The sequence below is a fragment of the Scyliorhinus torazame genome, chromosome 16 (genome assembly GCF_047496885.1).
Source record: "Scyliorhinus torazame isolate Kashiwa2021f chromosome 16, sScyTor2.1, whole genome shotgun sequence".
Lineage (NCBI taxonomy): Eukaryota > Metazoa > Chordata > Chondrichthyes > Carcharhiniformes > Scyliorhinidae > Scyliorhinus > Scyliorhinus torazame.
Genome location: NC_092722.1, coordinates 10,684,218 through 10,756,306, shown reverse-complemented (window position 1 = coordinate 10,756,306; position 72,089 = coordinate 10,684,218). Strand labels below are relative to the sequence as shown.

Below are 72,089 nucleotides of genomic sequence, written 5' to 3'. Positions count from 1 at the left end.
AATACCCACCCCAGAACATGAACTTGGCGCCATGTGAACACCGTAAGAACAACGCAGCCAGGGAGCTGCTGTACAAAATTTCTTAAAATGCAAACTTGAGACTCATTATTGAGTCACTGGGAGGCCTTGTGGCGCAGTGGGTAGGTTCCCTGCCTCTGAGCCAGAGGTTCCAGGTTCAAGGTCTACTCCAGGGCTTGATGGTCAAGGAAGGTGTGTGCATAACATGGCCAAAACAGGTTCATTATCAAGTCATAAATATTTCCATCAGCAGGAACTCTCGATCAGCCATGCTTGATGTGGAGTGGCACCCTGCGAGCCATAACCCCTGGCGACAGGCTGGTGAACTGCTCCAGGAAAAACTAGATATGAAAATAAACAGAAGCAGATGCTTTGTCTGCCTTATGTGTCACTAGACATAGGAAAGCCTCTAAGTCTTTTGAGACACTATTATTATTCCCCTAAAGGGGGAGAATAGACAAGAATGAGCCATCTGCTTCTGCTCTGCCACACTCAGTGCCGTCTGTGTTGTGTGGGAGATATAGGCAGATAAGCTGGACTTATCCCAACAACTACTAGCCCTGGTAGACCTAAGAATGGGGCGGTGGGTCTTTTCTTTGAAACAGCGCAGTCCTGTGATGATGGAGTTAGGCGAGGAATTCCAGTGATGATGAAGGGCAACATTGGGGTGATGGTCTTTCTGTGACATTGTTGCTCATGCCAACTCCTACTCCTTGTTCGTATGATCCTATGTATTTCTGTGATAGGAACACTGGTCAACTAAACTGTTCAGTTGAATGGGTGGCGACAATTCCATTACATTTCTGACTTTAAAAAAAATAAATTTAGAGTACCCAATTTCATTTTTTCCAATTAAGGGGCAATTTAGCGTGGCCAATCCACCTACCCTGCACATCTTTGGTTTTTTTTTATCATAGAATTTACAGAGCAGAAGGAGGCCATTCAGCCCATCGAGTCTGCACCGGCTCTTGGAAAGAGCACCCTACCCAAGGTCAACACCGCCACCCTATCCCCATAACCCAGTAACCCCACCCAACACTAAGGGCAATTTTGGACACTAAGGGCAATTTATCATAGCCAATCCACCTAACCCGCACATCTTTGGACTGTGGGAGGAAACCGGAGCACCCGGAGGAAACCCACGCACACACGGGGAGGATGTGCAGACTCCGCACAGACAGTGACCCAAGCCAGAATCGAACCTGGGACCCTGGAGCTGTGAAGCAATTGTGCTATCCACAAGGCTACCGTGCTGCCCCTATAAATTTAGAGTACCCAATTATTTTTTTTCCAATTAATTGGCGTGGCCAATCCACCTACCCTGCACATCTTTGGGATATGGGGTGAAACCCACGCAGACACGGGGAGAATGTGCAAACTCCACACGGACAGTGGCCCAGGGCTGGGATTTGAACCCGGATTCTCAGCGCTGCAGTCCCACTGCTAACCTCTGCGCCACGTGCCGTCCTGTTTGTGGGGGCGAAACCCATGCAGACACGGGGAGAATGTGCAAACTCCGCACGGACAGTGACCCAGGGCCGGGATCGAACCTGGGACTTTGGCGCCGTGAGGCAGCAGTGCTAACCACTGTGCCATCGTGCTGCCCTTCACATTTCTGACTTGAGCACTGTTTTCTTGGATAGGCTTTGAGGTGGATAGTTCATCGCAGAGTTACCCGGTCAAATTCAGACCCACTGCAGGAAGGAACAAAGTATGGGGGGTGGGGGGGGGGGCGTGCAGTCTACCCGAATGGGGACAGAGTCCCGCAGCGCCCATGATTAGCCAGGTGTTTCCAGGCGCTTGGAGTGTCGAGAAACAGACCGATATCTAACGCCCATCTGGGTAGATTGGGGGCCTGAGCGAGGAACACATGGCTGAGACCACACACAGTCCCGTTTTCTGCACTGACGTGCTCTGCTCGCCGGAACTCCTCAGTGTAGGGAGAGACCGGGATGCCATTTTTAAATGGCAGCCCGATCTCTCAAGCCCCCGACGCGACCCCCAAATCCTCCCCAAGCCCCAACTCAAGTATAAGAGGTCCTCGGCCTCCCCGCACCCCGGCCAAATCCCTGCCATGTGAAAAATGGCAACTTGGCAGTGCCAGCCTGGCACCCTGACAATTCCCCTGCCAGCCGGCAGTGCCAGGGTGCCACCCTGCTCAGAGGGCAAACACCTGGGAGCCTCATCCCCTGGGAGACCCCCACGAATGCCGTTCCATCTGGTCCCTGTTTGTGGGGAGCAGCACTGAACGGTGCTTGCCCTAGGACTCCAAGACAAAGGGGTTAGATCTCACTAGCTGTCTGACTCTAATATGCAGATTTGCTAGAAAGTGACCCTGACCACAATGGGCAGGATTCCGGATAGATCTTGGAAGTGGGATGTCCCGGTATCTACTGACCATGCCGCGCTGCTTTTTGGGCGCAATGCGACCAGTAGATCTTGCCCTGAGTGTCAACCGATAACGCAGTTTAAAGTTAGAGTTCTCAACAGGTGCTGCCGGATGAAAGAAAAGCCACTTCAGAATGGACAACCAAAGGAGAGGTTGTTGGATAGATAGAGAGGAATTATTTCTGTTGTTTGGAGAGCTCGAGTGTAGGATTTCCTCTTCCATACAGGGATGAGTGTGGAGGTGGGTGGGTACAAATATTCACCCCGCTCTCCACCGCCGGATCATTGGCCCGGAGGCAGGATTAACAATTGAACGGCTTCCTGCCTGCAAGCGGTGGGCAGTCAATGGAGTGGGGTTAATGGCTTAGTAGGGCTGGATGTCAGAGGACAACTGGAAGCTGCCTGGCAGACCTTGAGGTCTTGTTCCCCCCTCCAGTCTGGCCACAGCCACGGCTGCATGCCACCCTGTGTTGTGTATTGCCCCTTCGAAATGTGGGCACTCTGCCCCTCTCTCTCCACCTGACCCGCCAGCTGCTGCTTCTTCCGTGTTGGAAGGCCTCCTCTTGGACCTCCACATTTCATGGGCCCTCCCACCATCCTTCATTGGACGTTGAGTCCGTCCTCTCATCACTAATTGGCCAATTCGGGGTTGTGGCCACCTTTTGACCCTGACATCAGGGAGACAAAACCGTAGGACTGTGGGGAATGGGCTGGAAAGCAGAGTCAGACCTTTGAGGAGTGAAACTAGAAAACATTTCTACAAAGGAAGTTGGAAGTTTGGAAGTCTGTTCCGCAAATGGCAATTGGTCCTAGCTCAATTGTTAACTGAATCGAAACAATTAATCGAAACAAACCTGTTGGACTTTAACCTGGTGTTGTAAAACTTCTTACTGTGTTAATTTTAAGACTGAGCATGATAGATTTTTGCAAACCAAAGGGTTTAGGGGACACTGGGCAAAGGCAGGCACGTGAAGTTAGGTCACAGTTCAGCCACGGAATGGCTTAATGAGTTCAATGGCCTCCTCCTTTGACTATTTTAAGTAACCTGAGTTTTTTAAAGATAAAATGAAAAGAATAAGAGTGGAATGGTTCCTTCTGCACTGTCGGGGTTCGATGATTCTATGTTGCTTTCTAATTGGCTGCATTTGTCCGAGGGCTGGCAATTAGTGATTATTTTGTCTTGCATTCCACTTGATCCTTTTGTCAAACCCTCAGTTCAATTTTTTTATGCGCTCAATCTGTCATCACTGGCAAGTGACATGTCCCAACCAGCTGTCAGCCCTGTGTCATTTGAGTGCGAAGGGAACATGTTAATAAAGCAAGCAATTCCCTGCCTTAATGAATTTGTTTACCTTGCAGCTTACACACATAAGTGATGGGTGTTGGGGGAATTGGGGGGGGGGGGGGGGGTCGTGGCTGTGGGTACCGAGCCAGACTTCACGGTTTCCTTCCTGCGCCTTTAATGGTCGTCTCTAGATGGCTTTTTCCTCTCTCGCAACATCAAGTGAGACATGAGGTGAGAAAAAAACCTCAGGGTAAACATTAGTGTGAATCACTTACCAACTTACATGGGATTGGCAGTTCTGGATATTTACTCAGAAATGTCACTGAATTTCACATTGAGTCATTTTTCTAGTCGGTACGAAAGTACTAACACCTTCCTCGCAGCGCAACGTGATAACTCACATTTCACAAAACAGAATCTGCCAGAGTCCACCGCAAACTTTAAAAAATGCAACGTTCATCCATGTTTATGTTCTGTCTACCTCAATGGCTTAATGGCAAAGTATATGCAGAGTATTTATTGACAGGTATGCTTGTTTTCACAAAAAGGGAAATCACTGAAAATAAAAAAAGTTTTGAAAGTGTTCAAATCCAGCAAACAGTAAAAATACTGAACATGGGACATAAGTAACTTGGGCTTTTGAGCCTGAGGATAGTGGTAGGAATCGGTTTGTAAGGCAGACATTGCAAATCCTAAACAGCAACGTCCCTCGTACAGCTGCTCTGCGTCGCAGAGATTTTCTTTTGCTGGGAAAACGCCTCTTGATGCGAGATCGAGGACCACGACATTGCTCGGGCTATCAGATCGTAAACAAATCCCCATGTCTCGCTTAATCACACAACGCACCCGTGTTGGTGCTGAATTTCCATCCTTAACCAAACCCCTCCCCCCCGCCCCCACCATGGGAAAAATAAACAGAAACAGAGAGTCGAGCAAAGTGCTAACTTTTTATATACTGTGAACACATGCTTCAAGGTCGCCACATGTCAATCAGGTTGATATTGATAAGCTTCTCGAGCGTCACTCCCATGGTTTATGACACTGTCCCCTCTCCTTGATGTGATACTGCCTTGTGTCATGTTGAAGAGTGTGTATCAGGGCACAGGAGATTATACGCCGCTGTGTGCCTATTATTTGCAGCCTTCAGGATGGCAGCTGCTGCAAGCCCCCAGTACAACAGCTAATTTGTGGCTACAAGGCTTTTGACCCAGAGATAACTGCGACTCTCACTCATTCATTTAAAAAATAATAATTTACGGTATGTGGGCGTCGCTGATTAGACCAGCATTTATTTATTGCCCATCCCTAGTTGCCCTTCAGAAGGTGGGGGTGAGTTGCCCTCTTGAACCGCTGCAGTCCCTGCGATGTAGGTAAACCCACAGAGCTGCTAGGGAGGGAGTTGCAGGATTTTGACCCAGCGACAGTGCCAAGTCGGGGTGGTGAGTGACTTGGAGGGGAATCTCCAGATGGTGGGATTCCTGGATATCTGCTGCTCTTGTCCTTCTAGATGGTTGCGGTCGTGGGTCTGGAAGGTGCTGTCTATTGAGCCTTGGTGATTTACTGCAGTGCATCTTGTAGATCGTATACACGGCTGCTACTGTTCATCGGTGGTGGAGGGATTGAATATTTTTGGAAGGGGTAACATTCAAGTGGGTGGCAGCACTGTGGCGTAGTGGTTAGCACTGCTGTCTCACGGCGCCGAGGTCCCAGGTTCGATTCGGCTCTGGGTCACTGTCCGTGTGGAGTTTGCACTTTCTCCCCGTGTTTGCGTGGGTTTCACCCCCACAACCCAAAGATGCATAGGGTAGGTGTATTGGCCACGCTAAATTCCCTCTTAATTGGAAAATATGAATTGGGTACTCTCAATTTATATTTAAAAAACATTCAAGTGGGCAGCTTTGTCCTGGATAGTGTTGAACTCCTTAAGTGTTGTTGGAGCTGCACTCATCTAGGCAAGTGGAGAGCACTCTATCACACTCCTGACTTGTGCCTTGTAGATGGTGGACAGGCTTTGGGGGGGGTCAGGAGGCCATAGAGACATAGAGTTTTACAGCACGGAGAGAGGCCCATCGGCCTATCATGTCCGTAGCCTTGGATGCAATGGCATTTAAAGTGCTGATCTAAATACTTCTTAAAAGTTGTTAAGGTTCCGCCTCTACCACTCTTTCAGGCAGCGAGTACCAGATTCTGGGCCTGGATGAAAAAGCTTTTCCTCACATCTCCTCTAAACCTCCTGCCCATTACCTTAAATCTCTGCCTTCTGGCATTGACGCCTCTGCTAAGGGGAAAAGAACCTTCCTGTCCACCCCTATCTATGTCCCTCATCATTTTATACACCTCAATCAGGCTCCTCTTCAGCCTTCTCTACTCCAGGGAAAACAACCCAAGCCTATCCAGCCCCTCTTCATAGCTGAAACGCTCCATCCCAGGCAACATCCTGATGAATCGCCTCTGCACCCATTCCAGTCTAATCACGTCCTTTCTAGAGTGTGGTGACTAGAACTGTGCAGACTACTCCAGCTGGGGCCTGACCAGCGTTTTATACAGCTCCAACATAACCTCCCTGCTCTTATACTCAATGCCTCGGTTAATAGAGGCAAGCATCCCTTAGACCTTCTTTACCATCTTATCACCCTGCCCTGCTGTCTTCAGAGATTTGTGAACATGCACACCTTTTGATCTAGGGTACGACCATTCTTTGCATATTTCCTTGCCTTGTTAATCCCCTCAAAATGCATAACCTCACACTTTACAGGGTCAAATTCCATTTGCCGCTCTTCTGCCCATCTAACCAGCCCGTCTATATCATCTTGCAATCTAAGGCCTTGTTCCTCACTATTTATCACACCACTCATTTTTGTGTCATCTGCAAACTTACTGATCATACCTCCTACATTCACACCAAGATCATTAATGTAGACTACAAACAGCAAAGGACCCAGCCACCGATCCCTGTAGTACACCACTAAACACAGGCTTCCAGTCACAAAAACAACCATCACCCACTGCCTCCTACCATTAAGGCAATTTTGGATCCAGTTTGCTAAAATGCCCTGGATCCCATGGGCTTTTACATTCATCAGTCTCCCATATGGGGCCTTGTCAAAAGCCTTACTAAACAAATCCACGTAGACCATGGCTGCGATTCTCCCAAAAGGGAACAAAGTCCCCTATTGTGTCCTAGCAAGCGCGTTTAGTCGCAGGTTTCCTGGCACACGCAGTTCAGAGAAACACCTGGTTATTTAACGCAACTGGCGTTGAATAAGGGGCCTGAACTGAGAATGGCATCAAGGAGCCCTAGAAAAACTGGAGTCAATGGGAATCAGGGGGAGTACTACCTGGCACAAAGGAAAATAGTTGTGGTGGTTGGAGATTAATCATCTCAGCTCCAGGATATCACTGCAGGAGTTCCTCAGGGTAGTGTCCTAGGTCCAACCATCTTCAGCTGCCTCATCAATGATCCCCTCAGAAGTGGGGATGTTAGTTGATGGTTGCACAATATTCAACACCATTCGCGACTCCTCAGATAATGAGGCAGTCTATGTCCAAATGCAGCAAGACCTGGACAATATTTAGGCTTGAGCTGACAAGTGGCAAGTAACATTTGTGCCACATAAGTGCCAGGCAATGTCCGTCACCTACAAGAGAGGATCTAACCATCGTTCCTTGACATTCACTTTGCTGAATCCCCCCACAATCAACATTCTGGAGGTTACCATTGATCAGAAACTGAACTGGACTAGCCATACTGGACTATGGCTACCAGAGCAGGTCAGGTCAAAGGCTAGGAATCCTAAAGCGAGTAACTCACCATACGTATGCAAATCTCTGTAAATTGTGAAAAATCAGGTAATAATAGTAGGGGATTTGAACTTCCAGATAGTAACTGGGATAGTCAAAGTATGAAAGGTTTAGAGGGGGTGGAATTCTTAAAATGCATCCAGGATAGCCTTTTATACCATTACGTAGAAAGTCCTACAAGGGAGAAGATGCTGCTGGATCTAGTTTTAGGGAATGAAGCCAGGCAAGTGCATAAAGTTTCAGTGGGGGAGCATTTTGGAAACAGTGACCATAACTCAGTAGAAATTAAGGTAATTGTGGAAAGGGACGAAGATAGATCGGAAATTAAGGTTCTTAATTGGGGGAGGGACAATTTTAATAAAATAAGTCAGGATCTGTCCAACGTTAACTGGGAGCAGCTACTTGCAGGAAAATCCACATCAGAGAAGTGTGATTCATTCAAAAAGGAAATAGAGAGAGCACAGGACCAACATGTTTCCGTGATAGTGAAGGGTGGGAGCAATAAGTTCAGAGAACATTGGATGTCAAGGGATATCCGGGGTTGAAAAAGGAAAGGCCGCACATAGCCCCGCTTTGTACAATAATAAAGATTATTTATTTAACAGTAACTTATGGGACCCAAGTAACTGTGAGCTCCCAATACCATTGGGTCTAGAGATATTTCATGTTTAAATTACTTTAATATTGGCCTCAAGCTCTCATCCTGGTTTTCAAATCCCCCTCGCCATCTCTGTAATCTCCTCCCAACTCCACAACCTTCCAAGGTATCTGTGCTCCTCGAATTCTGGTCTCTTGAACATCCTAGATCTTAATTGCCCCACCGTTTATGGCCTGCTTTCCTGGTGCCTAGACCCTGAGCTCAGGATTTCCCTTTCCTACACCTCCCGTTCCTCCTGGTAAGACACTCCTCAGCACTTACATCTGTGACCAAGTCTTAGGTTATCTCACCTGGAACTGGATTTTCGCGGCGTTGGAAAATAAATTGGCAGGAGGCACCTGGACATGGAGGCCGCGCCCCTGTTTCTGACAGATGCAGGGAAAGGGGAAGGGCACATTTCTCACAGGAGAGAGGTCTGAACTCAGCAGAGCCATATTAACTCATTTTAGCTGTTGCAAGGGCCTTAACCTACGGTATGGGAGTCACTAATTGATAGATGTAAACGTGTTTGACAGACAGAAATAGCTAAATCTGATGACCATCAGGACAACAGACCAAATAACAATCCAGGGCACTGTCACCCCTTCATTGCCTCCAGGGTTGGAATGATTCAAACTTTTATCAGTGGTCCAGAGTCACAGGGGCTCACAAAGACACCTAGTTGAGCAGACTGTATAATCTAATGTACTGTGAAATGGAAAGAGTTCAGCTCTTCACAAGCCAAATTGCCAGACCCAGGCTTGTCTGGGGGACGAACCAGTCCTATAGACCATCCGGCAGAGACTGGAGAACACAAGCGTTTGGCTTTGAATTGGCTGCATGGGGAGAACTGAGGTAGAAGCAAACTGAAGAATAAGAGAAAGGGGTTCAAAGTGACCTTTATTATAAAACCCGAACAGACAAAGTCAGCCAGTCGCCATGATGAGTATTACAGCACTAATTAGGTTGTTCTGGGCTGGGTGGAATCTAACATTCAGTATCGGCAAACACAAACGTCTTGTTTAAAAGTATTTGCTAGAGATGCTGCAGATTTAAACCTGACCTGCATTTCAGTAAACACAGGAAATATCAGTCAAAAGATTTATTAGTCCGCTGCAAGAAGCTAACCAAGCAAGTTACTTGGAACTCCATATGGGCTCAGTAGGTTATTCTACACTTTTGACATGTTTTCAGATGGCCACATTAATGGGTCACAGTTAAAGCTGTTGCCTAGCAGAGCCAAACAGCAGAGCCCTACATCATTGCCTTCGCCAAACTCCTGTTTTGGCTCAGGAATCAGAATGTCAAATGAGCTCCACTCTGCTGGATGAAAGAGATAAACGTAGCAGAAAGAACTTGCATTTTTAAAATTGCATTGGGCTCCCAGTTAAGCAGCAACTTGGATTTTAAAATGTCCTCCCTGGTTTTCCTTTGTCTCTCTCGCTACCCACCCTTTTCTCCGTGATCTCTTCCACCCACACAATCTTCCGCCATACCTGCGCCCAACTAATTATGGCCTCAGGTTTGGTTGCTCCACCCTGGGTGGTCGGCCTCCAGCTGCCCTCAGCTCTGGGATTCCCTCCGTAAACCTCTCTCCATTCCTTCAAGAGGGACCTCTTTGACCGAAGTTCTGGCCGTAATATCACCCATGTAGCTCTGTGCCCAAGTTACTTTATAGCACCTCAGTGAAGTGCCTCGAGATCTTTGATGACACGAAGGACAATATGTAAATGCAAATTGCTGTCACAGAAAAGCTTTACTTCAAGGTATTGTGGACGGGTCAAGAAAATGAACACCGAGCCAAGCAGACCAAGTGTTAAAGATCATATCCAAAACCTTGTTCAGAGAAGTGTTTTGAGAAATATCTTAAAGGAAGGAAAAGTAGAGCGTTACTGCAGGGAATTCCAAAAAAGTAACATTGAGGCAATTACAAGTGGTGGAATAAGGGAGTGGAAAATGGACAAGTGTTGCAGCCGACCGGGCGGCACAGTGGTGCAGTGATTAGCACTACTGCCTCACAGCGCAGTGGACCCAGGTTCGATCCCGGCTCAGGGTCACTGTCCGTGTGGAGTTTGCACATTCTCCCCGTGTTTGCATGGGTCTCACCCCCACAACGCAAAGATGTGCATGGTAGGTGGACTGGCCACGCTAAATTGCCCCTTAAATGGAAAATATTTTTAAAAATGCATTCCACTGGGACCGCTCCCTCTGCGATACCCTGGTCCACTACCCCATCGCTCACAACCGTTCATCCCCTTCCCATGCAATCACAGCAGGTACAACACCTGCCCCTTTACCTCCTCACCATTCAAGGTTCCAAACACTCCAAGTGAAGCATCTTCAAACTGGTCTAGTGTGTTCACTGCTCCCAGTGCGATCATCTCTCCATCAGACTGGGTGACCGCTTTATGGAACACCTTCGCTCAGTCCACAACCTTCCTATGGCTGGTCATTTCAATTCACTATCACGTTCACATGTTTGTCCTTTGGCTGCTGCACTGCTCCAGTGAACCCCAGTGCAAACTGGAGGAACAACATCTTGCCTTCTGGACTCTGCAGTTCAACTTACAATACCTCTGGTACTCTTCCAGTTTTATGCCATTTGATCAGTGTAATCAGATAATATATAATTAGTCCTTTTCTAATACAGTACTCTTTGTAGTTTTGGATTAAAATGAACCATTGATCCCAATAATTATAAATCATTAGTCAGCTTGTTTAGCTCTTTCAAATATTGCAGTACTGCTGGCAGCCACTGGAGGGAACAGATCACCTAGTACCTCCGTACCTGGAATAAATGAATAATGAAGTGCACATTTTCACACTTGCATATACATATTTGCTAATGTTCGCTTAAGTTTTCAAATAGCAAATGCATTTGCTGGCATTTTTAAAAAAAGGCAGTTTTAGCACACTGGGCTAAACAGCTGGCTTGTAATGCAGAACAAGGCAGCAGTGTGGGTTCAATTCCCATACCAGCCTCCCTGAACAGGCGCCAGAATGTGGCGACTAGGGGCTTTTCACAGTAACTTCATTAGAAGCCTACTTGTGAGAATAAGTGATTTTCATTTCATGGATAGGAAGGGGTTTGTGATCACTCTTTGGTAATCTTATGCAATGAAGGACATAACTTGTCTTTTGGGGATATGACAAAGGACCAATATTTTGATTCCAAGGATGAAGGGACTGTCCTGGGAGGGGAAAGAGTTGAATGGACCCTAAATGACAAAATAAGTTCAACACCGATAAATATGAAGTAGTGTATTTTGGTGGGAAGAATAGATGCTTGGAAGGTGCAGGTTTAGGTGGGGTAGAGGAATAAGGGGAACTCCGATTACAAATACACCAAGCACTAACAGGTGCAGCACAGGTTACTAAGACATTTAAAAAAAACAACCCAAGCGTCGACTTTACCTCTAGAAGGAAAGAATCGAAAAATAGGGAAGTTATGCAAGATTTGTATTGAGCTCAAGTACGGCTTTCAGCTCTGTTTGCCGCATTAAAGAAAGGATACATCGGTACTGGATTGGATTGGATTTGTTTATTGTCACGTGTACCGAGGTACAGTGAAAAGTATTTTTCTGCGAGCAGCTCAACAGATCATTAAGTACATGAGAAGAAAAGGGAATAAAAGAAAGTACATAATAGGGCAACGCAACATATACAATGTAACTACATAAGCACTGGCATTGAATGAAGCATACAGGGTGTAGTGTTAATGAGGTCAGTCCATAAGAGGGTCATTTAGGAGTCTGGTGACAGCGGGGGAGAAGCTGTTTTTGAGTCTGTTCGTGCGTGTTCTCAGACTTCTGTATCTCCTGCCCGATGGAAGAAGTTGGAAGAGTGAGTAAGCCGGGTGGGAGGGATCTTTGATTATGCTGCCCGCTTTCCCCAGGCAGCGGGAGGTGTAGATGGAGTCAATGGATGGGAGGCAGGTTCGTGTGATGGACTGGGCGGTGTTCACGACTCTCTGAAGTTTCTTGCGGTCCTGGGCCGGGCAGTTGCCATACCAGGCTGTGATGCAGCCCGATAGGATGCTTTCTATGGTGCATCTGTAAAAGTTGGTAAGAGTCAATGTGGACATGCCGAATTTCCTTAGTTTCCTGAGGAAGTATAGGCGCTGTTGTGCTTTCTTGGTGGTAGCGTCGACGTGGGTGGACCAGGACAGATTTTTGGAGATGTGCACCCCTAGGAATTTGAAACTGCTAACCAACTCCACCTCGGCCCCGTTGATGCTGACAGGGGTGTGTACAGTACTTTGCTTCCTGAAGTCAATGACCAGCTCTTTAGTTTTGCTGGTGCTTTAGTGGAGAGGGTGCAGAGAAGATTTACAAGGATGATTCCAGAAACGTGCAGCTATACACATCAGGGAAGGACCAACAGGCTGGCTTCTCTTCTCTTTTGGGGGGTGGTGGGGGGAGGGGAGAGAGAGAACTAATCGAGCTCTTTAAAATGATGAAAGGTTTCGATGAAAAGTGAACTGAGAGAGAAGGTTTGCTCTTGTGGAGAAGGGACACCATCAGAGAACTCCAATTGAGTAAAGTGGTTCCTCCGCAAACTCCCAAGAGGGGTGTGAATGTGGTACTTGCTACCTCAGGGAGTGGTTGAAGCGAGTAGATGCAAGAGAAATTAGACAAGCATTTGAGGGAGAAGGGAATAAGGGGTTAGGAGGATAGATTTAGATTATTAAAGATGGGAGGAGGATGTGGGGAATATCAGCACTGGCTTGGGCTGGAGTGTTTGTATGTCGTATATCCTAATGTCAGGCAACATATGTAATATTCTTTGGAGTTTACAAGAATGATGTAGTCTCATTGAAATATATTAAACGTTCGGAAAGTTTGACAGGCTAGATGCGGAGAGATAGTTTCCCCAGACTAAAAGCCACATAACTAGGGAGGGGTTCTTATGTGCTTTTAAAATGGTTATTACATTTTGGTCAGCACATCACAAACGGTGGTTGTTAATCAACGTAGAAGTAGTCAGTGCAAATGTTATGGACACAGTTTTATAATCTCTGTTCACATTAACAGCTGGGAGAAAAACGCATGTGTGGACTAGTGGGGCATGCAATGGAAATCAGGGGGCTACAAGTACTCCTGCCAATCACTTATCTTCATAACAAAAACAAACGTCGGAAATACTCAGTAGTCGGCATCATCTGTGTCGGGAGAAACCGTATTGATGTTTCAGACTCCCATCTCCACAGATGCTGCCAGACCTGCTGAATATTTCCAGCATCCACAGCAATTTGCTTTTGCATAGTTTGGAAGTTTGATTTCCCTTTTTTTGGAGTGGCTGCTCACAGTATTTTAGTGGTAAAACCATTAGACATAGGAGCAGAATTAGGCCATTCGGCCCATCGAGTCTGCTCCGGCATTCAATCATGGCTGTTATGTTTCTCATCCCCATAACCCCCAATCCCCTTATTAATCAAGATGATGAAAACTAAGAAATTGAAAGCTAAAGAAAGCTTTGTTCATAATAGCAATCTTCATGGCCAGAGGTGTGAAAGCGCTTTGAAATGAAAATGAAAATCACTTATTGTCACAAGTAGGCTTCAATGAAGTTACTGTAAAAAGCCCCTAGTCGCCACATTCCGGCACTTGTTCGGGGAGGCTGGTATGGGAATTGAACCGTGCTGCTGGTCTGCTTTAAAAGCCAGCTATTTAGCCCAGTGTGCTAAACCCACCCTTTTGTAGCCAATTAAGAATTTTTGAAATGTATTCAGGATGTGGTAGCCAGTGAGAACTCACAAATTCCCCATAAACCTCAATTTAATTTAAAAAAAATCACTTTCTCTGAGTTACCAAGCCAGGGCTCAGAGTGTGGACAGGGCCGAAACCCTAATCCGGCTCCTTTGCTCCAAAAACCAATTCAAATTGAATCCAATTCATGGTCGCCACAAGAGAGACATACCAGATCTGAGCCAAAAGGCAGAGCAGTTACTATACTTGATCTTAGCCAAAAGGCCGAGAAGCGATCCCCATAAACCTTAACGAGATATTTTTAAAAAAGTTTTCTGGTTGTTTGAGAAGTTGATTGAATAAATATTGGCCAGGACATGAAATGAAATGAAATGAAAATCGCTTATTGTCACAAGTTCAGGGAGGCCGGTACGGGAATTAAACAGTGCTACTGGCTGCCTTGGTCTGCTTTAAAAGCCTGCTCTTTAGCCCTGTGCTAAATCAGAAATAACACCTTACCCTTCAAAAATAAATGATGTCATGGGATCTTTTACATTCACCGATGCAGGCACATGGGCCTCAGTTTAACATTTCATCTGAAAGACACTACTTTGGACAGTGCAATACTGACTGGAGTGTCAGCCTAGATTGCTGGTGCAACCTGCGACTCAAAGGGAGAATGTGCTAACCCCTGAGCTGTAGCTGACTGTGGTAGTCACCACTGTTGTATTGTATATACTGCATACGAGGGTATTACGGTAAGGCCTCTGTACTACAGGTACGGGGGTAGATCCCTGCCTGCTGGCTCCGCCCAGTAGGTGGAGTATAAATGTGTGGGCTCACCGAGCTGCAGCCATTTTGGCAGCAGCTGCGGGAGGCTCCACATCTCAGCGTAATAAAGCCTCGATTACTCTCTACTCTCGTCTCGTCGTAATTGATAGTGCATCAATTTATTACGCAGAAATTTTACACCGATGGATCTCCGCATCCAGCCTGATCGCCTGCAGCTGCACCCTCAAGCAGACAATGCCAAGTCGGCCTTCGCACATTGGCTAGCTTGCTTTGAAGCCGACATCGGATCTGCGACAGACCCACCCTCAGAGGCACAGAAGCTCCAGATCCTTTACACGCGGCTGAGCTCCGATATCTTTCCCCTCATCCGGGACGCACCGACCTACGCTGAGGCCATGGCGCTACTGAAGGAGAACTACACTCAGCAGACTAACAAAATCTACGCCAGGCACCTCCTGTCCACGCGGCATCAAATCCCCGGTGAGTCTGTGGAAGATTTCTGTCGTGCCCTGCACGTCTTGGTGAGAGACCGCGATTGCCAGGCCGTTTCGGCCGCTGAACATTCTGACCTGCTACTTAGAGACCCGTTCGTTACGGGCATAGGGTCGGCCTGCATCCGCCAGCGCCTCTTTAAAGGGGCTACCCTCAACCTCGCGGCAACCAAGAAACTAGCGCTCTTGCTCACAGTCGCCTCACGCAATATACAGGCGTATGCCCCCGACCGCACAGCCCACCCCTCCTGGGCATCGTGGACCCCTCCAGCGAACCCCCCCCCCCCCCCCCCCCCCTCGGACCCCATCAACGACCTCCCCCAGCCAACTCCAGGCCTGTGCCGTGCAGCAGCCAACCAACCCCGGGGGACCCAAGTGCTACTTCTGCGGACACTCAAAACACCCCCGACAGCGCTGTCCGGCAAGGAGCGCGCTCTGCAATGCCTGCGGGAAGAAAGGACATTTCGCTGCTGTATGCCAGGCCTGCTCGGTCACCGCTATTGTCCTGGCAGCCCCCCATGTACGACCTGCGGGTGTCGCCATCTTCCTCACCTCAGACCATGTGCGGCCCGTGGGCGCGCCATCTTGCTCCCCTCACAACACGTGCGGCCAGTGGACACCACCATCTTGCTCGCCTCGCAACACGTGCGGCCAGTGGACACCACCATCTTGCCTGCCTCACAACACGTGCGGCCCGTGGGCGGCGCCTCCCTCCCCGCCTCAGGACCCCTGCTCGTCGGGCACCTCATTGGGCCGCTCATCGCCTGCAACCGCCGCCAACCAGCCGCGTCTCGCCTCCATCACGATCGACCAGTCCCGACCGCACAACTTTGCGACCGCGTCGACGAAAGTGAAGGTCAACGGGCACAAGATATCCTGCCTTCTGGACTCCGGGAGCACTGAGAGCTTCATCCACCCCGACACGGTAAGGTGCTGCTCCCTCACAGTACACCCCATCAACCAGAGAATCTCCCTGGCCTCCGGATCCGACTCCGTGGCAATCTGGGGGTATTGCACCGCCACTCTCACCATCCAGGGCGTAGAGTTCAGCGGCTTCCGGCTCTACGTCCTCCCCAACCTCTGCGCTGCCTTGCTACTCGGCCTGGACTTCCAGTGCAACCTTCAGAGCCTAACCCTGAAATTTGCCAGGCCCCTACCACCCCTTACTGTCTGCGGCCTCACGACCCTTAAGGTCGACCCACCTGCCCGGTTTGCGAACCTCACCCCGGATTGCAAACCCGTCGCCACCAGGAGCAGACGGTACAGTGCCCAGGACAGGACCTTCATCAGGTCTGAGGTCCAGCGGCTGCTGCGGGAAGGTATTATCGAGGCCAGCAACAGCCCCTGGAGAGCCCAAATGGCAGTGGTGAAAACTGGGGAGAAACACAGGATGGTCGTTGACAACAGTCAGACCATCAACCGGTACACGCAGCTCGACGCGTACCCCTCCCATGCATATCTGATATGGTCAATCAGATTGCACAGTACCAGGTGTTCTCGACAGTGGACCTGAAATCTGCCTACCACCAGCTCCCCATTCGCAAGGCGGACCGCCAGTATACTGCGTTTGAAGCGGACGGCCGCCGTTACCACTTCCTTAGGGTTCCCTTCGGCGTCACTAACGGGGTCTCGGTCTTCCAACGGGAGATGGACCGAATGGTTGACTGGTACGGACTGCGGGCCACTTTCCCGTACCTCGATAACGTCACCATCTGCGGCCATGACCAGCAGGACCACGACGCTAGCCTTTCCAATTTCCTCCACACCGCCAAACTCCTCAACCTAACCTACAACACGGAGAAGTGCGTGTTCAGCACGAACCGATTAGCCATCCTCGACTATGTGGTTCAGAACGGAGTTCTAGGGCCCGACCCCGATCGTATGCGCCCCCTCATGGAACTCCCCCCTTCCCCACTGCCCCAAGACCCTCAAATGATGCCTGGGGTTCTTCTCGTACTACGCCCAGTGGGTCCCTAACTATGCGGACATGGCCCGCCCACTCATCCACGCCACAGTTTTTCCCCTGATGGCTGAGGTTCACCCGGCCTTCAACCTTATCAAGGTCGACATTGCCAAGGCCGCGATGCACATGGTCGACGAGATGCTCCCCTTCCAAGTAGAGAGCGATGCATCAGATGTTGCTCTGGCCGCCACCCTCAACCAGGCAGGCAGGCCCATGGCATTCTTTTCCCGCGCCCTCTATGCCTCCGAAATTCGGCACTCCTCTGTCGAAAAGGAGGCCCAAGCTATCGTTGAAGCTGTGTGGAATTGGAGGCATTAATCAGCCATGATTGAATGGTGGAGTGGACCCGATGGGCTGAATGGCCTTACTTCCGCTCCTATGTCTTATGGTCTTATCTGGCCGGCAGGGGATTCATTCTCCTCACTGACCAACGGTCGGGTGCCTTCATGTTTAACAACACACAGCGGGGTAAGATCAAAAATGATAAGATTTTGAGGTGGAGGATCGAGCTCTCCACCTACAATTATGAGATTTTGTATCGCCCCGGTAAGCTCAACAAGCCCCCTATGCCCTATCCCGAGGTACATGTGCCAGCGCACAAGTGGACCGACTCTGGACCCTGCACGACGATCTCTGTCACCCAGGGGTCACCCGCTTTTATCACTTCATAAAGGCCCGCAATCTGCCCTACTCCATCGAGGAAGTCAGGGCAATCACCAGAGACTGCCAGGTCTGCGCGGAGTGTAAACCGCACTTCTACCGCCCAGATCGTGTGCGCCTGGTGAAGGCCTCCCGCCCCTTTGAACGCCTCAGCGTGGATTTCAAAGGACCCCTCCCCTCCACCGACCGCAACACATACTTTCTTAATGTGGTCAACAAATATTCAAGATTCACCTTCGCCATCCCATGCCCCAATATGACGTCTGTCACCGTCATCAAAGCCCTCAACACCATCTTCGCTCTGTTCGGTTTCCCCGCCTACATCCACAGCGACCGGGGATCCTAATTTATGAGCGATGAGCTGCGCCAGTACCTGCTCAACAGGGGCAGTGCCTCGAGCAGGACGACCAGCTACAACCCCTGAGGAAACGGGCAGGTGGAGCGGGAGAATGGGACGGTCTGGAAGGCCGTCCAGCTGGCCCTACGGTCCAGAAATCTCCCAGCCTCCCGCTGGCAGGAGGTCCTCCCTGACGCCCTTCACTTCATCCGGTTGCTCATGTGCACTGCGACAAATGAAACTTCCCATGAACGTCTCTTTGCCTTCCCCAGGAAGTCCACCTCCGGGGTTTCGCTCCCAACATGGCTGGCAGCTCCAGGACCCGTTCTCCTCCGCAAGCACATGCGGCTCCACAAGGCGGACCCGTTGGTTGGGAGGGTACAGCTACCCCACGCGACCCCGCAGTACGCCTACGTAGCGCACCCCAATGGCCGCCAAGACAGTCTCCCTCAGGGACCTGCCACCAGCTGGGTCCCCACACCCCCCCCCCCCCACCGCTGCCCCAGTGCCACCCTCCCTCCCCCCGGCGCCACCCTCCCTCCCCCCGGCGCACCCCACCACAGCCCCCACTCCAGGACGATCTGTCCTCCCTTGGTCCCACCCGGGGATGAAGAGAAGGTCGACACACTCCCGGAGTCACCGACGACCGAACCGACGCCGAAATCGCCACCAGAACTGCGGCGCTCGCAACGACGGATCAAGGCGCCCGATTGTCTAAATTTGTAACCTCTTTCTTAAATTTTAAACAACCTGTATGTAAATAGTTTTCCACCAGCCCCACTGGACTCTTTTTTAACAGGGGGTGAATGTGGTAGTCACCACTGTTGTATTGTATATACTGCATACGAGGCATAGATCCCTGCCTACTGGCTCCGCCCAGTAGGTGGAGTATAAATGTGTGGGCTCTCCGGGCTGCAGCCATTTCGGCAGCAGCTGTAGGAGGCAACACATCTCTGCGTAATAAAGCCTTGATTACGCTCTACTCTCGTCTCGTCGTAATTGATAGTGCATCACTGTCATCTCCTGTTCAAGCATCATAGTTTCAGTTAAAGAAACAGTCCCATTTTAGTGTTTGATCCATCACAGATTTCAATGCTTTAGAATTCACGGGAGGCACGGAGGCACAATGGTTAGCACTGCTGCCTCATGGCGCCGCGGACCTGGTTTTGATCATGGCCGCGGGTCATTATCTGTGTGGAGTTTGCACATTCTCCCTGGATCAGCATAGGTCTCACCCCCACGACCCAAGCAGGGTAGGTGGATTGGCTATGCTAAATTGCCCCTTAATTGGAAACATTTAAAAAAACATTTTTTTTTTTTAAGAATTCAACTCACCACCATGAAGGCCAAGGAGTCAAAGGTTTAGAGGTCAATATAATTAAGCCAAGAGCAGCACGGTGGCGCAGTGGTTAGCACTGCAGTCTCACGGTGCCGAGGTCCCAGGTTCGATCCCAACTCTGTGCAAATTCCACACAGACAGTGACCCATTCTCCCAGTGTTTGCGTGGTTTTTGCCCCCATAACCCAAAGATGTGCAGGCTAGGTGGATTGGCCACGCTAAATTGCCCCTTAATTGGAATAAATGAATTGGGTACTTTAACTTTATTTTAAAAAATAGCTTTGAAAAGTAGTATCTTAAAAGAGGGGACAGAGGGGTCTATGTAGGGAATTCCAGAGCTCAGTGTCCAGGCAGCTGAGGCATGGACTAGCTGAGGCTAGTGGTGCAACGATTAATATCAGGGGTATGGAAGAGGCCAGAATTGGAGGAACAGAGATTTGAAGAGCCTGAAGCAGAGTAGGAGGCCAGAGACTTAAAAAAAAAAAAAAAAATGTTTTAAATAAAAAGAGTACCCAATTTTTTTTTCCAATTAAGGGGCAATTTAGCGTGGCCAATCCACCGAACCTGCGCATCTTTGGGTTGTGGGGGTGAAACCCACGCAGACACGGGGAAAATGTGCAAACTCCACATGGACAGTGACCCGGGGCCAGGATTGAACAGGTACTGCATTGTAACATTATAAAAGACTTTTTAAGATGAGGCTGTGCATGCTCTCTTGTGGTTGTAGAAGATCCAATGGCACTATTTTCGACAAGACATTGTAATTGGTGCAATGGAGACAGAGTGCGTTTCCCTCCCTCTCTTTCTCCCCTCAGTGGACACAATCATTTCATTGTCATTTTTTCATAGAATTTACAGTGCAGAAGGAGGCCATTCGGCCCATCGAGTCTGCACCGGCCCTTGGAAAGAGCACCCTACCCAAGCCCACACCACCCTATCCCCATAACCCAGTAACCCCACTCAACCAACACCAAGGGCAACTTTGGACACAAAGGGCAATTTAGCATGGCCAATCCACCTAACCTGCACATCTTTGGGAGGAAACCGGAGCACCCGGAGGAAACCCACGCACACACGGGGAGAACATGCAGATTCCGCACAGACAGTGACCCAGCCGGGAATCAAACCTGGGACCCTGGAGCTGTGAAGCAATTGTGCTAACCACTGTGCTACCTTGCTGCCCTCCCATTTGCACAGGATGCCGCTGTAATTGGGGCTGGAGAAGGGTTTGCTGGTTGCTCAGCCTCCAGGAGGCCACCTCTAGGCACCCAAACTAGACCCCATTCATAAATTAATAATGAGCCAGATTGGCTACCTGTCACCTGTGGGCAGGTAGCCTGCCACTCACCCCACCCCCCACCCAATCCCACCTCTGCAGAAATGACCTGGAGGCAGGCCGAAGCCAGCAGAGAGGTAGGCCATCGAGTTTCGGCCGGGGGGGGGGGGGGGGGGGGCACTGAAAATCCAGCCACGAGTCATCTTCGCCCAAAATCCTGACAATCCACGGTGACAGGATCATCAATCACAGCGGGCACCAGAGCCAAACTGACCAGGATAAAATCCAACAAATATGCGTGCAGCGTCATTGCACAGCCAGGGGGAGTAAAATCCCAATTGGGAAGTCCAGGTTGGTGCCTGCTTTGAGATCAGCTGACTCAACCAAGGTCATGGGCAATCTTGTGCAGATTCCACTTCCCTACCTTATCCCAACTGGCCCTTCTACAACGGAGATCATTCATTCATTGAAGTTTAATTAGCAAAGTATTGCGATAGCTAATGGAGATTCATATCCTAATAATTGAAATATCATAAGGACAGCTTAATTCAGTAATATTCAAATATACCTCAAGGGACACTTCAATCTTAATGTTTGCCGAATCTTTCGGGTAAAGCACAACAAATACACATGGATGGTTTAAGCCTTGCATTTATTTTTTTGTCTAGGGAAAGGAACACACATCAAAAAAACTTGACACATTTCCCTTTCCTCCACTAGAACAGTCATTGTGCAACAATGACAGTACAAAAACAAAATGTCAATTTTGCTGGTACAGGAGGAACAAAATAAAAGCTGCTCTAAACACTGATTTGTTGACAGGAAACATGTTGCCTGGTTTATTTGGCAAGAGGATTCTGGAAACTTCTGCCAGCAAAACAAGCCATCTGCCCGAGCTCCTCTTCAATTCTGTTGAAAGAAGTTTTTTTAAAAAGTGAGATGTGGATAGTGTACCAAAGGCACTGGTCGTCTATCGTTCTGGTCATGATACTGTCGCATGATACTGAAATGCCCTCTCGAGTTAAAGGCAAAGGACTATACAAGAAGTCCTGATAGTCACAATATCACAAGAATTGTTACAGCCCATCTTATCTACACCAGCCATCACCATTCTTGATTTTCCATTCAAATTCCAATTCTCTTCCCGCACTTAGTGATGCACCAAGACGCACTTTTCTGTTTCAGTAGCTGTTAATTCCTGGAACAGGTAGTTAGTCTGTCGCCAGGGGCTTATAACGTGAGGGGCATCTCGCCTCATTAAGCGTGGCTGACCAGGACGAGTCTCTCCCACTCTTACCTCCAGCCATTGGGGAGTTGGAAGGATTTGCAGGTTGATGCACTCAACCTATTTGACCACATTCTGAACGTACTTTCTTTGGCATCAAGTCCTGGAGTGGGATCGGAGCTTCTGAGGAAGGGACGCTACCCACGGCGCCACCAGACCGTCTATTCTTTATTTTAACAACTAGAATATAAGGTTCTCAAAGCTCTGGGGGGTTCGGATCAGAGAACACTCCAGGTGAAAAGATAGAAGTAGCCTCTAGTCAAAACCCCACTGTCAGTATTATTTCATTCTTGCTTCCTATAGCACGGAGAGGAAGGGGGGGGGGGGGGGGGGGGGGTACACTCTTCAGTATTGATGAACAAGCTCTTGCCAAAATGTCAAATCAGGCTTCCCAATGGCAGATGGATTGCAACAGTCATCTTGGGATGGCCGTAGAATTAGTTTGTAAATAATAGTCTCCGTGCAAAGCTCAGGCTTTCACATGGTGTGAAAAACAACAAAAGGGACCGATTTTAACTTCCCATTGGGTCCATTTTACACGCCGCCTAACTATCCTTTCTGCAGAATGGGGGGGGGGTGGGGGCAAAGTAAAAAAGATAATCAACAAAGTGTGGAAACAGGTGGCCAAAGTGCTGTCACCCTCTTCCTGCCCAGAAGATTTAAAAATCAACCTCAAAAAGCTACCAATGTAAAATCCTGCACATTAATGTTTTAATAATGGGATAAATCTTGGATGAGTCATACATGTAAAGTTAAAAACTGCTTACCTCATTAACTGGTTGTATTTCGCCAGCCTTTCCGATCTGCAGGGAGCCCCAGTCTTGATCTGAGGACACATTAAATATTCACAATATTTCAATCCTATTCCTGGTATGCAGTTCTACAAATGGCAAAAACTCCCAATGCAATCCTGGACTTTAAAAGGCTCGGCACGCGTGTCAATTAATCAACAAACTTAAAATTGACAACTGCACCAAATGGCACGTTAATTTTTATTTTTTTAATAAAAATAAGAGTACCCAATTAAGGGGCAATTTAGCGTGGCCAATCCACCTACCCTGCACATCTTTGGGTTGTGTGGGTGAGACCCACGCAGACACGGGAAGAATGTGCAAACTCCACACGGACAGTGACCCGGGGCTGGGATCGAACCCAGGTCCTCGGCGCCGTGAGGCAACAGTGCTAACCATTCCAAAATGGCGGTTTTAAAAAAGAAAATGCTGAACACATCCATTACATCCAGGATTTACCCCGAAGGCAGCACTGCTTTTTGACTCGGCTACTACGGACTTTTGCACTGCAAAATCTGTAGGTGACTTCCCAGTTCCCCATTCTCACCTGTCCTGTGCACAGCCCAACAACCAGATCTGCGATGAAAGTGTCTTCAGTCTCACCAGAACGATGGCTCACCATTACACCCCATCCATTCGACTGGGCCATCTTGCATCTGACGGAAATACAAAAAGATTTAGTAGAGGCGATCCGCAAGGATTCCACTTCAATCTCTTAACGTTTACTGTTCAGAATTATGGGGATAGGGTGGAGGTGGACTTGAGGGTGCTCTTTTCAAGGGCCGGTGCAGACTTGATGGGCCGAATGGCCTCCTTGTGCCCTTTAAATTCAAAAAAAATTAAATTGAGGAATTCACAGAATGCCAACAGTGCACAAAAACCATTCGGCACATTGGAGTCTGTACCGACCCCCTAAACGAGTACTTCATCCAAAGCTCACTTCCCGTCTTCGCTCAATAACCCCTTAACTTAACCCCCACAGACAATCACCCAAGGCCAGAATTGAACCCGGGTCCCCGGCACGGTGAGACAGCTGTGTCGCCCATTGTGGAAAAGGGATAAGGTTGCCTATTGAAATGAAATATGAAAATGAAAATCGCTTATTGTCACAAGTAGGCTTCAAATGAAGTTACTGTGAAAAGCCCCGAGTCGCCACATTCCAGCGCCTGTTCGGGGAGGCTGGTACGGGAATTGAACCGTGTTGCTGGCTTGCCTTGGTCTGCTTTAAAAGCCAGCAATTTAGCCCTGTGCTAAACCAGCCCCTCCAATGGCCAATAATACTATTGGCCATTGTATTAGTTTAACAATCCTGCATTCAAATCCCACCAGGCCAAGTTGTAAAATGGCAAGTTGATGGGCAGGCACCGGAGCCAAAATACACCAAGTTGTCAGACTGCCATAAAATTCCAAACGATGTCCTTCAATGAAGTGGACAGACCACCCCTACCTGGCCTTGCAAATGCTTGGCGAGCTTAAAAAAAATTAATTTGCGGGATTTGGGCGTCACTGGCTAGGCAAACAGTTATTGCCCATCAGAAGGTAGTGGTGAGCTGCCTTCTTGAACCGCTGCTGTCCACGTGGTGGAGGTACACCCACAGTGCTATTCAGGAGAGAGTTCCAGGATTTTGATCCAGCGACAGTGATATCTTTCCCAGTCAGGGTGGTTAGTGACTTGAAGGGGAACCTCCAGGTGGTGGGGCTCCTATGTATTTGCGAGAGTAATTAATATGGTCTTAACATCGCTGGCCACATCCAGAGAACGTTGGTTGTTTTAAATACAGCAGCGTGATAGGATTAAGTTTCTTCGCTTTGTCCAGATGGATGGGAGCTTTCTGGATTTAGTCTACACTAGCACTCATTTTGACAACTGTATTTACAGCTTTGTTTTCAGACGATGCACTCACGTTGTTTAAGGAATCAAACATCATGGCAGAGCCCAGAGAGCCCACTTGGGAGTTTTAATTTTATTTTCTCATTCCCTGTCTGTCTTCTTTCCTCCCCATCCTTGGTATTGACTTACATCACAGAGATTCAATTTACATGCCATCTAGGATTACCAGTAGTAGCTAGGAGTTAGATTCCAGTTAGCTTGGTTATCCCCCTTCCCCCCCCCACAAGGCAGAGATCACTCGTGTCGTGCACTTACGAGTGTTCAGTTAATCCTGCACAAATCAACTATTCCTGCTCTGCCACCAGGTGGCACCTTTAACCACTAGGCCATCAGGAAATGCTTATATGCTTATACAGCTACGAGCATAGGCTTGAAAGTTGATCCTAATATGACCAACATATGTCAACTGCATCTACCACTGCTATAGTGTTGTCTGAACTCATTTAAATAGTGTTGCAAGTCATGGAGCAGACAGGAGTTCCGACAGTCTATTTAATACTTTTAACATCGGATATGTCTGGCCTATGCCAGGAGTTTATTTCTAGCCTTGGGCTGCAATAGATATGCAAGAACAACCAGACTGTGCATAGCCTAAATTGCATTGCACCCCGAGATACTGTACATGGCAAGCAACTGAAGTGGAACTAAGTTAGCTAGTTCGCTCTTGTTCAAATATTTTGACGGCTTTGAACTACAGAAGGGGCTCAAATGCCAGAATGTTATGTTCCAACGCAGGAAAAGATTATAACCAGCAAACTCGAGCCTGGTCAATAGCTGGTCGCAAACATCAATTGTTTTCTTTAGATCAAAGCAAGGAGGACAGATTGCCAATATACAGTGAATTCCTGTTCTATAGGCCCAGAGGTGTTCACAACTACAGTCAATTAGTAAGGGCTTTCCTCATTGGGTTTCACAATCACACCGCTCACAAAGCAAGTTTGTCAGGTTTGAATAACTTCATGACCTTGAACTATAGAAGCAGGCCAAGTTGGCCTGCGAGTTCGAGCCACATTGCAAATCTCATGCATGTTTAACTAGGAGGAAAAAAGAGATTACAAAATTAAGACAAGAGAGAAAATTATACAGCATTGAGCAGACCCATCAGCATATGGAAAGAAAAACAGGCACATTGAAAGTTCCACCTGATACCTTGCATATACAAGAGCCTTTCTAATAACAGCTTCTATCCAAGAGCTTGAAGTCTTGTGGTGCTGTGGGTAGATAGAAGCTCCAGGTTCATGTTCCACCCCAGGACTTGATAACCAAGGAAGGTGCGTTCACAACTCGGCCAAACAGGCAAGAGTATCTACTTGTAAATCCTTCCGCTATATGCCAAGTGCCAGACAGCAAGAGAAGCAGTCAGCCATGTGATCGAAAGATAATTGGAGCTTCTGTCACTACCCATAGCCGCTGGCTATAGCATGCACGATGCCACAGTAACCTGGACTCCTTGGATGGTCAGTTGGCTGGACGGCTGATGTGGATCAGATGGGTACCAACAGCATGGGTTTTTACTCCAGAACTGGCAGGGTTGGATGTGGGACCTTCCAGTGGGGAGTTTACAGTCCTGTGCGTCACACCCGACAGTGTGTAGGAGACCTGAAGATTATCCAAGACCTTAAATGTACCCCCCAAAAATAACCCATGCGAACAGTATTTTATGAGGTGAAAGCAGGCTTCTAAAAAAAAAAAAAGACCTTGCTACAGTGGAAAAATCAGCAAATGACGAAACAAAAAGTTGTTCAGTGGCGTTTTGTACCATTCAAAATTTGCAGTTTTAAATTCACAGTCTTATTCACCACATTTTACTATTCCAATGCTCGCCTGATTAGCCTCCCATTCTCCACACTTTGAACTTTAGATCACCGAACACTTGGTTACCCACATCTGAACCCGTACTCACATCCTGCTCATTTAGTACTCCTGTCCTTGCTGTCTGTAGACCCCCAATACATCCCAATTTATTCACATTTCAATCCCCATCACAACTAACTTCAGAAATTCTCCATCGCTCAGACTCTGGTCTCCATTCACTACCCTTCACTATCCTTCCTGCACTCCATTATTGGTAGCCGTGCCTTCCAGTCATTTGGGGTTCCACACTCGGGATTCTCCCTGTATAATTCGGGGGGCTTTCCAATTCCATTCTCAAAATCACGACTCGGAGCGAGCAAAATGTGTGCGATCACCTCTCAACATCTTCTCCGCTGGTTCGGCATGCAATTTCGTCCGATGACGCCTCAAACACTAAATTTTAAAATAGGTGGTGGTGTTGATAAACATGCATAAAATAACTCACGCTTCAATGGACTCTGTGACAGTGCCAATCTGGTTCACTTTTAGCAGCAGGCAGTTGCACGCTTTCTCCTCAATTGCCTTCGCAATGCGAGTCGGATTGGTCACAAGCAAGTCGTCACCAACCACTTGGATCTTTGCTTGATTTGTAAATTTTGTCCAGGCTGCCCAATCGTCTTGGTCAAAAGGATCTTCAATAGAGACAACTGGAAAGCAGAGACAATTTTTCTGAATCTCTCCACATATTTAAGTATATTATTGCAAGACAGCTGCTTGGCAGGAATAATTGATCATGATTTCCCCCGCCCCAAATGGTTCATCTATACTATAAAGAGGAAAACCAACTTAATTCCACAACTTCTTCCTGAGAAGGGAAATTGAAATCAAGATGTATGGCTATATCCCTTAATCCCACTTCTCAACAGATTTAGATTGAATCTAAAAGGGTGTAAGGTCGCCTGAAATCTATTTCACAGTCCAATTTCCTGTGGGAGAATTTTTACTCTCTCTCCTTGCAACCTCCATCACCCAACTGCCCCCAAATCTCAAGGCCTTGCTTGGTCTCGGAATGCTACACACTTATCCGCTAGATCCACCATCACCAAAGACCTCCACCCCAAACTATACCCGATGCCATTTTGAAAACTTAGGCCACATCTCCAGTATAATTAGGTTCCATCTCTGGAGCCTTTATTAGTTTGCTCTCTTGCTTCTCCTTCCTTCCCCTTTACCACACAACACTTTGTCTACCAACATGATGAAGACTCTTGGAGGAGCTGGACACAATTAGCTTGGTTATTCTCCCAGCTTCTCACTTTGTTTTCCTCCAAAGTCTTCTTGTCTTCATCAAGGCATTGAGTCCAGGCGGAGATAATTTAGTTACTCGTTGGACAAGATTAATTATTAGAACCGAGGACCGTATTACCTTGAAATAATTTTTTCACATTATTGCGCCATTAATTTCGATCCCCTTCTCAGCAACTTCGGAGTTCTCCTTTGAAGCCTCCAATATCCTTCCAAAAACAGGAGTCGATTTACATATCCAATATGAAATGTGAACAATGCCAGTGTAGGTGGCTGCCATTTTGAAATGTGCAAACAACACCGGTAATTCATCTTAAAATCAATGAATTTTATTAATTCTTCTGGGATATCTTTAGCTACAAGCAATGCTTTTTAAAAAAGTCAAGTTCACGGACTTCGGCATCCAACGCAAAGAGTTCATCAAGGCTACAGTATAAGGATCACACTCTGGATCAGATTTGGTAGTTTGGTTTCAGAATCATCACTCCATAACTAATCATCCTCGCTCCACTCCATCTCTTGAATTGGACATTCTGCATCCGTAGACAGTTTGTGCATCAATTTGGTAACTAATCATTAAGCGATTTTCTTCCCCCTCAGTCAGCCATCTTCCCATTCCATTTGGCATGACTGATCTTTGGAACGTGCACCGTCGCAACAAGTTGGACTATGGGTGTCAGACCCTCTGGTATAACTGCGCTGGTGGTGTTACAGGCCCATCTTGATATCAATCAGTTACATGGGATCTGACCAAGAACCATACTAATAAGCTGCATTCAATGTGGACCACCCTTCACTTCATCCACCCAACATCATAGACATGCACAAAAGCTCCTGCAGTGGATTTTCAACATGATTTTAAGTTGGAGGGCAGCACGGCGGCACAGTGGGTTAGCCCTGTTGCCTCACGGCGCTGAGGTCCCTGGTTCGATCCCGGCTCTGGGTCACTGGCCGTGTGGAGTTTGCACATTCTCCCAGTGTTTGCGTGGGTTTCACCCCCACAACCCAAAGATGTGCAAGCTAGGTGGACTGGACACACTAAATTGCCCCTTAATTGGAAAAAATTAATTGGGTACACTAAATATTTATTTTTAATTTTTAAAGTTGGAAAATCATCTGCTTTATCTTTGTTCCATTGATCATGCGGACTAAAACCATCATGAATCTTGGCTTCTCACTCACTAGAAATATTTTTGAACCACATTTTGACAGCTGGGCATATAGAAATTCATGACCGTTTCATCCATGTTATTGCCATGACAATAAAAGCTGTTGTGATTTTTTTCATAGAGTTTACAGTGCAGAAGGAGGCTATTCGGCCCATCGAGTCTGCACCGGCTCTTGGAAAGAGCACCCTACCGAAGCCCACACCTCCACCCTATCCCCATAACCCAGTAACCCCACCCAACACGAAGGGCAATTTTGGACACCAAGGACAATTTAACATGGCCAATCCACCTAACCTGCACATCTTTGGGCTGTGGGAGGAAACCCACGCACACACGGGGAGAACGTGCAGACTCCGCACAGACAGTGACCCAAGCCGGGAATCGAACCTCGGACCCTGGAGCTGTGAAGCAATTGTGCTATCCACTATGCTACCGTGCTGCCCATGAAGAATCACTAGAGATTGGTCTTTTGATAGTTTGAGCGACCTTGGTCTTCTGCTGGGGCACTAGACATTTGTGTGCCGTTAAGCTGCTACACCAACTAGCTGTTGCTCTGAAATATTTGCTGCGTTCAGGATTTGATTACGTGTGTATATATGGATGTATGGCATCGCCTAACTATTCTGCTGATTCTCGAGCACCCATTCCGACACGTGCTCCTCAAGGTCAGGCCAATGGCTGGTCCCCGGCCTTGTGGCACAGTGTGAATTGGACATCTTCTCCAGCTGGAATCCTTCCAATCTCACACCAGCTTCATCATCAACATCAAAGTCTTTTGCTGTGGTACAATCATTTGCCGAGTTTGAAACCAGGTTTGTACAGCATTCCTATTGCTGGAGGATCGGACTTTCTGTTCCATTTGCCAAGTGAGCACGTGTCTTAAACTCCCACACACCTTTGTAACAGGTCACGTTGCCTTTGTAACAGGCCACGTTGCCTGCTTGATCCCACGCTGACTTATAAAAGGAGAGTAAAAAATTGAGACCGACAACTAATGCAGGTATAACATTTTTTTGGTAGAAAACCTGTATGCAGAGTACATGAATTTTGGTGCTAATAAAAGGAGCTAGTCATATACTCCACAACCCACTGTAAGATTTGTGCCTCCCCTCTATTGATGTAGCATTTTCAAATCAGTAGGCAATCAAGCAATCAAAAACCAACCCCTACCCCTCTTCCAGTGCTCCCAATAATTCATCCATCACATTAGATAACCTACACATGCTACACTTTGCGTAAATGTTTTATCATTAGAAAACGTCAGAATCAACACTTCATTTCTAACAATGCTCACAGCATCCATCATTGCTTTACTCGACCAAACTGGATTGGAACATGTAAAAACTAACCTACAGACCCAGTGTTACTGTGAACCATGTGGTTAAGTAAGAAAACGGTCACACGAACTCTGAAAAGATTATACAATTAAGTTTAAAAAGTAGATTGCTTCATAGTAACACTAATTACAGAGCAACCAATTGTTAAGGAACTCCATGGCTATTAAATTAAAGTTTTAACCAGTTGCTGCACTCAGCAATAGACTAATGGGTCAAGCACTAACAAAGCCATAAATGCTTAGCTAATCTTAACCACAGCATGCTAGATTTTCCCTTGTCAGCATATAGATTTAATTCAGCGATACAGCAACTGTAGGAGTAAGAGCTGCAGAGTCTTACCAGGGTAATTGTGTGTGAAACTCAAGTAAAGTTCAATCAGCTTGTCAGGAGTGACATAACGGCTGGGATTAGGTGGGGATTTGAAATCCAAGTCATATTTCCCATCACGGTAGAATTCCGAGGCTGCTATATCCATGCCAATCACAACCTTGTCAGAGTAGCCAGCTTTATCAATAGCGGTCTTCAAAAGTTCTAAAGCTGCAACAGAAACAATAAAAACCTGAGCAGCCCCTCTTTGTCCCAATAGTATTTACGACTTAAGAGTTTGTTGAGGCACAAAGGAAGAAAGGGTCAGTCCGAAGGAACTTGGAGGTGGGAGGGCTGGAAGTCAATCAAGATCCTAACATTAATTACTAACTGGTGACCTCCTCTGAAACATGCATTGCAATTGAAGGCCATTGGATAAAGATTCCAGTTCGGGATATTGGCTGAAATGGGTTGGTCCTTATGCCCCATTATCTCTGAGCCAAAGTGTGATTAGCGCTTGCTGCGTTTGAAGAATGACCAGGTGTCCAAGGCTCAGCAAGAACTAAACATTGTTGGGGAGGTGATAAAATTGGACATGTGATTTCCAATAGACCTCCAGTTCCCTTTGGGACTCAGGAAATGCATTAGGCTACCAACCAGTAATCAGGACCAACACAATCCCAGTCTTGTGTACGCAATTCAGATCTCATCTGACCTACCTGAGCAAATACTCAAGAATATGGGTTTCTTTTTGTGAATCATGGCAGTGGTATTGGGACACCAACACGATGAAGGGACAGATGTGGATTCAACCCTCATGGGGGTTCCCCATCTCAATGTCCCACCAAAGTAAATAAAGCGGTCAACGGTAACAAAGATTTGAAAATAAACTACATGACATTCAACAGTCACCGCTCCATATTGGTACCAATACAAAGCTATAATCAGCTCATTTTCACGAAATAAACAAACCCACCATGCGTTATCATGTCACGAACGTGTCGTAGACATGATCTGTCCATTAATGTGCGACTTGTTCCACGTATCAGTGCCGTTCTCCGTCCAGGAGCCACAGCCGTGCAGGCCCCTCCCACACGGCGCAATCTCACTGGAACCAAATCCTGGCATCCACATATTCCACTGGCACCCAAGTTGGACATCCTCGACTTTCAACCTGTTTAACCCGCAGTGACCTGCCAGTTACTGCAGCACTCACCACACCAGCAAGTATCAGCAATCTGCAAAAGCATTTCTTCAATGGCGTCATCAGGTGGCACTTGTGGATCAATGTGGCACACCAGGTCCCACAGCGTCTTCTTGGGTCCCCTGAGCCTAGTGTTCTAGGATCCAGCTATCCATTAAAAAAAAAAAAAAAAAAATTGTCCTTCTTTCCAGCTACAGAAAAAGGAAACAGCAGCAGCAGCCTGCAGGCATCTGCAGCCACCAGCAGGAGCACAACCTGCAGCTGCGAGTTCTCAAACAACGTCAATTCCTTATTAGTAATAACCTTCAGCTGTGCAGCCAGAGGCTGCTCACAGCCAAAGGGAGTTGAAGTGACCGTCAGCATATAACCACAAACAGGGCTCTGTCCTGGAAGTGTCTGGTCGGACAGACGGGCAGCAGCGGTAGTTGCCCTGCTTATGATGGCCTGTAGGGCCTGCAGAAACGGAGTCCCTCCACCCCCACCCCAGCCCAGGGGTAACTCCCCAACCTAGCAAACCACTCTGATCACCACCACCTCGGATTTAAAAAAAAAATGAAGGCTGCAAATTTTCAAAATGGACCAGACTTCAGATTGTCCTGGTTGGGTCAGATCCAACATGGTTAGAACATCCAATTTCTTTTTCTTTTAAAAAAAAAGATCTACTGTATTATTATGCAGGTTGTATAATTAGTTTTATATTTTAATGTTCAGTTAATATTGAGTCATCGGGCGCGATTCAGCAGCCTTGTTGTGCCCGACTTGGTGTTGGGACGAGGCCCTTGAATCTCGCAAAAAGTCTTGCAAGATCCAACGGAATCTCACAATCTGGATCATACCTTCACTGGGCGTGACCCATACCAGCATATTCAAAAACATATGTTTGCCAGATTCTCCCGGTCGCCAGGACTCAAACAGCTGTTTCAGTGACACCACGTCAGTGCGCCATTTAATACTGGCCCACATAAACGTGGACCAGTCGTAATGGCACCCAGTGGGGTCTCCCAGGCCATTGGAGACCCCCGGGTGGTCGGGGACAGGGTGCCCAGCTGGCACTGCCAGGTATACAGGGGCACAGTCAGGATGCCAGGTAGGTTCCAAAATGGCGCCCCAATCGGAGGGGAGCCTCACTCCAAGTCCGGCCTCGGCAGAGAGAATTTGCCCAAGGCCACGAAATGGCAAAGTGCCGTTGAATAGAGGTGTTCCTCGGTGCCGTAGAGAAATACTCCACCAAATGCACCCAAAACCAGACGGAAGTTTTTCGGAGGAATCACACACATCATTGTTGGTCGAAAGCTCATTGTTTTAGTCAACTTGATGGCCAGTCCTTGCTTCCAAGGCAGCACCTTCCAAACCCACGACCACCACTACTGTCTAGAAGGACAAGGGCAGCAGATGCCTGGGAACACCACCAGCTGGAAGGTCCCCTCCAAGTCACTCACCATCCTGACTTGGAAACATAATCGCAGTTCCTTCACCGTCGCTGGGTCAAAATTCCAGAACTCACTCCCCAACTGCACCCTGTGTGGACCGACACCACAGGGGGTGCAGCAACAAGACAGATCACCATCACCTTCTCAAGGGCAATGAATACTGGCCTGGTCGCAGCTCTTTATGGGACCTTGGTGAATGTAAACCGTGCCATGTTTGGCTACGTAACAGTGATTACACTTTTGTATGTACAAGTGATGACATCTGGTTTTGTTGTCAGGGCTCCTATTTGGAGAAAAAAGTTGGTCATGACAGAATCCATTAAAAGTGTCAGTCTATTTTTAATAATGCAGTGAAGCCATCATATTGCCTACCCTACACGAAGGATGTGAAGCTGGTGCAGTCGGTCTGATATTTCCATATTTGTAAAAGGAAAACCGATCAGGGATTTTAAATGCTGTCAATGTGCTACTGCAGATAAAAAACAGATCGGGGTGCTGGGGCAGCCTTAGGCACATCTCACCGTTAGAATCTGGTACGAAACTGTTGACAGTTAAAAAACCTCAACTGCACAACTGCTTCATTAAACCTCAAAACGTGCTGCTAATTACAGAGATTCAGCTCTAATTTGGTTGGCAATGCCAGGTAAAATGCAGTTTGCGCTGTCGGTCTCACACAAGCAATACTTGGTTTTATACGCACGTCAGCGAGCTAGCTAAAGTAGGGTATTTGCTGCTACCTGGAATAGGTCTCGTATTCCACGCCGCAGAAAGTTATGATTAGTTGACAGCTGCTTTTTCCAGTCTTGCAGATTCAGCACTCAAGATGAGCAACTGGGTCAACAGTTCGGCATTCTTGAATCATGACAAATTTGCAGCTATATGCTCAGCCAACTTTGGTTTCAGGAGTTGCACTTCAGCGGGAGTGTGAAAAGCAGGCAATCGGAAGATTAAACCCCCCACTAAAATCCAACAGAACAAAAGACTTCCAATACCAAACGCAAGACAAGTCCTGTAGGGTTTGACATACCAAGCTAAAATCTCAGATTTAGCACTGTGACAGCAAATAAGTCTACTTCCCCGGTGATAATGTGAAGTCAGAGGTTTGTGTGCATTCCCCAATCCAAAGACCGTGGGCGCGATCCAATGGCCACGCTGCACCAGAAGCGCAGCTCGCCGTGGCACAGCATTGCCGATGAAAGCTGGGAGACCCCGCTCCCGGGATATACCCGGCTGGCCACGCCTCACGAGATCCAATGTGATCTCGCGAGATGTAATCCCGCCCACAATGGGCAGAATCAGTTTATGGCAAATCTGCATATTAGAGCGAGACAGTTAGCCTGACTCTACTGGGCAGATTCCCCGAGGTGCCCGAGGCTTTGGGATTCAATCCCTTCACCTTAGTGACCTTGGGCGAGCGCCGTCCAGACAGAACAGCACTCGTGGGGGTCTCCCAGCGGATCGGAGGCACCTAGCTGCTTGTCCTATGGGCAGTGTGGTGCCCTGGCACTGCTGGTGGCAGCCTGGCACTGCCAGCTGGTATGGACACTGCCAAGTTGGTACTGCCAAGGTATCAAGCTGGCATTTTCTGCAAAAGCGCAATCAGGCGAGGTGTGCCCTGTGTGGGTGTTTGGGGGGGGGGGGGGGGGGGGGGGGGGGGGGGGTGTGGAGGGGAAATGCCGTGGACCCTCCGAGAGTGCGTTTGGGTTGGGCCCAGGGATTGTTTTGCAGGCCAGTGAAAGATGGCTTCCCAATCTCTCGCTGCACTGGGAAATTCCGGCGAGCGGAGCTCCACGCTGTACAAAACGGGGCTTTGTGCGGCCTTCGCTGCTTGTTTCCCGTTCAGGCCCCTTATACAGCGCGAGTCACGTTGAATAGTCATGCGTTTCTCAGCACTGCGAGCGCCGGGGAACACGTGGCTAAACACGCTCGCTTGGGGACTTTGATCCCTTTTGGGAGAATCGTGCCCAAGAGCAGAATCTCACTTGAATGGAATGTGCATTATGTTGCTTTTCTGCAATAAACACCTGGCCTACTCAGGCAAATATAAACTTCCCATGGCATTATTTCAAGGAACACATTAATTCTCCTCCAACTTCTCAAATCTCCCAAACCCAACACTTTACTTCATCGCTGTTTGTGGGACCATGCGGTGTTCCGATTGGCCTTTCTATTTCCCTATATTGCACCAATAACTACACTTAGTTGGCTCAAAGTACTTGGGGATGTGCTGGGGTCATGAAAGGTGCTACAGAAATGAAAGTCTTTCTTTACTCAAACCAGTTACTCACAGATTGTGATTTTAACTGTTCAAGACCAAAATCCAGTTAAAAAGCTGGACTCAAGTGTGTTCATTTACCTTCTTTGTTCTCCAAGATATTTGGTGCAAATCCACCCTCATCACCAACATTGATTGCATCCCTCCCATACTTGTCCTTGATGACATTCTTCAAGTTGTGGTAGACCTCAGCACCAATGCGCATCGCTTCCCTGAAGTTGGCAGCACCAATTGGCAGGATCATGAACTCCTGCATGGCCAACTTGTTGCCAGCATGAGACCCGCCATTGATCACATTGAAAGCCTAGAAAGATGAACACAAACATTGAGGCAGGATAGTCAGTGGCTGGTCGGATCCAACCAACTCTTCTGATACAACTCAGAATCAGAGATTTATGCTGCTGGAACCAATGCTGCATTACTGTTAGATACTGGAAGGGCTTAGCTGCAAGTCTGGGTATCACACAAAGCAGGTGGCCCAACAAGGGCGAGACAGGCATAAACCACTGAAAATGTTGATCACTGCTGTTAGCCCAGTGCTGGAATCATAGGATTTGCAGTGCAGGAGGCCATTCAGCCCATTGGGTCTGCACCGGCTCTTGAAAAGAGCATCCTACTTAAGCCCACACCTCCACCCTATCCCCGTAACCCAGCAACCAAGGGCAATTCAGCATGGCCAATCCACCTAACCTGCACATCTTTGGACTGTGGGAGGAAACCGGAGCACCCGGGATGAAACCCACGCAGACACGGGGAGAACTCCGCACAGACAGTGACCCAAGCCGGGAATCGAATCTGGGGCCCTGGAGTGGCAATGCAACTGTGCTAACCACGCCGCCCTCCTGACTGCTGAGAATGCCGACTATGTTTCTGAACTTACCCCAAAGGAATCAATCAATGCAAAGTTTGTTTTGGCAAATGCAGGTCATATTTCACTGAATGGGAACAGTTTGCAGATTTAATTGAAACATCAGTATTTGGTTACGTGTATCCATAAATATATGCCTACATGCCCTAGCAATACGTATAATGTACCACATTTGAACAGGGCCTTGGGGTCCTCAATAGAATTTCAATGAGCTGTAACATAAGACAAGGCCTCGATGCCCCAACAGAGACAGCAGCCTCTTGTAACTCATTGTAATGATCTTTCCTTCACACCAGCGACGTGGTGGCACAGCGGTTAGCACTGCTGCCTCACAGTGCCAAGGACTCGGGTTCAATTCCGACCTTGGCCGACTGTCTGCCCCGGGTTTGCACGTTCTCCCCGTGTCGGTGTGGGTTTCCTCTGGGTGCTCCGGTTCCCTCAAATTCCAAAGATGTGCAGGTTCGTGGGGTTACAGGGATAGGGCAGGGGAGTGGGTCTAGGTAGAGTGCTCTTTTGGAGGGCCAGCGCAGACTCTATGGGCCGAATGGCCTCCTTCTGAATCTTAGGGGTTCTATGAAACATGTTCATGAAGAATCTGGTAATGGTAAGTCACTGGGCAAAATAGACATTTACTTTCAAAGTTCACTTTGGCAGATCGGCTATTGGGAGGGTAACTAAATCGACAACAATGACACATCAGTACAATCAGAGTGCCAGTCCAGGAAGAAATAAAAGTCCAGCAAACAGTTGCAGCTGATGAAACCATCCTCAAGGGCAGATGGTCCCGTCTCCCTCATAAAAGGAAATCAATCTCATACAGAATATATTTTACAATTGCCCAACAGAAACTTACTGGAACAGGCAGGATGACCTGTGTATGGCCCGCAAGATGGGAAATGTGACGATATAGGGGGACCCCCTTCTCTGCAGCACCAGCTTTGCACACAGCCAATGAAACGCCCAGAATAGCATTGGCACCAAATTTAGCTAAAATGGAAATAAAGTGTAAAAAAAAAATTACTCGCAAGACGAAACCAATCAGGTCCTAGAGTTCAATGAAAAGTTTTTTTTGGTTACAATTTTAAAATAATTTTTCCCCCACTAGGGGTGCGTAGTGAGTCACCAACACCAGGAGGGCCCAGGCTGAGTTTGTGTCAGATATAGTAACTTAACCAAGGAGGGAACAGGTTAAATGGAACTGGAGTCCGCACCCCACCTTGCAGCTCTTGCCAGAAGATGTGCTCGGCTGGACCAGGTTCATCCACTCGAGTGCCACATCGTTCATATTAAAGTGACTGGTCACTAATCATCATAGGAGGCTTACGTGAAAACAAATCGCAATTTGCGCATCTATGAAAGCAAATGGTATAGAGGTGGAGGAAATGTTTCACAGTGAATATATTATACATGTGTATATATCCATAACTAGGTTGCAGGCTATGGCTATGACCAGAGAATAGTCTCATCTCAAGTGGGCAAGACAGCATCTTGCCCCCCACATATCTGCAACAATCAGGCCATGGTTTCATAGAATTTACAGTGCAGAAGGAGGCCATTCGGCCCATCGAGTCTGCACTGGCCCTTGGAAAGAGCACCCCACTTAAGCCCATACTTCTACCCTATCCCCATGACCCAGCAACCCCATGTAACCCAAGGGCAATTTAGCACGGCCAATCCACCTAACCTGCACATCTTTGGACCGGGGGAGGAAACCGGAGCACCCGGAGGAAACCCACGCACACACGGGGAGAACGTGCACACTCCACACAGACAGTGACCCAAGCGGGAATCGAACCTGGGACACTGGCGCCGTGAAGCCATTGTGCGAACCACTATGCTACCATGCTGCCCATTTCATTGACAATCAGTTGCAAACAGAAGCACATCCACTTGGCAGGTCTCCTGAACAGAGGTCAAACCCCCGATTGGGACAGTAGAAAGCACAAAAATCTGATCAGTAAATTAGATTTTCAATGACGTAACAGTTCCACTCAAGACACATCTCAGAAAAATTCACACCTACATTTGTTTTCAGTGCCGTCCATCGCCAACATCAGTTTGTCAATCTTTTCTTGCTCAATAACATTAACATGCTGTCGGGAGGGGGGAAAAAAGAGAAGTCAGGTAAATTCTGCTCAAAAAACAAATAAAATTGCAAACCAGGTGGAACACAAGACATTTAGCCAAAGACCACCTTGATGTTCAGATTTATTTGAAACTAGCAACTTAAAATATGCTATAGTACTTTAGTACATATCCTTAAATTACAGCTTGGGATGGGGGTGCAAGTCTCATTCATCCTTGGACATGTGGTGTTCAATACCTCTGGTCACCTCGGTACTATTTTCTTGACTACCCTTGATTTAAAGCACCATGCCAGTTAGCTTCTCATCCTCCCCATCTCCCATTCCTAACCTCCGAACCATACAGCCAATCAAATACACACCGTTTTCCTCCATGACTTTTTAAAAATAAATTTAGAATACCCAATTATTTCCCCCCTATCCCCCAAAAGCAAGGGCAATCCACCTAACCTTCACATCTTTGGATTGTGGGGGTGAGATCCACACAGACACGTGGAGAATGTGCTAACTCCACACGGACAGTTACCCGGGGCCGGGATCGAACCCGGGTCCTCAGCACCAGTCTCCTGCTCATTCCCCATTCTACTTTTCCTCTTTAACACCTAGAATTCTCTTTAAAAAATATAGGTTTTGCTTTAATGACAACGTGTGGCCCAAGGGAATGCCACAATCTTAACCACTCAAGTTTCCATACATGTGTTCATTGTTACTAATTTTGAACAGTGGAGATCTTCACTATTTAACTTCAAATTTAAATCTTTAAATCAGCAAGGTTTTAGAACAAGTACATGCTTGGATTTGAAATCATAGGATCTGTATCATTCCATGATTTTAAAAAAAGGTACAGTCTTAATTATAACTAGACTGCATGACCAACAGAGGCAGGAGCAGTTCATTGCAAATTACACATCTGCCATCCCTTCCTTGCCTTTGCCTCACACATTTATCCAGTATTTACTAGCACAGAATCAAAATGCTGAATCTTGCACTTGTGCAAATACTAATTATTGTATTAGAATCTTGCTTCATGGAGCGATAAATTAGAACCACACATTCAAGAGGAATTGATGCATACTGCAGACTATGGTACAATTGGATAAATAGCTTCAAGTACATCAACCGCTGATAATATAATTAACGAAGTGAAAAATAAGTAAAAGAATCTTTGGTGGAAGGAAAATGACCAGAAGGCAACGCCGCATCAAACATCAGGACGCAACATTCATGGTGGCTGGATGTTCTTCGTTATTATTTTAAGGATTATCAAACTGATCTTTCAACTGGGGAGTTTTGTAGTTTTAAAATTACAGCAATATGTTGCGCATCAAATCTCATGCGACCCTCTAATGGTACAGATAGGCTAGAAGTTGAAGAAAGAGGGAAAGCTTTTTTTAAAAAAACAAAACAAAGGGGCTCAAATTTGGAATGCACCATTCGATAGTGGGAACAGATTCAATGGTCATATTCAATATGAAATCGAATAAATACTCAGAAAAAATATTCAGGGGTATCTGGAGAATGTAGGGCTAGAATGAATAATCCGGGCGGCAGGTGGCGCAGTGGTTAGCACCAGGACTACAGCGCTGAGGACCCGGGTTCGAATCCTGGCCCTGGGTCACTGTCCGTGTGGAGTTTGCACATTCTCCCCGTGTCTGTGTGGGTTTCACCCCCACAACCCAAAGATGTGCAGGTTAGGTGACTTGGCCGCGCTAAATTGCCCCTTAATTGGAAAAAAAATTGGGTACTCAAATTTATAAAACAAATAGAATGAATAATCCATTTTACCAGAGACGCAATTGGCTGAATGAGCCCCTTCTGTGATGTACCATTTTATGATTTAATATGTGGGGTCCGGTTTAGCTGGTTTGCTTGGCAGCTTTCATAACTATAACCAATCACTATTTGTTGATGTACCATTTGTCAAAGTACTTTGTCGATTATTCTTTTTTGTCTACTGTGTACGTTCCCTTGGTCGCAGAAAACTACTTTTCACTGTACTTCGGTACATGTGACAATAAATATCAATCAATCAACTTCAGGCTGAAGAAACTTAATCCAGTAATGGGACCAAATGCAAAAGCAAACCATGCTGCAACACGGAGCGCAGAGCCATCAAGTCAGGGGTTAAATATAAAAATACAAATAGACCGGGAGAGCAGCAGCCAGAGAAAATCATTTCTAAATCAAAGTTCAAACAACTTGGATGGCAATTAGAATTGCAGCATAAATGTTCTGCAGACAGAAACACAGTACAACAGGAGGCGGAGTCAAAAACTCAAAAAATAAAATCGACATTTGAAGGGAGACCTGGAAGCTTCCAATTTATTTCAAATTGATTACAGCAAAGGGTTCTTTACAAAAACATCCAGAACTTAGCAACATCGACATATGTATACCTACCATTTAGGCAAAATACACTTTTTCCAGCAGCCTGCATCTCCCTGGTCTATCTAAAAATCTATCCAACTCAGCCATGAATAAAGCCAATGACGAGGGCAGCACGGCGGCGCAGTGGTTAGCACTGCAGTCTCACGGCGCCGAGGTCCCAGGTTCGATCCCGGCTCTGGGTCACTGTCAGTGTGGAGCTTGCACATTCTCCCAGTGTTTGCATGGGTTTCGCCCCCACAACCCAAAGATGTGCAAATTGCCCCTTAATTGGAAAAAATGAATTGGGTACTCTAAATTTATTTATTTATTTATTTATTTATTTTTTAAATGACCCACCCTCCAGTGTTTTCTGGAAAGAATTCCACAGACAAACAGCCCTCCGAAAGATTTCTCCTCATCTCGGTCTTCAAAGGGAGACCTCTTGTTCTTAAACCGTGCTCCCTAGTTCTTGCCTCCACGCCAATAGAATATTTTTCAATAAGATCACTGCTAATTCTTCTAAACTCCAACCTTTCTTCATTAGACTAAGCCCTCATCCCAGTACGGAGTCCAGTGAACCTTCTCTGGACTGCTTCCAACGCAATTATATCCTTTTACAAATAAGGAGACCAAAACTGTAAAGTTGCCAAAGTCCCAGATGACCATGGGCTGCTTTCCCCTTTGAGGGGAGGGCTGACTGGTGGTGATTTAACCGGAGGATCAGCACACCTCAGCTGAAGGTAGAGAAAGCGGAGCCTTCATCAATAACTTCAGCTAGTAGAGGGAATACATAGAATTTATAGTGCAGAAGGACATTTGGCCCATCAAGTCTGCACCAGCCCTTGGAAGAGCACCCTACTTAAGCCCACACCTCCATCCTATCCCGTACCCTGCCTCACCTCACCTTTTGGACACTAATGGGCAATTTAGCATGGCCAATCCATCTAACCTGCACATCTTTGGACTGTGGGAGGAAACCGGAGACCCGGGAAGAAACCCACGCAGACAGTCACCCAAGGCCGGAATTGAACCCAGGTGCTCTCAGGTGCGATGACACGCCATTAAGCTGCACATCTCAAAACCCTGGAGCTGTGAGGCAGCAGTGCCAACCACTGTGCCACCTCGAATTGAACCCACATTGTTGCATCACAAACCAGCTGTCCAGTCAACTGAGCCCAACTGTACCAAAACTGTACAGTGCTCAAGATGTGGTCTCACCAAAGAACCTTCCTACTTGTACATTCCATTCCCTTGCCAATAAAGCCAACATTCCATTTGCCTTCCTCTCCTGTTTCACAGGCTGCGCTTGGCGTTGGTTCCTACATGTTAGCTGACATGGGCTAAAGCTGATTTCAAGCATGCTCACTCTCGAGACATCAGCCCTTTGGAGGTAGGTGGTAGTGATGTACACACAGTAATAGGGAGAATAGCTTTAAAAAAAAAAAAAAAAAAATCATAGTGGCCTTTAAATTCACAATTTCTGCAGCAGTTACAATGTCTGGTGGGAAAAGGAAAGGATTTTAAATCATTTGACCATATTTGTTCAGGAAAGCAGATTTCCTCTGTGAATTATTCATGCAGCTCTTGAAATATTTGTACACTCGAGAGCAATTTCTCCAGACTGATGTTAAACAAGCGTTGAGGATAAAAGGTGTTGGAATACTATTGGGAACTCGAGGTTATCACAATCCGGCTGGATCTTGTTGGTGAAAATCAAAATCTGATGTTGACAACCTGAGCAAACTATATAGGCGCTTCTTCAAAACTGAAACCATTTAAAATTCAAAACATGAACTATTTCTCCTTATACTGCAGACCTGCTGTGTTATTCTTTTGTTTAAAATTTAGAGTACCCAATTCATTTTTTCCCAATCAAGGGCAATTTAGCGTGGCCAATCCACCTAACCTGCACATCTTTGGGTTGTGGGGGCGAAACTTACGCAGACACGGGGCAAATGTGCAAACTCCACACGGACAGTGACCCAGAGCCGGGATCGAACCTGGGACCTCAGCGCCGTGAGGCTGCAGTGCTAATCACTGCACCACCGTGCTGCCCTCCTGCTGTGTTACTTTGAGCACTTTTGTTGTTTTACTTCACAGACCCAGCGATTGTAGTTTTCCAAAAATTGGTCTTTGCCTCATCCCTATTTTGCCATACTTGCAAGATGCAGAAGTCAAAATAACTTACTGTAGCTTTTGCCACTGAATTATCCACATTACCTCAAATTGTTTCCTATACAAATAAGGGTTGAACACCGTATAGAAAAATATCCCTTAAGCCAATTAAGTAAATCTTAAAAACAATCTAATTGTTGCTCTCCGGTGCGATGATACGCCATTAAGCTGCACATCGCAAACCCTGTTTCTTAAATATTCACTCCAGTTTACCTCTGCTTTGGCCGGACTGGGTAAAGCAATTTAGAAGCGCCAATTACTTTAAGGGTCGGCATCAATGACAAATTTGAAGGTCAACCACGTGGTGCCAAAGGATCAGTTGTAAACACCTCTGGCAATACCAAATCCCTCCGCCTTTGAAATCGGTGCCATAATGGTAAATGCTTGGCCTAATGTAAATGTTGGCGACAGCAGCCACCCACTCTGAATAAGTCTGCAACAGGCTGAACTCCAACACCATCGACTCACATCCCAAACCTTTCCCAGAGGCACATCAGCAAAAGGTCCACAGCCAACGGTATACTTACCACCTCATGCTTCAAGACTCTCAATAGACACAATTGTTAACCCTTTGCGATCTTGGAATTGCCAAAGGGGGTCAGTACAAGACATTTTTGTGCCCGTGCTCTTGCTACCCGTTCTACCGACTGTATTAGCGAGGATGACGGGCAGGAACCATTTTGATAGTAAACAGGATATTAGACAAACTGAATCCAACTGGTGGAAATAGTCACCTCTAATCAAGGCATGTGCAACATGGGCAAGAGCATTCAACAGGGCAAGTCAAGGACAACAATGAAGCCTACCTTCTTAATCAGCTCAGGTGCAATTAATGTATTGATGTTATCAACAGCTTTTGTAACCCCTGGAATAAACAAGCAAATTAATCATTGTTCTACCACACATGCACACACACATGCTTTACAGACATTAGTGGACTATCTGCCAAGATTGTTACAGCGCAGATTTCAAATGTCAGTTTACTCAATATGATCAATAGATGAACTGGATCAGGAAACAAAAAGACAAATCTACAGATGCCTGCTTGAAATATTAGTTAGCAAAACACATGCTCCATTTGGTTAACTTCACCACAGATGCACTGGTTACCTGACTACATAAGGCAGGTCCAAGGAACAGGTTAACGTACTTAACAGCTCTCGACACACCTGGCAGAAGTGAAAAAGGAGTTTCAATTGAAGAGGAAACATCTGAAAATAAGACTCGACCATACAAGGGCAAGGTCAGGGCAACATAATATAAAAGTGCCAGTCTATAACGTACAAGGTTAATCTTGTACATGTATAATGAAGAATTACATCCAACTTGGCGAGGTAACCGTTACTCCAAATTCAGCCTATTTACATTGCGAGGCAGACTGATCAGAGCAAACTCACATGTACCATTGCTTAAAGTCATATGAGTCACTAAATTCTTATCCAGGAGCCATCCCAGTGCAGATAGCAATAAATCGGTCTCTAAATGAGACATGAAAATCCAATTTATGGCACGGCCGTCCATGGAGGTACTAATGCTGCCTTGTTTATGTTACACCATTACCAGGAGGAACCAGCTCTATAATCGTGTGTTATATCCATTTCCCAGAGGAGTACTGAAACATATTTTTATGTTAATATGCTCTTGCCACAAAGTTCCAAAAAGGTATGGCTGTAAATTGAAGCGTGCAGACGTGATGCCAGAGATGGATCAGAGAGAATTGAGCAAATCACCGACACTAACCGAGTATTGCAGTTGCTAAAGTGTTTGCCACCTGGGAGCACCAGGAAGACTGTCTTATTTCATGTACTGGAACATACGAAGCTTGTATGCAGCATGGGTTCCCAAGTCCCTCAGAACGGGAAAACAAATTGGCCTGAGCGTGAGATGTGGACGTGCAAGGAATGGGAAAATGACTCGACGAGGAGGGAGAGGCAGAGGCAAAGATCCTGCATTTTACTTTTCATAGAATTTACAGTGCAGAAGGAGGCTATTCGGCCCATCGAGTCTGCACCAGCCTTTGGCAAGAGCATCCTACCTAGGCCCACAACTCTAACCTGTCCCCGTAACCCTACCCAACCTTTTTGGACACGAAGGGCAATTTAGCATGGCCAATCCACCTACACATCTCTGGACTGTGGGAGGAAACCGGAGCATCCGGGAGGAAACCCACGCACACTCGGGGAGAACGTGCAGACTGTTACCCAAGCCGGGAATCGAACCTGGGACCCTGGAGCTGCGAAGCAACTGTGCTAACCACTGCGCTACCATTTTGCCAAAGGCGGAAAAAGGCACAGACAGCGGGTATCTCAACCCAGGGCTGAGGGCAGGCTAGCCAGCGGGCAACGAGGCGAGGCTCGAGGCCCCGGGCCAAGGTGAGTGAGCCAGCCAGTCAGCAGTGAGGGAGGGTCAACTCGGCCCAGCCAGGATGGAAGGCAAATCAGCCAGAACAGGGAGGTGCCGAATCAAACCGTACCAGCATTAGTAAACGAGTGAGTGAGGCAGGAGGCTGCCTGGAGGATCCCAGGTGAGCAAGATTAGTGAGAATGGGAGGGGTGCGTGTGTTACACTAAAGCAGTGATCAGTTTGGGTATTTTTTTTTGGCTTGCGCCTTTGCGTTCTATGGGAAGAGGGTCGAGCATGACATCATGGGGGGGGGGGGGGGGGGGGTGCAAATCCTACATTTGATCCAAAAGGAAAGATTGGACCAGGCTAGCCGGACTACATTCACTTTGGTTTCATGCACTTTGTAACCCATGAACCATCAAGTGTCCCACATTTAAATTTGGCATCCAAAGTCCTTAAGATAAACTGAATAGGTGCAGAAAGCAAAGTCTACTTGTACTTCAGTTCAGTTAGAAGGATATATAATAATGTGCATCATATGGTCCCTTCAGTTCCATTATTTCATACTTCTCCATTTGTCCGAAAAGTACAAGAGACCCCTCCAAAACCAGATCATGGAGAATTGTTCTGTGCTGGATAATATGGCATAAAAATCGGTCACGAAGATTCAGACCACACAAAGATAATTAGATAATAAGCTCTTGGGTAAAACATATTTAATTTCTGGAAGCCTGGTCAGTTTTCCCAGAATCACTTTACATTCAAGTATTTGCATCTGTCAACCTAAATAAGTCAGCTACAGCAAGACCTCTTGTGAAGATAATCCCAATCACATTTCAAACGCATGTGAAATGACTGGCACCCCGAGTGGATATTACTTGCAGCTCTGAAATGTGAAGGTTCAATTGTTGTTCTTCCAGCTGCGCGAATTTAAGAATGCGCCAGGGTTGATTGTCAGTCAGCCTGTGCTGAGTTAGCAGTTAGCTGGAACCTAACATAGGCAGATTGTTGGTTGCGATATTAGCGTTCCATCAATAGCAAAGAAACTCATGCCTGTGCAACATTGAGTGAACACAGCAAGCACACAGCTAGCCAATGATAAACTGGCTGCCATTCGCACCCAACAGGATCGCGAGCAGAAGTCGATTTTTGAAATTTGGGTTGCCCCAAACATCACAAACGCACCGTGCAGAGCACGACCACGTTATCCGAGACACACAAGCTTTGGATCAACATTTACCCCAAGCTTGCACATGGCGCATCGATCACCTACAATTAAAATTGCATGCAGAAGCTGCCAACTATGTGAAAAATGTCAAAGAACAGAAGGCCAATTTAGTTAGTCACCATTACCAGTAGCATCAAAGCAAGTCACTTAGAGAACACTGCGCCAACTAGAAGATGCTAAGCCAATGGCAAGCCTTCAAAGAAATATTGAATAGAAATTAACAACCACATCCCAACGTCCTGCTCGTACCACAACATTGAAACTAATCAGTTTTTTCCCCAACCCAAACTCGAAGACCTAAACACCCCACTAACCTAACCCGCGTACTCGGTTAGATTTTAAGCACTCTAGCTTTTCACGTCAAATTTTAAAACTACATCACGGGGCAGCCAGTAATGTGCACTTGCTGTCGCACGAAGATCTGGCTCGTGGAATTTCACTTTTGGACGGAATTCACTGCGGGCATTCGTCAATTAGTTCCGCTCCAAATATTTTCTGCGGTTGGTTGAAGGACCATAACTGACTTTGCAACTGAAAAACTAAGCGGAGTAAGCAGACTTGTACCTTTGCCCAAAAATCGCGTCTTGTCACCGTCTCGAAGTTCTAGTGCTTCATAAATGCCGGTGGAGGCACCACTGGGGACAGCTGCTCTGAACAATCCTGTGGTCAAGTTGGGAAAAAAAAAGAGAGCATTAAACTGGTGCATAATTGGAGATAAAAGCGAAACATAGCAGTTCAGGCTCTGTGTTTGATTGATACCACGATCAAAGTTTTATGTCAATTTTATTTGTCGACATGACAAGTTATAGCACTTAAAAAGTTTTTAAAAAATAAATTTAGAGTACCCAATTATTTTTTTTCCCAACTAAAGGGGCAATTTAGCATGGCCAATCCACCTAGCCTACACATCTTTGGGTTGTGGGGGTGAAACCCACGCACACACGGGGAGAATGTGCAAGCTCCACACGGACAGTGACCCAGGGCGGGGATTTGAACCCAGGTCCTCAGTGCCGTAGTCCCAGTGCTAACCCCTGCGCCCCATGCCACCCACAGAACATCAAAGTTACCCATTGCCCATGAATGCGTAAGAATCATTTGGAGATTCAAGGTGCTAAATTAACGCATGCTTTTCTTTGACAAATTTATTCAAATAAGCAGCATTTAAAAAGAAAGCAGAATTCGGAGGTCGGAGAGCTCTGCCCGGATATTTCATAATGCAACCAGAACGATAGGCAACATTTTATAACCTGAAGAAATGAAATTGTCAGGATAGTTACATTATCAGGCGTCAACTCTTGATGCAAACAGCTCAAAGAAACATGATTGCCAGTCCCTTTCACCAATTTCCAAGGGGGGGGGGGGGGGGGGGGGGGGGGGGGGGGAAAGAAGAGAGAGAGAGAGAGAAAGGGAGAAACGATCCTCCTCCTCCTAAAAAATAGTTTCACATTTTGTTGCTCAAAATAAATTGCCTTTTTTTAAATAGATTAGGCAACAACTTAAAGGTATTAATATTTAAACAAGCTAAAATTTCAACGGAAGAAATGCCACCAGTGCCAGCAAGCATCAGCAAATGCAGTGGCAGCATGACTGGGACCCTAAAGCAGGAAGATTTTAATTAGCAACAGGCTCCTTAGGTTTCGCAGCTCATTTCCACATTTGAAATATTCATACCGTCTATCAGAATCAAATGACCAATGGGTAGTCACATATACAGCAAACCATCGCTGGAGATGAACCATCATGGAGCTGGACAGCTTTGTTGAGCTCTAGTTTAGAGCTGGCCAGCACAACTGCAAAATGAAACAGTGTCACACTGATCAAGGCAACCCTCTCTGGGTGTTAGTCTTTAGGACAATGGCTTCTGCTCAATGCTCCGACCTCAAGTACCATACTAGTGTAGAATAGAGGCATTTGGTCTGTAATTTCACAGAGTCCCATGAAAGCAGGGCGCACGTCAATCACACACCTTAAAGACTGCAGAATTTAGCGAGTTGCCATGGTAACTACAACATGTCCAAGCCTCTTCAATGTTTTAGGTCAGCTGTCAAACCCACCAGCCTCAGCCCAACAGCCCCTCCCCACCCAAACATCAGAATTTCCAAATGCGTTCAATTCGAGGTTCTCACTACTGCAACTCTAATTTACCCTCACCGTGACCTGCTCTGCATTCTTGCAATTTGGGGATTTAACGGCCAGGTTAAGAAGTTTCCCCAATTGAGAGTTTTGAAACCCACCATGCATAAATGATGATTACGTAAATCTGAATATTTTAGTTTCAACACTAGAAATAAATAGATGGTGTGGGTTCCAATGCTATTTTCAAAGTCAATATTGAATCTTTGTCCTTTCAGGTCAGTGCATTCCATCCAGATCATAACTCACTGGCTAGGTCTCAGAATTTCCTCTGGCTCTTTAGCCAAAAAGACCCAAGTTACCCAAATTCGGTCTGCGCTGGTTACCGACTTGCCAGTCAAATGGGAACAGATTCTCCTTTCTTGGTCTAAACCCTTCAACTTTTGAGCATCTCGCCGGAGATATTTTGGCATGGGTCATGCACTTTGAACTATAAAACCTGCACTTCTCTCACCATGGTTTTCAGATCTGTTTCACGTCAGGTGAGAACACACTTGGCGTACATTCCAGCTACATTTGCAACTCTGCATTGATCCAGGTTAAATTGCGGAAGCCAGAATATGGCCCATTTTTACTCTCCTTCATTAACACATGCACAAATTTTTGCAACATTCACATACAGCTAGTGGTCCCCCTTCTACCAAATGGCCTTTACCCGGGTCATTTATGAAGATAGTAAGAAAGGACAAACAATAGCCCCTGCGGAACACTGGTGACCATCTTCAAGCTGCTTCACAACTACACACACGTAGCTAATTCTTAAGCCACTGGAGCAACGTCTACTCGGATACTTGTACACTAATCTAGCAGTTTATTCCACCCAAAAATGCTAGCAAATTAATAAGACACAAACGTTTCTTCCCCAAAAGCCATGTTAAAAGTTTAAGTGTCGCTGCTGACTCTTTCTTTATTCTGATGATAAAGAGCATCTCTTGGGATCCAGTCAAGCATAGTTTCCATAACTAACGTCAGGCTAACGGGACTACAGTTCCCTGGATTTAACAGGTCACCCTTTTTTGAAAACTAGCTAGATGTGAAAATCATCCTAATCAAAAGGGAACGGTCCCAGACTCTAGATTAACACTTGTACAATACAACATCAGCATGACTGATCACCCTCCTGAGTTATTTCAAAGTGTGCAGTCAGTACTTTGCAGAGTTTGTCTGGGCCCATTAACAAAAACGGTCAGTTGAATAAAATTGATCACGCAATCTAATAAATTGTGACTGATCCATCCAGCCATGTTGCTTTTGCTTTGGAAGGTCAAACTGCATTACACAAAAAGGCTGTCAGGCAAAACAAGCAACGAAAATCAGGAATTCAGATAAATACAAATTGCTGGGTTAGTGCAAAAAAGGGTTTCCCGTGCCTGGAACCCCCCCCCCCCCCCCCCCCCCATTATAAAAAGGCACCATTTCATCCACATACAATACCAACTAGCTTTTAATTCAAGCTGCAAAAAAATTGAACAAGGGGAGAAAAATGAAGGGCGGCACGATGGCGCAGTGGTTAGCACTGCTGCAGCACGGTGCCGAGGACCCGGGTTCGATCCTGGGCCACTGTCTGTGTGGAGTTTGCACATTCTTCCAGTGTCTGCGTGGGTCTCACCCCCCACAACACAAAAAGGTGTGCAGGGTAGATGAATTGGCCATGCAAATTGCCCCGTAATTGGAAAAAAGAATTGTATACTCTAAATGGAGAGATGAAAATGAGAAAAATCAGTATCTACTTTCTTTAGACCACCAAAAAAATTCACATCAAACAGGAAAAAGAGTGGCTAGCACGGTTGCCTCGGGTTCGATCCCGGCCCCGGGTCACTGTTAGTGTGGAGTTTGCACATTCTCCCCATGTCTGTGTAGGTCTCACCCCCACAACCCAAAAAGATGTGTACTGTAGGTGGATTGTTCATTCAGGCTAAATTGCCTCTTAATTGGAAAAAAAAATGAATTGGGTACTCAAATTTATTTATTTTTTTTAAAACAGGAAAGAGGTGACGTCAGGAGGGGCAACATAAAAATGTATCAACGGTGGGTTTTAAAAAGCCCATTAAAAAAATGGTGGACAGTGAACACAACTGTGTAACGCTGCTCAGTTAGGAAGACAATGCCACACAAATCCTCCTCACATCAAACCCTGATGTAACTAGAAGCCCTCATTATCCCAGCCTGTTCTTCTCCAAATCTTCTCCCCACCTGACTATGCAAACAAAACTCGTTCAGATGGGGGTTACTGTCAGGAGTCCGAAACCTATGTCCTTAAATCACTGGAAGAACTGGAGTTTGAAATAGAGACAATGGTTTAGATAGCTTGGGCTTGCATTTTCGCATAATAATTGTGCTGACAGTAATTGTGAATTTTGAATGGCAAAAACAAACTTGGCCCCATTGATAAAACAAGATTCTGTTTGGGCTATGGGTTGCAGATAAAAAACATTTTTTTTTAAAAATTTCATAAACAAGATTCTCCAGAAACATTTAGAAACAAGGTTTCAGTTATAGTTAATTCGACTGTAAAATAAAACATGGAATCGGGAAACAGGAATGGATGATGAAGCAGCTTCAAAGAAATGCAAAAGCTATTTCCAAGAAATGAAATGAAAATCGCTTATTGTCACAAGTAGGCTTCAAATGAAGTTACTGTGAAAAGCCCCTAGTCGCCACATTCCGGCGCCTGTTACGGGAATTGAACCGTGCTGCTGGCCTGCCCTGGTCTGCTTTCAAAGCCAGCAATTTAGCCCTGTGCTAACTCGATCATAAGAAACTTGGGCAGTTTCAGAAGTGTAGGTCCCGATTTGGAACAAAATGAATGCCTAGCTACAAGATTTAGTGATTATATTGCAGAAGATACTCTTTAGATCCCAAGTGAATTTTGCAACCCACACGCACCAAGTCAAGTGAGCTATGCCTCAGAACAGTTTTATTCCATCTTTTTATTTCTCTCACGGGCTGTTTAGATTCTCTTCCTTATTATCTATTCAAGGTAAACTCAATGGTATGTGCCGAAAAAAATACAAATCAGTGGGGAGACGGTGTAGTGGTAATGTCACTGAACTAACCCAGAGCCCAAGCCAATGCTCCGGGGACATGGGTTCAAATCCCACAACAGCTGGTAGAATTTCAATTCAATTAATACATCTGGAATAAAAGGCTAGCCTCAGTAATGGCAACCATGACAACCATCATTCATGGTTCACTAATGCTCCTTAGGGGAGGAAATCTGTCATCTCTTAAATGGCCCAGAAAGCCACTCAGTTTAAGGGAAATTATGATGCCCTCATCCCATAAAATAAGAAACAAAAGCTTTAATAAAGCACTTTAATAAAGTGCTATAAAATATAAATATAAAATGCAAAGAAATAAAGATATTATATAGACAAAGATAGAAAGGTTACATTACTTTGGCCATTCCCTTATTCCATTTATATCCGTTCTGTAACAGACCAATTCCCATGTTGCCATATCTTGGTTATTTATAAAGCAGGAAAGATTTAGTAAATCGATTACCCTCGCCTGAACCAATGGATAATGGAAGGCACTAACACTTCGCATCATGTGACTGAAACCAGCTGCAGATAACAAATCTATTATTCCAAGAACCAGAGAAACTGGTCAGTCTGCACAAGTGCAGCGTCTATAGAGAACAGCAGGAATAGCAAGATCCATGATAAGACCTGCAGATCGCTACGTCAAGTTTCACAACCTGTTCCTTTTTCAAAGCCCATGAGAATATAAACTTCCGGAATACTTCAAATGACGTTATCTTGTGACCTGCTGAACTTGCAACTCGAAGGGAATCCTACAATAATCACAACTATTGAACCCACTTAAAGCTACCCTTTCAGAGTGAAAACACTGCCTTTATCATGCCCGCAACAAAGGTTTTGGCTAGGACAAGCCAAACATAGGAATTATTCTTTTATTTAAAACTGGTAGAAGGGCAGGGTACGCGTTAATATATCTTTCTCGTGTGTGTTTGGGACATAGCATTTACACTTTGAATTGAATGCGTGAATCTTTTTTATTCAAACCCACAAAAGCTTGTTGCTGTGATTTAAAGTAACCGAGCACACTCCGGGGGCTAAGAAATATACCTTCCTTTTCAAAAAGCGCTCCGATTAAAGACAATACTGGAAAGGTACAAAGAACAAAGAATACAGCACAGGAACAGGCCCTTCGGCCCTCCAAGCCTGCGCTGACCATGCAGACCGTCTAAACTAAAAATCTTCTACACATCCGGGGTCCGTATCCTTCTATTCCCATCCTATTCATATATTTGTCAAGATGCCCCTTAAACGTCACTATCGTCCCTGCTTCCACCACCTCCTCCGGTAGCGGGTTCCAGGCACCCACTACCCTTTTGGGGGGGGGGGGGGGGGGGGGGGGGGGGGGGGGGGGGGGGGGGGGGGGGGGGGGGGGGAAAGAGAAAAAAAAAATACTTGCCTCGTACATCTCCTCTAAACCTTGCCCCTCGCACCTTAAACCTATGCCCCCTAGTAATTGAGCCCTCTACCCTGGGAAAAAGTGTCTGACTATCCACCCTGTCTGTGCCTCTCATAATTTTGTAGACCACTACAATGCCCTCCATACCAGGCAACATACTGGTAAATCTCTTCTGCACCCTCTCTAAAGCCTTCACATCCTTCTGGTAATGTGGGGTTTCAGTTCTCTCCTGATCTTTTACATAACAATAGTCCAGACTAGACCAGTTGTTCCAAAATACAAGTCACCAATGTACAAGGCCATAGGAGGGAAAAAGATAGAATCCTAGTTGAATTGGATCTGATTTATTGTCACTGTACTGAGGTACAGTGAAAAGTATTGTCCTGCGTACACTCTATAGACAGATCGCTCCATCCAGGGAAAAACAGAGGACGTACATAAATACACAATGTAAATACACAGGCATCAGGTGAAGCATACGCAGTGTAGTACTACTCAGTAGAAGGTGTGGAGAGCTCAGTTCAGTCCATAAGAGGGTCATTCAGGAGTCTGGCAACAGCGGAGAAGCTGTTTTTTAAACCGGTTAGTGAGTGTTCTCAGACTTTTATATCTCCTGCCCGATGGAAGAGAGAATAAGACCGGTGGGAGAGGTCTTTGATTATGCCACCTGCTGTCCCCAGGCAGCTGCAGGTGTAGACCAGAGTCAATGGATGGGAGGCAGGTTTGCGTTATGGACTGGACCGTGTTCAGGACCCTCTATAATTTCTTAAGGTTTTGGGCCGAGCAGTTGCCGTACCGGCTGTGACACAGCCAGATGGGATGCTTTCTATGGTGCATCTGTAAAAATTGGTAAGAATCAATGTGGACCTGCCGAAGTATAGGCGCTGTTGTGCTAGCATCAATGTGGGTGGCGGAACTTCCGGGTGCGGCGATGACCAGCTAAGTCGCACGTTTCGGCAGCTCCCTGTGAAACGGACTTTTGGGCTCTTGATAGGAGCCCCAACGGCAATTTTAACGGCTGAAAACACCGTGCGGTAAACCAGAAGGGTGTTCTCCCTGGACACGGATGGAAAAAGGAGGGGAAAGTGGCCGGATTACAGCGGATCCTTTGGAGCAGCGGCAAGGAAGGCAAGCAGAAACCAAGATGGCGTCGGAAGGTGGCAGTTTCATATGGGGCCCTGAACAACAAGAGTTTTTGAAACGCTGCGTGGAGGAGATAAAAAAGGAAATGAAGAAAGAGTTGTTGGCCCCGATATTACAGGCGATTGAAGGGCTGAAAGAGGAACAAAAGACCCAGGAGCAGGAGCTTCGGGTCGTGAAGGCGAAAGCAGCAGAGAATGAAAACGATATACAGGGCCTGGTGGTGAAGTCGGAGATACAGGAGGCACACCAGAAACGATCTGTGGAGAGGTTGGAGGCACTGGAAAATAACGCAAGGAGGAACAACTTGAGGATTCTTGGCCTTCCTGAAGGTGTGGAGGGGGCGGACGTCGGGGCATATGTGAGCACGATGCTGCACTCGTTAATGGGAGTGGAGGCCCCGACGGGTCCGTTGGAGGTGGAGGGAGCATACCGAGTTATGGTGCGAGGATCGAGAGCAGGAGAAGCTCCCAGAGCCATAGTGGTGAGATTTCTCCGTTTTAAGGATAGAGAAATGGTCCTTAGATGGGCGAAGAAAACTCGGTGTAGTAAATGGGAGAACGCAGTGATCCGCGTCTATCAAGATTGGAGTGCGGAGGTGGCGAGAAGGAGGGCGAGCTTTAATCGGGCCAAAGCGGTACTTCACAAAAAAAAGATAAAGTTTGGAATGCTGCAACCGGCAAGACTGTGGGTCACATATCAAGGGAGGCACCACTACTTTGAGACGGCGGATGAAGCGTGGACTTTTATTGTAGAAGAAAAATTGGAATGATTGGACTACGAAAATGAACGTTTGGACAAAGTGGTGGGACGAGTGGGGGGGGGGGCGAAGAGGGATTGTATGATTAATCCTGCGGTATGGTAACTTTTCTTTCTCCCACAGGTGGTGATGGGGGGAGGTGGGGAGGGAGAGGAGATGGGGCGTTGGCCATGGGAGGCGGGGCCGAGGGAGAGGCGCGGGCTTGGTTCCCGCGCTATGATAATTATGGCGGGAATAGAGAAGCAGGAAGGAGGGGGCGCCGCACGGGGAGAGCCGTGATCACGGGGGGAAGCCGAGGTCAGCCAGAGTTTGCTGACTTCTGGGAGCAACATGGGGGGAGTAATTACGCTAGCGGGGGGGGGGGGGGGGGGGGGGGGAAGGGGGGAATTACTGGGTTGCTGCTGCTGGGGAAAGGGGGGAGTGGGTACGGGAAAGGATGGGCGGGGGGGCACCGTCTGGGAGAAATACAGCTGCGTGGGAACTGGGTGAGAAGCTGGAAAAAGATGATGGCTAACCGGCAAGGGGGGGGGGGGGGGGTGGGAAGCCCCCCAACTCGGCTGATCACGTGGAACGTGAGGGGGCTTAACGGGCCGATAAAGAGGGCACGAGTACTCGCACACCTTAAGAAACTTAAAGCAGATGTGGTCATGTTACAGGAAACGCACCTGAAACTGATAGATCAGGTTAGGTTGCGCAAAGGATGGGTAGGGCAGGTGTTCCATTCGGGGCTGGATGCGAAAAACAGGGGGGTGGCTATATTAGTGGGGAAGCGGGTAATGTTCGAGGCAAAGACTATAGTGGCGGATAACGGGGGCAGATACGTGATGGTGAGTGGCAAATTACAGGGAGAGATGGTGGTGTTGGTAAACGTGTATGCCCCGAATTGGGACGATGCCAATTTTATGAGGCGAATGCTAGGACGCATCCCAGACCTAGAGACCGGAAAGCTGATAATGGGGGGAGACTTTAACACGGTGTTGGAACCAAGGCTGGATAGGTCGAAGTCCAGGACTGGTAGGAGGCCGGCAGCAGCCAAGTTGCTTAAGGATTTTATGGAGCAGATGGGAGGGGTGGACCCGTGGAGATTCAGTAGACCTAGGAGTAAGGAGTTCTCGTTTTTCTCCTATGTCCATAAAGTCTATTCAAGCATAGACTTTTTTGTGTTGGGTAGGGCATTGATCCCGAGGGTGAGGGGAACGGAATATGCGGCTATAGCCATTTCGGATCATGCCCCACACTGGGTAGACTTGGAGATAGGGGAGGAAACAAGAGGGTGTCCACCCTGGAGAATGGACATGGGACTAATGGCGGATGAGGGGGTGTGCTTAAGGGTGAGGGGATGCATTGAAAAGTACTTGGAACTCAATGACAATGGGGAGGTTCAGGTGGGAGTGGTCTGGGAGGCGTTGAAGGCGGTGGTTAGGGGGGAGCTGTTATCAATAAGGACACATAAAGGGAAGCAGGAGAGTAAGGAACGGGAGCGGTTGTTGCAAGAACTTTTGAGGGTGGACAGACAGTATGCGGAAGCACCGGAGGAGGGACTGTATAGGGAAAGGCAAAGGCTGCATGTGGAATTTGACTTGCTGACCACAGGCACTGCAGAGGCACAATGGAGGAAGGCGCAGGGTGTACAGTATGAATATGGAGAGAAGGCGAGCAGATTGCTGGCACACCAATTGAGGAAAAGGGGAGCAGCGAGGGAAATAGGGGGGGGTGAGAGACGAAGATGGAGAGACGGAGCGGGGAGCGGAGAGAGTGAATGAAGTGTTTAAGACATTTTATAAAAAATTGTATGAAGCTCAACCCCCGGATGGGAGGGAGAGAATGATGGAGTTTTTGGATCGGCTGGAAATTCCCAAGGTGGAAGAGCAGGAAAGGATGGGATTGGGAGCACAGATCACGGTAGAAGAAGTGGTGAAAGGAATTAGGAACATGCAGACGGGAAAGGCCCCGGGACCGGACGGATTCCCAGTTGAATTTTACAGAAAATATTTGGACTTGCTCGCCCCGCTACTGACGAGGACCTTTAACGAGGCAAAGGAAAGGGGACAACTGCCCCCGACTATGTCAGAAGCAACGATATCGCTTCTTTTAAAGAAGGAAAAGGATCCGCTACAATGCGGGTCCTACAGACCAATCTCCCTCCTCAATGTAGATGCCAAGGTCTTGGCCAAGGTAATGGCAATGAGAATAGAGGAATGTGTCCCGGGGGTGGTTCATGAGGACCAAACTGGGTTTGTGAAGGGGAGACAGCTGAACACGAACATACGGAGGTTGTTAGGGGTAATGATGATGGCCCCACCAGAGGGTGAAACGGAGATAGTAGTGGCGATGGATGCCGAGAAAGCATTTGATAGAGTGGAGTGGGATTATCTGTGGGAGGTGTTGAGGAGATTTGGGTTCGGAGAGGGGTATGTTAGATGGGTGCAGCTGTTGTATAGGGCCCCAGTGGCGAGTGTGGTCACGAATGGACGGGGATCGGCATATTTTCGGCTCCATAGAGGGACAAGGCAGGGATGTCCTCTGTCCCCATTACTGTTTGCACTGGCGATTGAGCCCCTGGCGATAGCGCTGAGAGGTTCCAAGGGATGGAGGGGAATACTTAGGGGAGGAGAAGAACACCGGGTATCTTTATATGCGGATGATCTGCTACTATATGTGGCGGATCCAGCGGAGGGGATGCCAGAAATAATGCGGATACTTGGGGAGTTTGGGGATTTCTCAGGGTATAAATTGAACATGGGGAAGAGTGAGCTGTTTGTGGTGCATCCAGGGGAGCAGAGTAGAGAAATAGAAGACCTACTTCTATACTTCTATACAGTTGAGGAAGGTAACAAGAGACTTTCGTTACCTGGGGATCCAGATAGCTAAGAATTGGGGCACATTGCACAGGCTAAATTTGATGCGGTTGGTGGAACAGATGGAGGAAGATTTCAAGAGATGGGATATGGTAGCATTGTCAATGGCAGGGAGGGTGCAGGCGGTTAAGATGGTGGTCCTCCCGAGATTCCTCTTTGTGTTTCAGTGTCTCCCGGTGGTGATCACGAAGGCTTTTTTCAAAAGGATAGAAAAGAGTATCATGGGTTTTGTTTGGGCCGGGAAGACTCCGAGAGTGAGGAAGGGATTCTTACAGCGTAGTAGGGATAGGGGGGGGCTGGCACTACCGAGCCTAAGTGAGTATTATTGGGCCGCTAATATTTCAATGGTGAGTAAGTGGATGGGAGAGGAGGAAGGAGCGGCGTGGAAGAGATTAGAGAGGGCGTCCTGTAGGGGGACCAGCCTGCAGGCTATGGTGACAGCCCCATTGCCGTTCTCACCAAGGAACTATACCACGAGTCCGGTGGTGGTAGCTACACTGAAGATTTGGGGACAGTGGAGACGACATAGGGGAAAGACCGGAGCACTGGGGGGGTCCCCGATAAGAAACAACCATAGGTTTGCCCCGGGGGGAATGGATGGGGGATATGGAATGTGGCAAAGAGCAGGTATAACGCAATTGAAAGATCTATTTGTGGATGGGAAGTTTGCGAGTCTGGGAGCGCTGACCGAGAAATATGGGTTGCCCCAAGGGAATGCATTCAGGTACATGCAATTGAGGGCTTTTGCGAGGCAACAGGTGAGGGAATTCCCGCAGCTCCCGACACAAGAGGTGCAGGACAGAGTCATCTCAAAGAAATGGGTGGGGGACGGTAAGGTGTCGGATATATATAGGGAAATGAGAGACGAAGGGGAGACTATGATGGACGAACTAAAAGGGAAATGGGAAGAAGAGCTAGGGGAGGAGATTGAGGAGGGGATGTGGGCAGATGCCCTAAACAGGGTAAACTCGTCGTCCTCGTGCGCCAGGCTAAGCCTGATTCAGTTTAAGGTATTACACAAGGCACATATGACTGGAACACGGCTCAGTAAATTTTTTGGGGTGGAGGATAGGTGTGCGAGGTGCTCGAGAAGCCCAGCGAATCATACCCATATGTTTTGGTCATGCCCGGCACTACAGGGGTTTTGGATGGGGGTGACAAAGGTGCTTTCGAAAGTAGTAGGAGTCCGGGTCGAACCAAGCTGGGGGTTGGCTATATTTGGGGTTGCACAAGAGCCGGGAGTGCAGGAGGCGAAAGAGGCCGATGTTTTGGCCTTTGCGTCCCTAGTAGCCCGGCGCAGAATATTGCTAATGTGGAAAGAAGCCAAGCCCCCGGGGGTGGAGACCTGGATAAATGATATGGCGGGGTTCATAAAGTTAGAGCGGATTAAGTTCGTCCTAAGGGGGTCGGCTCAAGGGTTTACTAGGCGGTGGCAACCGTTCGTCGAATATCTTGCGGAAAGATAGATAGGGGAGAACAAAGAAGGCAGCAGCAGCGGCCCAGGACTTTTGGGGGGGGGGGGGGGGTGTGTGGCCTGAGACAAGGCAGTTGCCAATTAGGGCTAGTTTTTATTTTTTGTTATTTAATATTTATTTATTTGTTGTTTTTGTTTAAATTTAAAAAGGTCATTATTATCTGTATTGTTACAATGTTGTGTAAAGGATGCACAATGTACTGTGTTGGTTGACCAAAAATTTTCAATAAAATATTATTTAAAAAAAATCAATGTGGGTGGCTACAACCACTTGCATAATGTCACAACTAGATTCCACCTGTGTGCATTATTTGTTGTCATTCACGCAAGCAACAAAATGTAGCTTTATAATATACATGTTATCGATGAATTTGGTTCATCAGTATTGTGGTGAGGTAGGTATTAGTTTTTCAGAAGATTATGACGTTATAATTTGTTATAATGTTTCAAATATGTTCACTTGCAATATTAATGTTCATAATATAAAGTCTGTACTTTGTTTCAGTCATAAACCAATAATTTACCTATGCTATTTAATCAATGCGTGAATGCAAAAGTGCAAAGTGTGTTGAATTTCCATAATTTAAAAAAAATGTTTTAGAGTACCCAATTCACCCCCCCCCCCTCAATTATGGGGCAATTAGGTGGTCCATTAGGCAAAGCGTTTGAGAACCATTGGTCTCGAGGCAACCAATGTATACAAGTAGCTCGTAGTTGCATCAAGATGTCAGTACAGCAGGGACGTTCCCTAATTTTGGAGGAAAGGTTTATATAGATCAACTAGGTTGAAAGCAAGTCAGCTGAGGAATCAACATACCGACATCCAGATTAAAAATGGAAACCTGATCCAACGACAGCTGTTTCCGTTTTCAAAGCACCAAGCCACAGAAAATTGATTTGGAGTCGCCCACCTTGCCCTTGGAGCAATAGGCAACACCCTGTAAAGTATGTGGGTTAAGGTGTGTGCATAGACAAAAGGTGCGCACTAGACTGACCTGGAGAAAATTGAAGCTAACTAAGAATTGAAATGGCTGCTCTCAAATTAAAGATTTTAATCCTGATGTTACAACTGGAGACAGGAGTTAAAGATGAAACATTCATTATGTATAATCCCTGTTTTCCAAACTATAATTCAGTGAAAGAAAATGTCTATAGACTTCCCCAAGTAATGGTTTCAATTTCTATTCCAAATTGTAAGTGTGTGTGTGTGTGTGTCTGGTTGTTACAATTCAAGAAAATTGGACTCAACATCAAACAGTTCAGCCTTCAATTTCAACGTCTGAAATCCCACACAAAGCAATGCTTGCTCAGCATTCGACTGTCACGCGCCCAAGGCAGGTGATAACAGCTTGTCCAAAAAACCCTTATTCCACACTCGTCTCAAATCCTGCAACCAAAATTAATCTGCTGTAACGTTCTGAATGCACGAGACCATTTGGCCTGTCCCGGCTGGAGATGCCCATTTAGTCCCATCCACTTGCAGTTTGCATTTAACCTCTCGGTGGTTTGTTTTTCTTCTTCAAATATTTAGCCACTCTCCTTTCAAGAGCTACTATGGATATCGTTTCCACCATTGTTTCAGGGTATTTCATTTCTTAACGTCCCTCTGGATGAAAAGGTTCCCTCCTAACCTCTTTGTTCCATCGATGATCATATTACACTTCTTATAATCTCCAGTTACTGACTCACCAATGGAAATGCTTTCTCCTCTATTTGCCTCAGCAAACCCCTCAATTTAAGGGCAGCTATGAAAAACAATGCACGTTGCAATGAGTGAAATACTTGGCTCAATTGAAAATTGAACTGGGTTAAAAAGTTTGCTTCGAAGCTACCTTTTAAATATATTCCCGTTATGCAGCTCGGGCTGAGAATGGATTCGAACTCATGCTTCAGAAAGGAAAAAAGGGGCAACGTTTTTGATCCGCTGCATCACTCGGTGCCTCTCCTGCTACCCTCGCCTTTGTAAATAGCTTTACATTTTCAAAATGCTTAGTTATCTCAAGAAAACACTCAGTTTGAAGCCCAAGGATTAATATGAGACATGGGGATTTGTCAGCTTAGGGTTGTGATTGAAGGGATCCAGCATTCACTTCAATTCCACACAGAGCTCCTTTGCTCAGTTTATTCCGTACCTAAATTTGTGTCCCGAGAACCCACAGCAGATCAAGTGCTATCGAGTGCAAAAGGTCTCCAAGTCTTAATATACGGTCCGAGACCTCACAGTAAAGCAGGTCGAATTACTGAACAGGCTGCTATATTTATCTTTGAGCCAAGTTACAGAGCTCGACACTGGCAATGTCATTGCTTCTATTCTCTGGGGTTTACATCAGTCTCAGGGAAATGTATTAAGTCAGCAAGAGACTCGGTTACATCCTGCACCGTCTCCTTCAACCAGTGAGAGGCAGATGAATGCTGAACACAGGAAATGCTAATCCACAAATCAAATGGCAACTGGAGTGGCTTCAGTAGGGCGCTACCATACCAGATACGTTTAGTTCCTTCCCGACCCGGAATTGTTCAAAACCATATTACTCGGAGCAGCATGGTGGAAGATAACTAATCTAAATCAATGTTATGTATTGAACTGTTGCACAACTTTGGAATGTGCAATTTCCAGACCATGAAGCAAGCAATCACATCTAAACTGCTGATCCAAACACACTTGTATTGCAAAAAGTGGCACATTGGCAGTTAAGGAGGAGGGTCAAATTCTCTGTAGATTTGCTCTTCAGATAGTTGTCCAATTCTCTTTGATAACTTGTATTAGGTGGCTATCTAAAGGCCATTCTCATGCCTAAGGATGCAAGTTTGTATGGGTTATAAAAGGACAAACCCACTGTACTTTTTACTATCAGCAGTTCCAAGCTCCTGGCCCGTTTGAAGTAACCACAAAGCAGAGTTTATAATAAGCGTTCAGTTATTTTAGTTCCTCACGAAGAAAGCATTTTGACTCGGGGGTTTATTTTTAAAACTAATTTGACTACAAAAACATTCCAACAGAAATAGAGGTAATATTATAGGCTCGGGGTCTGCTCATCTCAGTTGGCCAGCCTGTGCTTCAGGTTAAAGCAGACCTGCCCCTTTGGCCTCCCCCATGCTATTTGTGGAGAGGTGTCATTCAAGCTATAAAATCAGTCTTCAATAGGCTGAGACAGCTACAGTTCCTTGTGGGCAAAGGCTAATCATCTACCTACCCAACACCAGCACAAATCCACTGTTTAGTCAATAAACCCAAGGCTGTTCTAATGGAGTCGCTTAAAATGGGCCAGAAAGTCTGGTTTTATAGGATAGGGTTTCTGTGGCATCTTAAAGCCATTATTCTGAAAGATCAAAATGTCACCAAGCTAATTTGCAATACATTTTCCAAATGGCCGTGTCCAAGTTGGCTCTCTGTGCAAGAGCAGCCCACCTCGTCCCACTCTCCATTCTATCCACACAATTCAAGTTCCTCGTACCTAGAACCCATTCTTGCGAATCTTTTCTGCACCCTCTCTAATGCCTTCATATCTTTCCTAAAGTGTGGTGCCCTAAACGGGACAATATTATCGAGCTGAAGAAACTACCACAGCTCAAGGACGGCACAAATACATCAAAAGAAACATCCAAATGGTGCACATTTTATGCAGCATTAACCGATTTGTCAACACAACGAGAAATAGAAATAATCTCTTTCAAAAGTAACTTGCTTTCCAGTCAGCATAGTCCTGTAGGACTACTATGGAGGCCATTGGGCCCATCAAATCTATGCCAGCTTTCTGTGGAGCAGAATATGAGATTGTTGGTAGCCCATTAAAACATGTTTGGAATACAATACAGCGTTAATCAGGAGAAGTTGGTGCACTGTCAAGAGTCCAGGCAATGCTGACCTTTTCCAGTATACAAATCCACTTCCACAGTGGGGTTACCACGCGAATCAAAGATCTCACGGGCATGGATCTTCAAGATGGACATGACGGCGGTGATTCTGTGGAGGGGAAAAACAAAAACTTGCATTTACATAGCACCTTTCAAAACTACCAAAGCACTTCACAGACAATTAAGTACTTATTTTTTTTTGAAGTGTAGTCACTGTTGGTAATCCAAGAATCACAGCGGCCAATTTGTACACACAAGATCCCAATGTGATAATGAGCAGGTAACCTGCTTTTGTAATGAGGGATGAATATTGGCCAGGATATCGGGTAAACAATGCCATGGAATCTCTTACATCCACCTGATGGGGTAGATGGGGCATCAGTTTAAGGCCTCGTCTGAAAGACATCATCTTAGACAGTATGGAACTCGGGTCCAGGAGCAGGCACTTAGGACTTGAGAGAGTGGTTGTTAAACAAACTTCAAAATAGGTGAATGGTGAGGTTCCTCCTTCATCATCCCTGGGTGTGTCTTGTCCCACCAGAAGTGGTGTTCAACAATTTTGTAATTGGGAGTTATACAATTGGGAGACAGCGCTACCATGGTAGTGTCAGGAAAAGAAAGTTCCTTAAACCCTCCCCCTCGCAAAAATAAAGCAGCAGCCTTTCAGAGTCATCCCGATGCAACAAATAATTTGCGGATAGTATCATCAATTTATTTGAAACAAAAAAGGTGGTCAGGCATGGACAAGGTTCCAGAGATGACCCAAGAACACAAACCAACACTGGATGTGTTGGTCTGTTATATTAACGGTATTCCTGCTGTACAATGCTGACAGGGTGCTAAATCTCACACTTACTACTGGGATCAACCATGCAGCTGCCTCTCTATAGAGGCAATGTCAATGGACTAGTAATCTAAAGGCCCAGGTTAAGGCTTTGGTGACACAGGGGCAAATCCCACAATGGCAGCTGATGGAATTTAAGTTCAATTAATAAAATCTGGAATTGAAAGCTGGTCTCAATAAAAGGCATCATCATCGATTACCCCAAAACCCCATCTTGTTCACTCATGTCATTTCGGGAAGGAAATCTGCCATCCTTACCCAGTCTGGCTGACATGTGATTCCAGATCCACAGCAATGTGGTTGACTCTTAATTGCCCCCCTCTGAAATGGCCCGGCCTTGGGGCGGCACAGTGGCGCAGTGGTTAGCACGGATACCTCATGGCACCGAGGCCCCGGGTTCGATCCCAGCCCCAGGTCACTGTCCGTGTGGAGTTTGCACATTTTCCCCCGTGTCTGCGTGGGATTCACCCCCACAACCCAAAGATGTGCAGGTTAGGTGGATTGGCCACGCTAAATTGCTCCCAATTGGGAAAAAAAAAGAATTGGGTACTCAAAATTTAGAAAAAATGAAATGGCCCAGCCAGCCACTCAGTTTGAGGGCAATTAGAGATAGCAACAAACTGGTCTGCATCCATGAAGGAATAAAGAGAACAACAATTTAATTTCTCTACTTCTAGAACGCAATTATGCAAGTACACAATACCTCGGGTTTGCGTCAGTTTTGACAATTTACTTACCAGCTGTAAAATCCCCCAGTACTTTCTAGATAAACTGGTCAGTGCAGAATGAGGGCACAGCTAATTTTATTACGCAGGCACTTATTACAGGACAAAGGGCAATTAGGGGTGGGCAATAAATGCTGGACTAGCCACCAACTCCCACATCCCATAAACAAATAAAAAAGTGTCACACCAGCAATCAGTATCGGACTCTAATCAACACACTGCCATTTAATCAACATCCATAGGGCGGCACGGTGGCACAGCAGTTAGCACTGCTACCTCAGCGCCAGGAACCCGGGTTCAATTCCAGCCTTGGAAGACTGTCTGTGCGGAGTTTGCACTTTCTCCCTGTGTCTGCGTGGGTTTCCTCCAGGTGCTCCAGACTCCACCCACAGTTCAAAGGTGTGCAGGTTAGGTGAATTAGCCATGCTAAATTGCCTCTTCGTATCCAATGGTTAGGTGGGGTTACAGGGATAGGCTGGAGGTGTGGGCTTAGGTAGGGTGCTCTTTCCAAGGACCGGTACAGACTCGATGGGATGAATAGCCTCCTTCTGCAAAGTAAATTCTATCATTCCAAATCATGAAGTGGCACCACAAGGACAAATTAGGTCCGTCACCAGAGGACGTCAGGACTACCTGGTTCGAAACATCATCTATACCTCCGAACCAGTGTTGCCATAACTTTAAGCATCTATTTTAAATAGTGGTGCGCCTCCCTGGCTAAAACCCTCAACACGATGCCAGCACCTTGAGCTGCAGCTCTCGGATTACATTTTAATCATCAAATACATCAGCAATTTTAAAAAGGAGTATGCACATGCTTCAACTTTGGCTTCACGATATCAGCGGCTTTCAATACCTGAACAACCCTCACAAAATAGGTAGCCTGTCGCCATTGCACTGCAGACAGAATTCATTCAACTAATTTTTCCACTTATAGTTGGCATAGCCATTGATTAGTCTTTCCCTTGGTGGAGATACAACTGCAGAACATTTTATTCAGGGAGCTACATCATAGTGCCAGATAAGTGACAAATTAGGACTTTATTAGCATCAGTTCGCTCTTTCAAAATAGCTTCCCCCACTGGTTATGCGAGAATCAAAATCTGAACCTTTTTATTATAGGTTTTTGAAACACACTCACCAAGCAAAACATGCACATTATATATAAAATTCATTGGATCATTGACAAAACAGATTGTGCATTTGAAAAACCAGAAAGAGGCACCCTTTTAAATTAGCCTCAATATTAGAGATTGTGACAAGGGGCAGAATATGGGAGAAATGGAATAGACAGACCTGCATTTACACAGCACCTTTCACAGCCTCAGATGTCCCAAAGCACTTTATAGCCAATTGAACACTTCTTGAAGGGAAGTCAATGCAGAGGAATGGATTAATGGACGAGCGAAAGTAAAAGGATGATACTGTCCACAAACTGTCCTGGCCCTTTTCCCACCCGATTCAGAAACCGAGAGCAGTCCAATTCACACCAACCTCTTTCTACAAGCGTGTACATCTGGAGTTTGCTGAAAACCCCCTGCTTTAAAAAAAAACGCTTGCATTTATATAGCACCATTCATGACTAGGTGTGTCAACCTAGATTTCTCACCAGTGACATCCAGGTTCCACGAAAGAATTAAAGAAAAGTAATCTAGGTTGACACACCTTTGCATGGATGTAAACAATCCCATGCACTATTTTGAAAAAAGTGCAGAGTTATCCACATGGTCGTGTCCATTATTTATCCCTCGGATAACATTTCACACAGATTATCTCGTCAATATCGCATTCCTGTTTGTGGGAATCGGATTATCTGGTCAATATTGCATTCCTGTTTGTGGGAATCTGATTATCTGGTCAATATTGCATTCCCGTTTGTGGGAATCAGATTATCTGGTCAATATTGCATTCCTATTTGTGGGAATTGGATTATCTGGTCAATATTGCATTCCTGTTTGTGGGAATCAGATTATCTGGTCAATATTGCATTCCTGTTTGTGGGAATCAGATTATCTGGTCAATATTGCATTCCTGTTTGTGGGAGTCAGATTATCTGGTCAATATTGCATTCCTGTTTGTGGGAATTGGATTATCTGGTCAATATTGCATTCCTGTTTGTGGGAATCAGATTATCTGGTCAATATTGCATTCCTGTTTGTGGGAATTGCCTGTACCTAATTAATATGTCACATTTCCTACACTAAAGCAGTGGTTGTGCTTCATTGGTTGCAAAGTACTTAGAGACATCCTGAAGTCATGAATGGCGCTACATAAATGCAATTTTTTTAAGCAGGTGGGTTTCACCGGGCCAGGGAAATTTGTAGAAGTCCCATCCTTTGCATTCGCTAGTCCATTAATCCATTCCTTTGCATTTACTTATGAATGAATTATTTTTTTTTTTAAGGCTTTGCCACACCTGCCATTGTTAATATCAGGTTAATTAATTCTGCACAGGATATATACTGTAACTTAAATCATTCATGGGATATTGGTGTTGCTGGCTAGACCAGCATCTATTGCCCATCCCCATTTACCTTTGAACTGGGAGGCTTACGAGGCCATTCCAGGAAGCATTTAAGAATGAACCACATTTATGAAAATGAGGGTGGCGCCGAGTCCAGAGGTGGCGATATTTGGAGTGTTGGAAGACCCGAGAGTCCAGGGGGCGAGAGAGGCTGACGTTTTGGCCTTTTGCCTACTTGGTAGCCCGGAAACAGGTCTTATTATCCTGGAGGGACTGGGAGCCCCCCAAAATCACGGGTATGTTTTAGCGACAATGGCGGGGTTTCTCAGGCTTGAGAAAATCCGTTGTACGAAGGTTAGTGCCACAGTTTGAAGTACAATATTCAGAGGCCCTTTACCTTGTAAAGAAAAATGTTCAACAGTTCACATGGCATTAATCCCAGAGCACCATAAAGACAAACCAACTTCAATAATGATCCCTAATAACCTGGATTTATACTTGCGCACACATTCAGGATGTCATGTTTGAACTGACTGGGTGATTAATTTGCTACAATCACCAGACAAAAAAACCTTAGCAAGAGGCAAAAATGTAACAGAATGATGAATAAGTTATACTTCACATGCATTGACAGATGATCAACAGCATCCTTAATTCCTTTCTATAATACACATCCAGCAGCAACAAAATGGTTTCTTTGGCTTGTATTCTAGTCTAGGACATTTCTGGAAGATACTTAATAATAATAATAATAATAATAATAATAATAATCTTTATTGTCACAAGTAGGCTTACATCAACACTGCAATGAAGTTACTGTGAAAATCCCCTAGTCACCACGGTGCCTGTTCGGGTACACTGAGGGAGAATTCAGAATGTCCAATTCACCCAACAAGCATGTCTTTCAGGGCTTGTGGGAGGAAACCGGAGCACCCGGAGGAAACCCACGCAGACACGGGGAGAACATGCAGACTCCGCACAGTGACCCAAGCCGGGAATCGAACCTGGGAGCTGTGAAGCGACAGTGCTAGCCATTTTTGTCAAGTTATATCCAACATCTACCTAGTTGTCAATTTCTTTATAACATTTCAAACAGCTCACTGCTGGATTGAACAATTCAGATTTTTTTCACGAATTGGCAAGTATTTCCATTGGATGATTCACTGAAAGGTTTAATAATTTTTAGCCACTAAAATGCTGCTCTCAAAAACCCAATTAAAACAAAGTGAACGTACCTTCAATAATAGAATTTCTCTAATTACAGTGAGCAGAGAGTGAAAATTAGAGTGTCCAATTAAGATTTGGCAACATGCTGGCCTAGTTGCTTTACAGATAACTGGGACATGAAACACTTTCAATCACAATGTTATTTTTTGTTTTTAAATGCTCCAGTTAAAAGTTTAACGTTTTATATATCTGTAGCGGAAGGATGCATATTGACCATTGATAATTAACACTATCCACACCCCAATGCAATTCCTGACTCGGGACATACAAAGAGAAAGCACACCAGGATAGGAGGGATCAGGGAGTTGGGTAGCCAAAAGCTTGATTGAGTGGAGAAAACTTTAGAAGCGAGTTCCTAAGAATTGGGCCAAAGCTGCTGAAAATATAGTCACTCGAGGTGGTATAAAGCAGGTCGCTAAAGTTAGAAGACTGGAGTTCTCAGGGACGGGACTGAAATAAGGGGGCGGGGCAGGAAATAGTTGTAGACAAGGATTTTAAATGTAATGCAATGAGGAACTGGGAACCAATACAGGATATTGGATGCAAGAGTTCTGGGCCAGTGGAGCTTAGTGCACTGCAGAACGTGTGCCGCAGAGCTTTGCAATAAAATACATTTATGGAGTGTTTTCCATGGGAACCAGCAAAGAGGGCATGTAAATAATCAATGCGACAAAAATATCTTTAAGGGTTACAGGAGAGGGGCCAGGTGCAGCCGAGATTAAAGTATCCTGGGTTCTGTTAGTTTCACATATTGAAAAACAATTTTTTTAAAATGCAATAGTACTGCAAGTCATTTTTATGCCAATCATTGTTATCAGCACTAATGTGGGATTGTACGTCAATACTGAATGTGACCTTCCCCTACAGATCAGCAGGTTGCCATGTTCCAAGTGAGACTCACTCAACAACTTGCATGCAGATTAAACTGGGTTGCAGGAATAGAGGACGAAAGATTAGTTACTAGTTAAAGCGAAGGAAGGCATTTGGACCATTGCTACTCTCTCAGCAATCTACTGGCGTTGCCAAGTCTGGGAACTTGCGGAACTCAAAACGTTTACCGCAAGTTGTATCAATAAGAATCTCAAAGTGGCTAAAAGTTCAGTAATGGTCACTCTACAAGCCAGATTTACTGTATAAATTGAAGAAAAATAACCGGTCTGTGCCAGAGAAATGTGCAACAGCACTTATGCAAACAGCAACCAATTAAAAACCACCTTTTCCTGTAGATCTTTGTAAGAAACGGTTTCTTTATTTACAGCTCCATTTGCAGTATCCAAGAACAATTTCCCAATGACTGAATACACACCAGCAGATATATAGGATTTCCCTATTTTTAGTCTGGTCAGATTGGTAACCATCGATGGAATACTTTCCATATTTTCTGCACCAGTTAACGCTCTGTTTAGATCTGCAAAATACTTGGATTATTTCTTTTTAAGAAACCAGAGGTCGAGCCTACACATTAAAAAAAAAGGTAAAATGCCCGGAGCTTTGCTGGATAACATGGTAAACCCAACAGGAAAAAAGACATTCTGAATCAGCTCTGCAGAGGCCAATGCTGTTAATTCAATTGGAAACTTTCTGACACGGATTTACACAAATGTATCCATTCTAAACATTATTAAAATAATTCATTCATTTAGTCAATAGTTTTGAGCAGTTAACTGGCCCTCCCACCAACCCAAGATTTATATATTTTTTAAAAATTGAAATGAAGTTGGTTGAAGGTGAATTAACTGAGCCGGAACGGACTGGAGGGGCCGAACGGTCTCCTTCACCTGTTATGAATGAGTCGCTGCTGGCTCGCCCGAGTGGGGAAGGAACTTGTAAACTACATTAAAAAGGGTGCAACTTTTTCACAAAAACACACACAAGGTGGAAAGCAGCTCGGTTCCCAGCCCAGGGAGAGAGAGAAGAGGAGCGCAGCGTGGATCGTACCTGTTTGCAGACAGAGAGGCGAGACAGAGAACGCGGCAAGGACGGCCGAGTGCCGAGCCCCTGTGAGCGGAACCGCAACAAAGAGACCGCCTGAGCCGCAGCCGCCGCTCTTATTGGCTCCTTCCAGCGCGTAACAATCAGTAACCCAGGAAACCGGGATATGTGTGACAGTCTCCACTCCACCCTGAGTTGCTGAGCCTTGGGCACAGAGTCCAGAGTTAGACCAACACTTAGCATAAGTTGGAATTGAGGGTCGGTGTTCCTCTTATTAAAATAAAGTAATTCTATCCATAGGATCCTGACAGTGCAGGAGGAGGCCATTCGGCCCATTGTATAACTAGGGCTGTAGATAGAGCTTTAAGCTAAATGGTGGGGGAGGGGGAAAAGTGCAGTTGTATGGAGTATTAGAAAATCAAAGTTAAAGGAAAGGGTAGAAGTGCAGGTTAATGATGAGGCCTTTCAACTGGTTAAAGGAGCCGAGGGCTCAAGAAAGGTTAGTAACGTTTCCAGACCACGTAATAGAACAGAGTATAGAAGACCACTAACGGCTTTTCGCATTGGAGTGTTAATGTAAGCCTACTTGTGACATAAAGATTATTATTATTATTAGAAGGTGGCAGGACTCTAGCCTCAGGCAGAGCAAAAATGGTGACAAGTATGAGAAGGGAGGTGGTCAATTCAGGACTGAGGGGGTTGTATCTAAATGCACGCAGTATACGTACAAAACAAGGTAAATGAGCTTGTTGCGCACATTGAAATTGGCGGATATGATGTTGTGGACATCACAGAGACGTGACTACAAAGGGATCAGGACAGGGATTTAAATATCCAAGGATATGTGTCCTAAAGAAAGGACAGGCAGAGGGGGCGGGGTTGCATTGTTATTAAGGAATGAAGTTAAATCGATTGCAAGAAGCGATATAGGATCAGAAGATATAGAATCTGTGTGGGTAGAGTTGAGGAATCGCCAAGGTAAAAATACCCTGATGGGAGTTATGTACAAGGCCCTTATCAGGAGTCAGGATGTGGGGCAGAAAATAAATCAGGAGATAGAAAAGGCATGTAAAAAAGGCAATATTACAATAATCATGGGGGACTTCAATATTCAGGTGGACTGGGAAAACTGGATTTGATGATGTGTAATGAGGCAGACTTAATTAAGGAACTTAAGTTGAAAGAACCCTTGGGGAGCAGTGACCACAGTATGATAGAATTTACCCTGTAGTTTGAGAGGGAGAAACTGGAATCAGATGTAATGGGGGGAGAAGATGAAATATGAGTGTAAGCTAGCTAGTAATATAAAAGTAGATAGGAAGAAATTAAATGAAAATCGCTATTTGTCCAGAGAGTTTTTTTCAATATATAGAAGGTAAGAGAGAGACAAAAATAGACATTGGATCACTGAAAAATGTGGCTGGAGAAGTAATAATAGGAAACAAAGAAATGGCAGAGGAACTGAACAGTTACTTTGAATCAGTCTTCACGGTTGAAGACACCAGTGGGATGTCAGAGCTCCAGGAGAACCAGGGGGCAGAGGTGAGTGCAGTGACCACTAAGGAGAAGGTTCTGGGGAAACTGAAAGGTCTGAAGGTGGATTAATCACCTGGACCTGATGGATTACATCCCAGCATTCTAAAAGAGATAGCTGAGGAGATTGTGGAGGCATTGGTGATGATCTTTCAGGAATCACTGGAGGCAGGGATGGT

The 72,089-nt window shown here is 46.2% G+C and overlaps 1 protein-coding gene and 1 non-coding gene across 3 annotated transcripts; both read right to left on the bottom strand.

Annotated features, from left to right (window-relative positions):
- Window positions 1–13,915: 13,915 nt before the first annotated feature.
- On the bottom strand, window positions 13,916–14,113 carry LOC140393402 (U2 spliceosomal RNA). Its single transcript, XR_011935593.1, has one exon. It is a non-coding gene; the product is annotated as a U2 spliceosomal RNA (small nuclear RNA).
- A 7,193-nt stretch (window positions 14,114–21,306) lies between these two features.
- On the bottom strand, window positions 21,307–70,539 carry eno1a (enolase 1a, (alpha)). Of its 2 annotated transcripts, none has more exons than XM_072477927.1 (12): window positions 70,384–70,539; window positions 63,197–63,294; window positions 47,090–47,185; window positions 44,065–44,123; window positions 38,352–38,421; window positions 37,182–37,315; window positions 35,542–35,764; window positions 30,585–30,782; window positions 26,940–27,141; window positions 23,297–23,405; window positions 22,726–22,784; window positions 21,307–21,582 (listed from the first exon to the last, which is right to left on the bottom strand). In XM_072477927.1, exons 2-12 carry the CDS (start codon window positions 63,279–63,281, stop codon window positions 21,513–21,515), a joined length of 1,305 nt encoding a protein of 434 aa, XP_072334028.1. In that variant the 5' UTR covers window positions 63,282–63,294; window positions 70,384–70,539; the 3' UTR covers window positions 21,307–21,512. The 2 variants fall into 2 exon arrangements, with proteins under 2 accessions (XP_072334028.1, XP_072334027.1); XM_072477926.1 differs by lacking the exon at window positions 44,065–44,123 and adding an exon at window positions 43,761–43,819.
- Between the last annotated feature and the right edge of the window lie 1,550 nt (window positions 70,540–72,089).

Excerpts from the sequence above, each read along its gene's own strand:
- eno1a (XM_072477927.1), bottom strand. The coding sequence starts at position 63,281 with ATGTCCATCTTGAAGATCCATGCCCGTGAGATCTTTGATTCGCGTGGT. Across the intron at positions 23,406-26,939 it reads GTCACAGAGTCCATTGAAGC|ATGCAAGATGGCCCAGTCGA; the intron begins GTGAGTTATTTT and ends TATTTCCGTCAG. Across the intron at positions 22,785-23,296 it reads TTGGGCTGTGCACAGGACAG|ATCAAGACTGGGGCTCCCTG; the intron begins GTGAGAATGGGG and ends ATGTGTCCTCAG.